The 60,948-nt window shown below is 47.2% G+C and overlaps 2 long non-coding RNA genes and 3 other non-coding genes across 6 annotated transcripts; 3 read left to right on the top strand and 2 right to left on the bottom strand.

Moving 5' to 3' along the window:
- The first annotated feature begins 5,908 nt into the window (after window positions 1–5,908).
- LOC142442891 (uncharacterized) lies at window positions 5,909–9,142 on the top strand. Its single transcript, XR_012783487.1, has 3 exons — window positions 5,909–6,296; window positions 6,955–7,085; window positions 8,347–9,142. It is a non-coding gene; the product is annotated as an uncharacterized LOC142442891 (long non-coding RNA).
- LOC142444230 (small nucleolar RNA SNORA26) lies at window positions 6,495–6,617 on the top strand. Its single transcript, XR_012783879.1, has one exon. It is a non-coding gene; the product is annotated as a small nucleolar RNA SNORA26 (small nucleolar RNA).
- On the top strand, window positions 7,917–8,047 carry LOC142444110 (small nucleolar RNA SNORA5). Its single transcript, XR_012783779.1, has one exon. It is a non-coding gene; the product is annotated as a small nucleolar RNA SNORA5 (small nucleolar RNA).
- Window positions 9,143–25,273: 16,131 nt separating the features above from the next.
- LOC142442890 (uncharacterized) lies at window positions 25,274–29,635 on the bottom strand. 2 transcript variants are annotated; one of them, XR_012783486.1, is made up of 4 exons: window positions 29,583–29,635; window positions 29,193–29,317; window positions 28,410–28,512; window positions 25,274–25,666 (listed from the first exon to the last, which is right to left on the bottom strand). It is a non-coding gene; the product is annotated as an uncharacterized LOC142442890 (long non-coding RNA). The 2 variants fall into 2 exon arrangements; XR_012783485.1 differs by lacking the exon at window positions 29,583–29,635 and having other exon boundaries at window positions 29,193–29,564.
- Window positions 28,760–28,882, bottom strand: LOC142444231 (small nucleolar RNA SNORA26). The gene has a single exon (XR_012783880.1). It is a non-coding gene; the product is annotated as a small nucleolar RNA SNORA26 (small nucleolar RNA).
- Window positions 29,636–60,948: the final 31,313 nt, after the last annotated feature.

Raw genomic sequence — 60,948 nt, 5'->3', positions numbered from 1 at the left:
AATAATGGAGTCAGATCCATTTCATAGGAGCATGCTCACCTCCTGGATGGCCATGACCTTACCAGCCATGTCCGCGCACAGCATGGGCCAAGGAGGCCAGGTGGGGCAGAGGTCCGGCAGGAGACTGGAGGACCCCGTTCATTGCTCACCAAGCATATATCTACTTGGGGGGGGGCGCAATTACAGGTAACCACATGTCACAGGAAGGGGCAGTACCATATGCACACACATCATAAGGGGATGTACAATGTGCATAGGCATAGCAGGAATGGGGTGAGCTAGGGCTGTACACATGATAGAAAGGGGAGGAACTAGAGGTGTACATGTGACAAGAAGGGTGGACCCTAGATTCATGATTGCAGCCTAACCTTGGTCACCCTTGGGTGGGCTTGACCTCTCTGGGGTCTCCTACAAGGAAACAAACAACTACTATCCTTATCAGAAGGGAGTGGGCCCTACTTGTTGTGGGATAAACAGTGGTGACTGCTTGCTCTAGGTGGCTGATAGCTCTTAGGGATAATAACCCCTGACCTACTTCTGATGATCTCCAAGTGCATAGTCATTCGCAAGCAGCTAAGTTTGGCAGATATTTGGGGGAGACAGCTTGGGAGAAATCCTTCTGTATCCCACAATTCCCCCTTTTGTTTTATACATAAAACTCAAAAGAGCCACAGTGGCTACATGGTTATTTTCTATACTTTGAAAGCTGTCAAGGAAAAACTTCATGATCCAATTAATATAGCCAAAAATTCAGGCTTATGGTAAACGTTTTGAATCCAGGCATGGAGGATAAAGTCCCCCTAAGCCCATCTGCTATTGGAGGAAGGTATGAGAGGGATTGGATGCCGTGGCGGGAAGAAATAGGTCCAATTAGGAATGTGTTCTTCTATAAGGAGAATGAATCAACCACGTGCTCACTTTAAGGCAGCACAGCTTTAGGGGGAGAAACTGTAGAAAAGATAGATTACCGCAGGGAGAAGAATGTATAAATGTGCTTTTCACAATTGACGTTTGTATGGATTGTGATAAGAGTTGTATGAGTCCCTAATGAAATGATTTTAAACATAAATAAATTTTTAAAAATTTTAAACAGATAGATTACCGCAGGAAAATATACTCAGGCTATTATCTCCTACTACCAGAGTGGCGGCTTTCCTACCATGGAACCCTGGCCTTCCAGAGTCTCTCTGTACCACTTAGGGATTACCTAGTCCCAGCTCTCTTTCCCTCAGTGCTAGTCTCCACATTTCCCCTTTCTGCATTCCGTTTAAGATTTCAGAGTGGCACGGAGGCAACTCTTGCCACGGTTGTTGTTCAGTACTATGGAGTCTATTTTGATGCACAGCAAATCCATGTGGCAAAATAGAGCTGCCCCATTGGGTTTTCTAGGCTGGCATCTTTATGGGAACAGGTTACCAGGCCTTTCTTCAGCTCAGCTGCTGCATGAGTTTGAACCACCGTCCTGGACACTTAATAGCCAAGCATTATGTACCCATGGTATCCCCCAAACCAAAAAATTCACTGTCATCAAGTCGATGCCGACTCATAGTGGCCCTACAGAACAAGGTTGAACTGCCCCTGTGGGTTTCTGAGACTGGAACTCTTTACAGGAGCAGAAAGCCCTATCTTTCTCCGGAGGAGCAGCTGGTGGTTCCCTGCTGACTTTGTGGTTAGGCAGCTCAACTGGTAACCACTATGCCACCCGGGCTGCAGGTGGTCTCTGACGATGAAGGGGCTTCACAATTCTCATTAGAAATTGCCATGATCTTTTCCTTTATTGTTTCACAAACTTTCTGAAAGCCTCCCGTAGGTGTTTAGAGGCTGGGAGGAGCTAGAGAAAGAGGCAGGTTTGATCCTAGTGATAGTTAAGAGTCCACCTGGCAGAATAGTGGATTGAAGGATGGGCTGCTAGCTGCAAGGTCAGTAGTTCAAACCCACCTGCCACTCTGAAGGAGAAAGATGAAGCTTTCTGCTCTCTTAAAGATTTACAGCCTTGGAAACCTGAAAGGACAGCTCTACTCCGTCCTATGGACTTGCTATGAGTCCGCATGAACTGGGTGGCAGGGAGCAAGAGTTCAGTGGAGAAGGGGAATGGTCAGATTATCGCAGTGGGCAAGGGTTGGGGTAGGGGCTTATGAGGGGGAGTAGGGCTGGGAGGCTGAGTGACAATCAGGGTGCATAGCACAAGCAGTGGGGGTGAGTAAGGAAAAGAGGGGAGACCCCTAAGGTGGTCATCAGGAAGATTTCACTGGACAGAAGAGGGCAAGGGAAGAAGGGTGCCGCATTGAGGACTAAGATGCGCCTGGCCTAAGCCATGGTATTTTCAATCGCCTCACGTGCTGGTCAAACTTGGACAGAGAAAAGAATGGAAGCGTCTGAACGATGGTGCTGGGCCAGCATGGTGCTGAAAGGACCATGGACTTCCAGAAACACAGACAGATCTGTCTTAGAAGAGGTGCTGCCAGCATGATCCTGCTAAGCCAGGATGGTGAGACGTTCTCTTACTCAGGAGAGATCAGTCCCCACAAGAGGACACCACGCTCGGTACAGTAGAAGGCCAGCCAAAAAAAGGAAGATGGTTGGCAAGACAGACTGACACAGTGGCTGCAACAGTGGACTCAAAGAGAGCAGGGATTGCGAGGAGGACACAGGCCGGGAGTGCGCTCGCTGTGTTCATTTCACACCAGTCAGGGTGCATCTGATCTGCCTCAGGGCGCCTAACAACACCGTGGGCATCTCACATGCCAAATACAGGTTATCTGGAGTACGACACAAAAAGCAATAGCAACAAAGTGGGTTTACTTCGTGGCATCTTCTCGATTGAATCTTCAAAAGTCAGAAAGACATTTCTTCACGAGAAGCATTTCCCATGAACTAGATCCAGCCCCCCTGCAAATAAGCCAGAGTTACAGGCAGGGCTGCCGTCACCTGATGCCCCTTGCTCCCATCTTAGACCCTGGTATGCTCTGGACTCCTGATATTTCCCCTGAAGGAGTTACAGACTCACGCACTCTCCCAGGCTTGGTGAAGACAGAACACTGCTGACCCTCAGCCGAAATGCCATCAAATCCACTTCCATGTGAAGAAGATAGCTGAAGGGAGGGCAACTGTCTGGGCTGTGACCACCATGGCCATCAAAGCATTCTTTAAGACCCTGACTCATAACCCTGGATACCTGTAAAACAGCGTAGAACTGGCCCAGTGGGTTTCTGAGACTAACCATTTATGAAGAGCAGCTAGTGGTTTTGAACGACTGACCTTCGGGTCAGCAACCCAATGAGTAACCACTACACCACCAGGGTTCCTGCTGAAGGTTAATAGCCATTCAAAGATCATCTGCACTGCTCAGGGATGCCTCAGGTACGTACAACTACAGACATAACAGGCTCAAGACCTGAGACAGGCTCAGAGAAAAGTGAAGGCCTGTTAGACTGATGTTTCCTCTCCCACCATAGTCCATTTAAATATTACTGAATGAGTATCTGCCAGGTACAATTACTGGTTGTTGGACTTTATTGCTAAATGTGCATCTGAGGACATATATGACAAAGGCCAATGCCCAGTGACCTTACAGAGCACTGACTTCCTTCTCCCCACACCAAAGTCACTTTAATCACATCCTAAACCACACTCTAGAGCCAAGTCTAACATGCATTACCTATTGTTATGCATTGAATTATAAACCCCCTTCCCCCCAAAATAGAGGTTGTTACCAGGTACCTGTGAACACAACCTTGTTTGAAGACGTTAGTAGGTAACTTACGATGCAGTCATACTAGAGAAAGGTGAGTCCTGGTCTGATCTGATCTGAGTAGGGCCCTGAAAAGAGAAGAGACACAGTGATGGGGGGAAAGGGGCTCACAGTGATGGGGCTATGCAGCAGCTGTCAACTAAAGAATGCCTGAGGCTGCCTACCAGCCGCTGAGGGAGACAGGGAAGGATCTTCCTTCTAGGGCTTTGGAAGAGAGCAGGTCCCTGAAGATATCCTAAATGCATGCAGACTCCTACTCCCCAAAAGTCAGAGACCAGACATTTGTTTTTCTAAGACATCCAAATGTTAATGTGATCCTCGGAATCCATACACCCCTCACTTTCATGGAGTCAGTGCTGACTCGCAGTGGCGCTCTAGGGCAGGGTTCTCCCCTCCTGCCCTGTGGGTTTCCGGGAATGAACTCTTTATAGGAGCAGAAAGCCCCTTCTTTCAACCGAGGATCGATTGGTGGTTTGGAACGGCTGATCTTACTAAACACTAGCCACCAGGGGTCCTAATACACTTTCACGATAAGAATATCACGAACTGCCGGGAGAACAAGCAAATCTGCCTTGGAAGAAGTACAGTCAGAGTATTTTGGGCATGTTGTCAGGAGAGACCCGCTCCTGGAAAAGGACATCATGTTTGGAAAAGGGTCCGTGAGAACAGGAAGGCCCTGGATGTCATGGATTGACACCACGGCTGCAACAATGGGCTCGAACATAAGAACATGAGGCTGGTGCAGGACTGGGGGCGTCGGAGCCAACTCCAAGGGCACCCGACCACTACTTGGGACTTTGTGACTTGTTGAGTCTGTCACCCAGGGAAAATTTATAGTGATACATGCTCAGGCCCTGGCTAAGCCCAAGATACCTCAGTTCTCTGCCATCGAGTAGGTGCCAGCTTAGGGACCCTACTGAGCAGGGCATTACCTTAAGCCCCTGTGGGTTTCTGAGACTGTGACTCTTTACGGAAAAGCAAGACTTGTCTTTCTCCCGCAGAGTATCTGGTGGTTTCGAACTGCTCACTTTGCAAGTTAGCGACCCAACATCACAGACACTAAGCCACCAGGAGTCCTCCCTAGTACCTAGGGGATTCTAAATGAATAGGATCAGGCGCTTGCCGAGAAAGTTGGTGCAGCAGGTTGCAGAGGGGCCTGCTGAGATGCGCACCTACTTCTCTTAAGACTACAGTTCACCCCACCACCACCACCCCCGCCCCCAACTATCATGGTCCCAATTCTACCTTACAAATCTGGCTAGGCCAGAGGATGTACATAGGCACAGATAGCAACTGGAAACACAGGGGAATCCAGGACAGAGGACCGCTCCAGGACCAGTGGTGAGAGTGGCGATGGCTGGAGGGTGGAGAGAATGTGGGGTAGAAAGGGGGAACTGATGACAAGAATCTACGTATAGCCTCCTCCCTGGGGGATGGACAGCAGAGAAGAAGGTGGGGGGAGATGTCGGACAGTGTAACATATGACAAAATAATCATAATTTATGAATGATGAAGGGTCCATGATGTAGGGGGGAGTGGGGAGGGAGGGGGGAAATGAGCAGCCGATATTAATGGTTCAAGCAGAAGGCAAATGTTTTGAGAACGATGATGGCAACACATGTACATATGTTCTTGACACAATGGATGCATGTATGGGTTGTGATAAGAATTGTACGAGTCCCCAATAAAATGATTAAAAAAAAAAAAAAGACTACAGTTCAGCGTAACGGGAGGGAGGCAGACTATGGACCAGGTCGTTTTTCAGGATATGGACTCTCAGGGCCGTGGCCCGGTCATGGTGTAGAGATGCTCTTCCCTGTCCCCCGCCTCCCTAAGAGAGTCCCGGAAGTCCGCCGGTAAGAAGGCCAGGCCTGATAAGGCGCGTGCAGAATCCAGCTGCGGGTTCGCCAGGTCCCAGAAGGAAGCTTAGCGCAGGCTCTCTCCGTCCTTCCGCCACAGCCCTGCCAGACCCCGAGCCCGAGGCCAGGGCGGGCCGGACCGAGGGCAGCCAATGGCCGGTCCTACAGCCCGCCCAGCCTCTCCGCGATTGGCTGTCCGACTCCGTCTGCCCGGGGATTGGCTGCTGGTGCACAGCTGCACCGCCCCGCGAGCTACACCTTCGCGGGCCGCGCGGCGCGGCGCTCTCTCTGCTCGGCCCTGGCGGTGAGTGTAGCTCGGCCGCGGGCCTGCGCGCGGGGGGCGCACGGTGGGCCCGCGGGGGGTGGCCGGGGGGCCCGTCCCCTCGAGCTTTGCCCGCCCGGAGCCCTGTGCTCCCGGCGGCCAGAACGCAGGGGTAGAGCAGGCTCGGCGGCCCAAGGGGCGGGCGGTAGTGCCCGCGCCGGGGCCGCCGAGGTACAGGCGCGCGCCCGCGCCCCGCAGGCGGCCGGGCGCCGGGACTAGCCGGCACTTTGCTTCCTCAGGGCGCAGCGCGGCTCCTCTGTGGCGGCGGGGCAGGACCGGGCCGTCCACGGCGGCGGCAGGCGGGGCGATGCGGGCCGGCCTCGGAGCCCCCGCGGAGGCGCAGGGGCCTTGCAGCTTGGTGCAGGTACGGCTCTCGGGATCACGTGGCCTGCAGCGTCTGGAAGCACCGATTTGGTGCCAAGCTTGAATCCGGCCCACCCTTAAGGAACATGAAGTCGACGTGTACTCGGCCCCACCCAGCCGCAACGACTGCGATTCATGAGACCGAGGGCAGGGTGGGGGAGGGGGAGTCACGTAGGCAGACGCAGGGTCTCCCTTTCTTGTGCCCTTTTAAGGTTGCTGCGGTACTTTAAGAGGCTAACACAGAAGGGTACAGCAAGTCTCCATAAAACCCAGAGTGGAGGTCGGTAGAACTCCTCTTTGGATCCTGTCTGGAGTCACAGCTGAACCGGAAGCAGTCGAAGCATACTTGCACTTATTGCAAGTAACGACCTTTAAACTGGAGGACTGAAATGTTGGTGCATGAGGCTTTCTAGCCTTTAGCTAGAATGAGGGGATTTGGATGCCTTGAATTGTTTTTTAAGCTAAGACTATACATGTGTGCACAAGGCTTTAATTTGATTTTTTTCAAAGATTTAATTTTGGGTGTTCACATTAAGAACAAAACGGTGGATTTTTTATTTCTCTCAGGTAGGCAACTATAAGGGCGCCCCCCCCCAAAAAAAACCCGGAATTGGCGTTGGGCAGAATGGAGTTTTTATAGTAAGCATTTTTCTTGCTAGGTGAGCAACCGGCAACTCCTTGGTCAGGAGGGAGGGAATTCCATGGAGGAGAATCCGTGTGGGAGCTCTGCAAGTGGATCGGGCTCTCAGTCTGTACCGGGTCACGAGTTTCTTCCTTTGTAAGCAACACAGTAAGTTGTCCAGGGAGCCCGTGGGCTCGGGTCAGCTCTGCAGGCTCACCAGCTGCCTTAGTGCTTCCTTGGGCTCATCCACATTTACCTACCAAGAGTCTTAGAGCAGGCAATAAGTTTCGGGATAGTAAAAAAGATGGGGGGGAAACTTTTAAGTATAGTGTGACAGATGAGAACCACTGAACCCCGAAGAGCTTACTCCCAATATTACGCTCAATACCCCACCCCCACATGTCCCTTCCCATAGTTCTAATATTGGGGTTCATGCTCCAGGGGTCTGTAGCTTTATGATGCTAACGCGATCCTTTATGCACACTCCTTCTTAGTGGATTGCCCGCACTCTTCACCTGAAAAAGTCAGGACTCCCCTGTGACCTAATAAGTGGCTTGCCTGTCAGCTGCCCAGACCCTGTGAAGTCCATGTTCTTGGCTCCCCCGTTACCTACCTCATGAGGTGGCATGGGTCATTCAGAAATCTGAGCTACATCCAGGATACCTGCATCTATCTAACACGTGTCAGGGTCTGGTAATGCTGAACTTTCCACACTAAGACAAGCTAGGAACACATTGAGTGGAAACTCAGAGCATGGGAATCAAGAATTGGAAAGTGTTTCTGCTGTTGTGCAGAGTCACCATGACTCAGGAATGTCAGGAATCCTGTCTCAGATTCATTCCTAATTATGGGTGGGTGTCTGGTATGTGACCCTTTGACTAACTTGTGCCAAGGGGGTTTGAGAAACTCATAGAACTATGGCAATAAACTGGGATTATTTTGAGTACATTGATGGCTTTTTTTAAAGGCTGCATATTGAGAACTAGGCAAGAGTGGGCTTGCAGCTTGTCAAATTCAGTGCCGGCCCGCCCATGGCTGGCACTGGCCAAAAAGGCTGCCACAGAGACACTGTAACTCATGGGCCCTGTTCCTCTGCTGAGGCTCAGGGATAAATTTTGTTACAGACATTCAGAAAGTAGACTCTGAAAAGAGAAGGATCTTACTAAACATAGGACACCCGTGCTGAGGAATGCCAGGAAATGAATTCTATCTGCATGTCCAAGTGTACGAAACCCACCGCAGTCCTTACACAGGAGCAGTCGCTGACAGGTTTACACCCTGACCTTACAGCCAGCCTCCAACAGGGGTAAACGTACTCATGGAAGTTTACGCAAGGGGTTTACATGTACAGACTTGGATCTGTGATCTTGGAAGTGTCTTAACCGTCACAAGTGAGTGGCTTTAACTAATGTGTTCTCTCAAAATACAGGTGCCAGTTGGAGGAGAGAGCTGTCTCCATCAGACAAGTAAGATCCCCGTTTCTTTTGAACACCCAGGGGCCTGACTTTCCTTGGAAGCTCTTCTGTCTGGGCGTCAGTCTTCCTGAGCCTCAGGTTCTCAGTACACGGATCACCTGTGTCTGAAGGACAAGCTCTACACCCAGATCTTGGAGATCTGATCTTTGCTCACTTTTTCAAAAATCTTTTATCTCTTAAAAGAAAATAAATAATGCAGGCCAAGCCCCAGGGAAAGTCCCCTAGCAGCAGCCCACGGCTGTAACAACCTCCATGCTGACCACCCCATCGGCAATAACTGCGAAACTCCCCAAGCCACGGAGCTGACATTTTGGGGAACACCATTTAATCCATGGTAAAACCAAAGACTCTAATGCTGCTTCCTTAAAAGGGCTGGGGGAGTATCACTGAAGTCACTTACCCCTGGGGCATCTTCAGGAGGTGACTTTTTTTATGAGCTAGAGAATGTAAGTCAGGTCTTTTCTTCAGAGGTAATTCCCTGTCCTGCATCATGTGAAGTATGGAAATGCTCCTTTCTGTTCTTTGAACAGGATTAACGTGTGCTGGGGTCAGCAGCTTTTTTGCACGCAGAGCCCAGTGATGTCGGCATCCATTATTGCCCTTCTCCCTTTCCCAGTGTTTCCAGTGAGCATCCCTTGGGTCTTTCCCCTTCCCTCCCAGGACTGTTAAAACAGACTGCCCTCAAGACTCCCAGGTAAAGGCTTAGTCCAGTGAGCCATGTGTCTGAGTAATAAAGTTCAATTAACTTCACCTGCTTTGGCCTGTTGTATTTCTGGCATGTTGCTTGGACCAGCCACTGAGTTGTTGCTGCCTTGGGTTTAGGTTGGTTCATTCTGGGACCTCTGGTTCTTACCCCATACACCATCGCTCCCACAAGCCATCCATGCTGATGTCCCTGTGAGAGATGTGAATGCCACCTTTGCACACTGCCAGAAGGAGCGTGCACTCTACACCAGTTCTTCAGCACTGGAAGTACCACACCCCTCCCAGGGCTAAAAGGGGGGGGCCAGCCAGGAAACTGCCCAGATGAGTTGAGGTAGCCAAGGTCCTCCAGAAGGCCAAGAAAGCCCTCACATTTTGACCAGCTGTGCTGTCTGGGACCTACACCCATACTCTTAAGGGGGGGAGGTGTTGGACTGCCGACCTGTGGCACAGGTGGATGGCAGTACCGTCCGGCTTGCCCTAACTACCTAGTGCTGTGACAAACATCTCCAGGAATCTAATCACAGGTCAGAAATGAGCCCACCTCTATAACAGATCGCCGGGGCTTGTCTGAAAGTTCCAGGGAACCTGTCCAGCAAAGCGACACGCGGGGCCAGGGATTGAACCCTCCTTCATGGAAGGTGAGAGCGCCACTCCTTGGGACACTGCTCCTCAACCATAGAATCAGTTCCCACTAAAATGACATGTAGAACTGTCTGCGGGGGGCTTCTGAGACTAACAGGCTGCAGCAGCTTCATCTTTCTCCTACACAGTGGTTGGTGGGTTTGAACTGCTGGCCTTAGCAGTCCACTTCCTAATCCCCCATACCACCAGGACTCCTAGACAACTGCCAAATGGTTCAGACAGACATAATCCCTGTGGCCTCTTGGGTGGGGAGACATTTCTGGAGAGAACCAGAGAGGATCTTATGCCTTAAGGTCACTGTCCCAGCTGCTCCCCTCAGCTGTTCGATGTGAAAGTGAGCATGGTAGGTCAGCAATGAGCTGCCTGTTCCAAGAGAAGGTTCTTGGCAGAAACCATTGACAAGCCAGCCCTGGCCCGTGGCCTGTGGTTTGCTGACCAGTGAGAGAAGGGGCAGAGACGATCTCTGAAGATGTGCTATTTCAGGCCAGCGGTGAGGAAGAGGGGAAGGTGGGAGTGGCGTGTTCCAGACAATGGATTGAGGGGGCAGAGAAATTGCCAAACTGGCCATCTGTAGAAAATCTGCAGTGCTATCAAGAAGCTGCATTTCTTGTTTTTACGAACATGGCCCATATTCTGCCACTTTTCTTTGAAGAAATAATTATTTTTTCCGCTATAGAACATGGCGATTTCAATAAGCAAAAGCACATCAGGTAAGTTGCCCTGTCCTCCTGGCCTTCCTCCTCGTCACACAAACACCATCCCCACCGCCAGTGACTGACTCAGTGGCCTGGGAGGAAAACAACTGTCCCTTGGGGATTCCAACACGGAGCAGACAACTGCTCTTCTACAAATAGCTGGTGGTTTGGAACTGCTGACCCTGTGACCAACAGATTGATGCACAACCCACCATGCTGCCAAGAGTCCTGATAATACCAGAAGATGGAGCATAGTAACACATTTTGGCCTGTATGTTTCTGATGGGTCTCTGCCATTGTTAGGGAATAATTAACATTGTACAGTATGCCAGTCAATGTTAGTTGTAACATCGTGCACTCCATATCACTCACCTTTACCTTCAAGTGCAGTAAAGATTAAAATTTAAACCCATGTGGACACTTACCGTGCCCACAGGGTCATGAGTTGGAAGAACACTGCTGTGTCCATATGGAACTTGTACATAGCGCCAGAGGCAGAACAAGGGTTTACTGAGCAGTTTAAAAGCAGGAAGGGTGTGTCAGGGTTGTATCCTTTCACCATGCCCATTCAATCTATGCTGGGCAGATCATACAAGAAACGAAGAATGTGGCATCAGGATTGGAAGAAGGCTTATTAACCACTTAATATGCAGATGACAGCCTTGCTGCTAAATCCGTTACTGATGATCAATGACTACAGCCTTCAGAATGGATTACAACGCAGTGTGAAGCAAAATTCCTTACACCAGGGCCAGAACACAGCATGATACATGGAGAAAAGACAAATTGTCGGCGGGGGGTGGGGGGGGTGGGTTATAATGGATCTACAATCAATGCTCATGCAAGCAGCAGTCAAGATATCAAATGACAATGCATTGGGCAAAGCTGCTGCACAAGACCTTTCAATTGTTGAAGAGCCAAAGGTCCCTTTGAGAGCTGAGGTGGTCCATGGCCAAGCCCTAGTGTCAATTGTCCTACACACCTGTGAAAGCTGGACAATGACCATTAAGAAAGACCAGAAAATATGGAAGTATTTGAATTATGATGCCGTTAAAAATATTGGAAATGCTACAACTTTCAGGAACAAATTTGTCTTAGAATAAGTACAGCCAGCATTCTTAGATGATAAAACAGATTTCATCTCGCATGCTTTGGATATGTTATCAGAAGGGACCAGTCCCTGGAGCATGGCATCATGCTTGGTGAAGTGGAAGGCCCGTGAAAAAGACTTTCAATGAGATCAATTGATAGAGTGGCTGCAACAATGGCCTCACATTACAAGCATGACGAAGGGCCAGGCAGTGCTTTGCTTTGTTGTACTTGGGTCTCTGAGTCAGAAGGGACTCAGAACCGATTCAAAGGCACCAAACAGTAACAAGAGGTTACAAGGGAGTGTTGGTTCAGTGGTAGAATTGTTTTTTTAAAATCATTTTATTGGGGGCTCATACAACTCTGATCACAATCCATACATACGTCCATTGTGTCAAGCACATTTGTCCATTTGTTGCCATCATCATTTTCAAAACAATTTCTTTCTACTTGAGCCCTTGGTATCAGCTTCTCATTCCTGCCCCCCTCCCTCCCCAACCCTTTCTCCCTCATAAATCTTTGATAATTTATCAATTATTATTTTTTTCATGTCTTACACTGACTGATGTCTCCCTTCACCCACTTTTCTGTTGTCTGCCCCCAGGGAGGGGTCGTAGGATTCTTCGCAGTCCATGCAGGAGGTCCAGGTTCAATGCCGGGGCAATGCACCTCATATACCGCCCCCACTCCTTGTCTGTTGCTGTGAGTAGAATAGGTCAGCAGATACTCCAGATTGAGATGGATTAGGAAGAAAGACCTGGCCATCTTTGGAAAGAGCAGCCAATGAAAACCCTGGTCCCCAACCAGCCCTGGGTCTGTGCAGGACTGGGCTCTCGATCATTCTGTGATGCCTTGGAGCCCTGCTTGACAGCAGCTAACAGAACAACGGGTGCGATTAGAGGATCACTTTGGAGTGCATTATCCACGATCCAGCAACCTGCATTTGGAAGCTCTAAGGAAATGAATGTGTGTAAAAGTGGTTATATTCTGCTTAGGAATTTTTAAATGGGCGGAGTTAGAAACATTCTATATCCAATAATATGAGGTTGGTTAAATAGACGAGGATAAGTTCAGTATTCCTCCTAAGGCTCCAGTTCACTGGCATTTGCTCAATCCAAACAAAGCATGGTTCACCATGTCTCTGGCATCTGGGTGGCTGCAGACAAGTCTCTTAGTAATACAATTGGCTTAGGCTCATTGGTAGGGGCCCTGAGTCAGTTCTGACCACAATGACCATATATGCACAACAACAAAACACTGCCCGGTCCTGCCCCATCCTCACCATTGTTTCTACACTTGAGCCCATTGTTGCAGCTGCTGGGTCAGTCCATCTCCTTGAGGACCTTCCTCTTTTTCACTGCCCCTGTGCTTTACCAAACCTGATGTCCTCTAAGGACTGTTCTCCTGACATGTCCAAAGTATGTAAGGTGTAGTCTCACCGTCCTTGTTTCTGAGGGGCACTCGGGCCATACTTCTTGCAAGACCGATTGGTTTGCCCTTTCAGCGGTCCATGGTACTTTCAATATTCTTCCCCAGCCCCACAATTCAACATCAATTCTTCAGTCTTCCCTATCAATGTCTAACTTTCACGACACTGGTCAGGTACATCTGAGTCCTCAGAGTGATATCCTTGCTTTTCAATACTTTAAAGAGGTCCCGTGCAGCAGATTTATCCAAGGCAATGCGTCATTTGATCTCGTGACTGCTGTGGCCATGAGCATTGATTATGGATCCAAGAAATGAAATCTTTGACAATTTCAACCTTTTCTCCATTTATCATGTTACATCTTGGCCCAGTTGTGAGGATTTTGGTCTTCTTTACATTGAGATGTAATCCATACTGAAGACTGCGATCCTTGATCTTCATCAGCAAGTGCTTCAAGTCCTCAATTGCAGTAAGCACGGTTACATCATCTGCATATCGAGGGCTGCTAATAAGCCTGCTAATCCTGATGCCACATTCTCCTTTGTATAAGGCGACTTCTCTGATTACTTGCTTACATGAAGTTTGAATAAGTGTGGTGAGAGAACACAAGCCTGTCACACACCTTTCCTGATTTTAACCCATGCAGTAGTCTCTTCTTTCGTGTGAACTTGATCCAGGTAAGAGGTCGCAAGAGCACAATCAAGTGCTCTGGATTTCCCATTCTTCTCAAGGTTATCCATAGTTTGTTAGAGTCCACACAGCCAACTGCCTTGGATTAATCAATAAAACACATGTGTTAGTCTGGGTAGAGAAACAAATCCATGGACAACATATGTGTCTAAAAAAGATTTATATACAAGAGCAATCGAACAATGAGAAAACATCCCAGCCCAGTCCAGATCAAGTTCATAAGTCCGGTATTAGCCCATATGTCTGATACCAATCTATAAAGTTCTCTTTGGACTCACAAACCACATGCAATGACGCAGAATGTACAAGATGACAGGCCAGTGGGTAGAAAGTCTTTGGATCCAGTGGCGTTGGAAACATCTCAGCACTGGCAGGGTCTCTGCATGGCTTCCCAGGGCTGCATCAGGGTGGGTCCATGTGTCTTGTCAGCAGCTATGTTTCCCAGGGTGTCAGAGAGAGAAGTGTCTCTCATTTCCAAGGAGGAAGTACTGGATTTTCCCAGAATTCTCAGGAGAAGGCCATGCCCACACAGAGGCCTCATCAGCTATGATCTGATTGACAGGCAGACTCCACCCCTACACTCTTACTCCTCAAATTGACAAATGATTATATAGCTACCACAACACAAGTACACATCTTTCTGGTGTTCTCTGCTTTGAGCTGAGGTCCATCTGACATCAGCAACGATATCCCTTGTTTTACATCCTCTTCTGAATCCAGCCTGACCTTCTGGCAGTTCCCTGTCAGTGTATTGCTACACTCATTGTTGGATGATCTTAATCAAAAATTTACTTGCATGCACACCCACGGCATCATCTCAGTCATTTCACAGACAGATTGTAGGTTTCCTCATGCCTTTACATGAAGACAGTCCTTAGACTTTCCTAACACTGGGAGAAGTTGTACAGCTTCACACTTCTGCAGACAAGGAGAAGAATCAAGCAGAACTCCATCCCTCTGCTGGGAAGACAACTAGCTGCAGTGCCTTTGAAACAGAGACCAAAGGTGAGCCTCCTTCACCTGTACAGGTCTGCTATGATCCTGCTGGGAGGGAGCACTACGCACACACCAGGCAAAGTACTGAGACATTACACGAGAAGTGTAATGGGACCTGACCCAATGACATTCCTGGTGTCCAAAAGAGGAGTTGGGCGGAAACATTACTTTTCAGCATCTTTTGTTGTTGTTGTTGGGGGAGGGGAAGAAGTATAATGGATCACAATACAGTCCTGATATTCTTCTGCTTTAGGTAAGCTTTCTGGGCTTGGCTTTCCTAAGCAAAGTCAGCATATCATAAATTCTTGTTAGGTGTGTATCGCCAAGTATGATGATTCAGGATTCTTAAATTCTGAAAGATATTTAGACTATTTCCCCGCTGCTAGAACTCAGTTCTTTCACATATGTTCAGGGGATTTAGTGCACATGCTTCCTCCCTTGGCAGGCAGAGGGCGCTGGAACTGGAGACTCTAGAGCAGCGGTTCTCAAACTTCCTAATGCCATGGCCCTTTCATATAGCTCCTCATGTTGTGGTGACCCCAAACCATAAAATTGTTGGCCCCCAACAACACAACGATAACATGGGTAAAATACTGAGTGACACAGGAAGCATCAAAAGAAGGTGGAAGGGCTAGAGTCACTCTGCCAAAAAAGTACTGGTCAACTGACATTCAACTCTTTCAAGAGGTAACAGGATCAAGAACCAAAGGTACTGGAGAAGTCCAAATTGCATTGAAGGAATTACCCAAAAACCAGGCTTCAGGAATGGACAGAATGCCAACGGAAATATTTCAACCACCTAGTGAAACCCTGGAAGCACTCACTAGCCCATGGGATAAATTTGGAAGATGATCAACAGACTGGAAGTAATCCATAGTTGTGCCCATTCCAAAGAAAAGTGATCCAACAAATTGTGGAAATGATTTAAAAATATCATGAATATCACATGTCAATGCTTTTAAAAGATACAATAGTACATCAACGGGATTGAAAGTTTGTTGTTAAGTGTTGTCACATCAATTCTGACTCACAGCGACCCTATGCACAAAAGAACACAATACTGCTTGGTTCAGGGCCATCCTCACAATCACTGTTAAGTATGAGCTCACTGTAACACCAATGCATCAATTTTTTTCCTCAAGGATTTTTGTCTTTTTCACCAACCTTCCATTTTACCAAGTATGACATCCATTTCTAGGGACTAGGCTCTTCTAACACGTCCAAAGTATCTAACATGAAATCTCACCGTCCTTGTTTCTAAGGAACATTCTGATTGTGGTTTAGTTTTCTGGAAGACCATGCATTTTCAGCATTCCTCATCGGGACCATCATTCAGATGCATCTGTTTTTTTGTAGCCTTCCTGACTTGTGGTCCCGCTTTCACTTATATAATGAGGCCATTGAAAATGCCCGGGCTTGGGTCAGACACACCTCAGTCCTCAAAGTGACATCCTTGCTTCAGACTTTACAGAGGTCTTAAATTACAGATGTGCCCAATGCAACGAGGAGCTGTCAGAAAATCAAGCTGGATTCAGAAGAGAACATGAAATGAATCTAATGAACATTCATGCAAAAACAAGCAAGCAGACACTGGACATAAAAGCGAACATGCTGTAATGAGTCCCTGAATAGAATGTACCACCCAAGGATACTAGACTGATGTCAGGAGCATGGCTTTTCCTTGCTGGGACGGGCAGACCTTAGTGACTGGAGAGAAACACTTCTGAGGTACTGATTATGTCCTATTTCTTTTTTTTTTTTTTTTGGAGGGGGTGCCCGGATATGTCCTATTTCTTGAGCTGGTTGCTGGTTACGTTAGTGTGACCATTTGTTACACTCCAGCAGCTTGTGCATTTATGAGTTTTATACTTTTCCACAGATACAGTGTGGCCTTGTGGGTGTAGAAGTTACAATTTGGGCTGCTAATGACAAACGCAGCAGATCAAACTGTCAGCTGCTCTGTGGGAGAAAGATGAGGCTTTCTGCTCCTGTAAAGATTTCCAGCCCCAGAGACCCACGGGCAGCTCTACTCTGTGCTGCAGGGTCAATAATAGATTTGATGACAGTGACCTTTGTGTATAGGCATGTTATATTCAGTTAAAAGCAGTCTTTGCCCTAACCTATAGGCTACAAGAAGCCACAGAAGAATTTGATATTTGAGAGACTTAGAAGGATTGGATAGACACAAGCAGAGTTGCACTAGGAAGATGTATCCTTGGCTTCATAGAAGATGGATTGGAGAAGGAGAGTGGGACTATGAAGACCTGAAGTGACAACAGTAAGGATGAAATGCACAGGGCACAGTTGTTCTGCCTTAATTAGCATGCTCTCTGTTACCTCTCTAGGTTCTAATATCCATTGCAATGGCTACACATAACTGATGTCATAGCTGTCTTCGGGATCCAGGATGTTCACTGAGGGGAGATCTTGGGTCCAGAGGACGCCCTCCACTTCTGGCTCTTGCTGGTAATGAGATCCCGGCTCCTGTTTCTGAGAGGGCTCATTGTATAGGCAGCAGGAGAGCACTCCAGGGAATCCTGTTCATAATTATTCACAGGGGAATCCTTTCAGTATCCGCCACCACTTCATACCAGACCCATGCAGGGAAAGGTGGTTTGGTGGGACGCTGGCTAGAAGAACCAGACTAAGTAATTCACTCTTTCTGCAATCGTTGATATACGTAAGAACAGTAAGAATGAAATGGACAGGGTCCGGTTGGTATACATAAGACCGACTGTGAGGATGGTGCAGGACCAGGCAGTGCTTCATTCTCTCATTTGTAAGGTCCCTATAAGTGGGAACCAACTCGGTGGCACCTAAATACAACGACAACACAGTTGATATTTAGAGGGCAATTGACCGGACTTGAGAGGGCCACTAAATCCTTTGCTTGGAAAGTGGTAGTAATGGTATGTACTTCACTGGGGGCTATTTTGATGCCTTAATGAGTATAGAGAATGGTCCAAAAGAATCAATATTATACTAGGCAGAGCAAGGTAATAAGGTATCCATTGTGCATAAACAAATGTGGTGGGAAAAAACAGATGTTGCACAGCTATCAAAAGATATAGTGTCTGGGGTCTTAAAGACTTGTAATTAAACAAGCGGCCATCTAGCAGGGAAGCAACAAAGCCCCCATGGAAGAAGCACACCAGCCTGTGCGATCATGAGGTCTCCATGAGAAGGACTACCAGAAGTTCAAAACCAAGCAATGGAATCTATGTGAAGGGGCATGGATGGAGTGGAGACCCAAAACCCTACCTGTAAGATAACTGGACAGTCCTGCTTAGAAGCTCCCCCCTCCCTCCTGGAAGGGATGATAAATCCAGGGTGCAGTATAGCACTGACGAACTATACTTAATATTTCCTCCCCTTACTATTATGGTTTCCATGTATTTTACCCCATTAACCATGTCAGGTCTGCATATGTTAATTTGTATTTTTAAGATTGTTTGGTACATGATAGACAAGCTAGATAACCCCTCAGAAACAGTAACAGGAGTAACGGTTCCCTGAGGGTAGGGAAGAGAGGGGGGTGAGAGGGGGAGTAGGGAGCTGATAGCATTCACTGTATTACCCCAGATGTGATCGAACAACAGAATTGTATGTGAATGGATATTTTGGATCATGTAAGATAATGTAAAACAAAATAAACAAAAACTCTTATAGGGGGTGGGGGAGTTCCTAGGAGGTCGGGGAGGGAAGGGATAAAGGGAAGCTGATATCAAGGAGTTAAAGAAGACAGAACATGGGGTAATGAATGTACAAATGTGTTTTACCCAACTGATGTGTGTATGGATTGTGATAAGAGTTGTATCAGCCCCTAATAAAATGATTTTGAAAAAGAAGAAAATGTTTTTAATGCTTGTGGTAGCTACTGTACAATACTACTTGATGTGATTGCATTATGAATTCTTCTATCTGTAAGAGCTCCCAATAAAATGGTTAAAAAGTAATACAGTATCCATAAAAGAAAACTTTCAGAGAAACACCTTAATTTGGCAAAGTTCACAGACTTGGCTCCTCTTAACGGTTGATTTCGGTCACGGTGGAACACAGAGACGGGAAGAGGAATAGCGCAGAATGAGCCAGAATCCCGGCGGGCGAGGGCCGGGGTTCAGTTCAAGACTCCTGATCTCCAGGACCAGGACTCCATAGTCTGCTTCTCCTGGGACCCGGCTCTCAGCCGAACGGTGCGGCCCTTGAAAGGGCGGGGACGCATCCCGAGGAGTGGGCGTTGGCAGCCAATAGGACGCGCGCTCCTTTGAGTCGTTAAGCCAATGGTCCGCGCCCGGCCCCGCCCCACCCAGTGACTGGAGGACCACAGCTCCCAGGGTCCCCGGGGTCGGCCAGCCTGCCAACTCCCCGCAGGTTCTCCGAGGTGCCAGGGGCGCAGAGGCTTCGGAAGAAGGCGCGCCAGGCTGGGGAGTCAGGAGAGCGCAGGCGGCTCCTGCCCTGAACTTGGCGCACACCTTCACTTTGGGGAGGAACCGTGTCGGCTATAGGCTGCCTAAGCACCAGGCTCAGACCACGTGCGAGGCGATGAAACTTCGAGGACCCTAAAGGGGCATGTTAATGAAAGGTAGTGGGTGAATGCGCCATCCTGGCGCCCCAACAGTTGGATCAGTGCAGTGAATATTGGGGGTGCTAGGCTTTCGGAATTAGTCGTCCGTTACTAGCTCGTGGTTTTGAGACCCTAACAGTAGTTCCCGCGAGATAAAGTGACGTTTGTAATTTATTTATAACCCCTTTAAAGGAATCGGGGTCACCCCCCCTGCGGGAGAAGGAAGGGGCCTTTTGGCTCCGGTAAAGTTTCCGAAACCCACAGAAGCAGGTCTACCCTGCCTAAGGGTTCGAATCTACTTGAGGCAGTGAGGTTTAAAAAAAAATGTAGTCACCCCTCGCCTTCTTGCAGATTCCCGCAGTAAAGGAACATGTCCGTGTGTTTGAATTTTTGCACTTGGCAAACACCACCGATATCTAAATGCTGCAAAGTATGGTTAAAGTGCTTTGCTGACATCTCGAATCTTCGTCTGTTTTCGCTGAAAGGAACAACACACTGCCATCAAGTCGACTGATTCACAGCGACCATGTAGGGTTGAGTAAAATTGCCTTTTGGGGTTTCTGAGACTTACATCTTTACAGGAGCAGATGGCCTCATCTCTCTCATCAGAGGGACTGATGAGTTTGAACCCTTGACCCTGCAGCTAGCAGCTCAATGCTTAACCCACTATCCACCAGGGCTCCTACTGAAAGGTAAGCACTCCCTTGTCAATCAAAATCAATGGGAAAACCATAATTGCAAACTAGGATATAGTTTTCAATCTAAGTTCTTTAGGTTCAAACATACCAGCTACTTCAAGGCACGAAGCGAGGAGGCTGTGTGAGTGGCAGTGGGTTTTAGGTCATGAGTGTGAAAGCTGCCTGTACATAGTTCATGCATTTTAAGTGTCATATTCCTTTCCACTTGACAAGGGGCAAAAATGCTGGTTTATTGTCAAATAAATCACAATGCTGATTTCCTTTGGTAGGTAGGAAACAGCAAGTATCTAAGTAGAGGTGGTACGATCCTGAACCTTTCACCAGCTTTTCCTGGGGTAATTTGCAGTCTTCTGTTGTAATTACTGAGGCAGATCCAGAACTAATTTTTTTGGTTGATGCTTGTGAAACGAGTAGGAGTGAGTGGCAGCAGGCTGTGCTATGACATGCTTCAGCTGGGCACAGCAGGGCTTTCAGTGTTCAGCTGGTGTATGTTGGCTGGGACTATGGTTAATTCGTTATGTCACCATAAAAATGAGTTGTCGCTATTTAGAGCAAAGAATTCATATTACGTTTCATAAAGTTAAATAAATCTACAAGTGCGACACTTGAAATGCTAACCGTAGTTTATGGTGATGAAGTAAAACAAAGTTTTCGGTTTACCCAAAAGATTTAAAGGTAGGGCTGAAACCAGGAGCCCTGGTGACTAGTGGGTTATGCTTTGCAGTGCTAACCACAAGGTCAGAGGTTCGAATCCAACAGCCACTCTGAAAGAGGCGGCTTTCTGTCCATGTAAAGATTTACAGCCTGGGGTGAGGGGGAAGTGGGGAGGGAGGGGGAAAATGAGCAGCAGACATTAAGGGCTCAAGTAGAAAGCAACTGTTTTGAGAATGATGATGGCAGCAAATGTACAAATGTGCTTGACACAATGGATGTATGTATGAATTGCGATAAGAATGTACGAGCCCCCAATAAAATTATTTTTAAAATATGAAGAAAAAAAAAGATTTACAGCCTTGGAATGCAGATCCCCTGCCGAACTCATGAAAGCATTGCCAGGGTCAGAAATCTGGTTTGCACAAATAGCTAATGAGCGGTGAGCAAAATGGCCGAGTGGGTAAATTTAGACAAAGAAACAGGAAGACACTTTCTGAAGAAAACTTGCACATGAGGGAAGTTTCAGGGAAGATATTATCCTGGGCTATCGTGGTTGATGCTTCTGCAGAGGTCAGACCAAAACAGAGTGACGCAGGAACCAGTAACTTGGGTGTATATTCGGGCCACAATCTCCCTGTTTCTTTGGTTTGGGAAAGTCCCAGGCAAAACAAGAATAAGCTGAGCTGCTCCAAACATGTTTCATTGGCTCTGTAGGTGTGGGACGGAAGCAGAGTGGAACCTGTAACCGCTGTTCAGAAAGCGGGGAGCCAAGGCACCAGAGGCTCGTGGGGAAGACTGAAGCTCACTCGTTACCTCATAGTCTGATGCTAACCATGCCAGTCTTTCCACCTTACTCCTTACCTGCAGACTGAGCAGTTAGACACTCGACAGAGCTGGAGAGGAGGCCAGATGGGAATAGATCAGAAAGGAGAGTGGTCTCTTTCAGGTAGAAGTAGTCATCTTGCTAGTAACTAAACCTCTTTGTGTAGTGGAAGGAGCCCTGGTGGCATAGTGATTATGGACTGGGCTTTGATCCACATGGTTGGCAGTTCAAAACCACCAGCAGCTCTGCAGGAGAAAGACTGGGCTCTCTACTCACGTAGAGTTACAGTCTCGGACACCCACAGCGGGTCTGTGAGTCAGTGATGACTCTGGCAGTGAGTTTGGTTTGGTTTTGTGTGGTGGGAGCTAGGGTTCAGATGTTGGAAGCAGGTATTTAAGGTTCGGATGTTGGAAGCAAGTATACAAACATACCAGCCAAAAGAAATAGTAGAAGAGGATGGGAGGAAAAACTAGTGGCTTAAGTGAAAACATACCAATCTTTTCCCCTTGCAAGGGGGCCTGGGTGCCGTGGGTTAAGCACCACACTAAATCTAAAGGTCAACAGTTCGAACTCAGCAGCTGCTTCGTGAGAGAAATCAAGGCAATCTGCTTCTATAAAGGTTTACAGCCGCGGGGACCCTCTGAGGAGGTTCTACTCTGTCCTGCTGGGTCACTAATAGAATCGACTCAGCAGCAGTGGGTCTGGGTTTTCTTGGGGGGAGGAAGAGGGTTTCCCTTTGTACATGTTCTTCTCACATGAAAAAATCAGGACCTGATTTTGGTCAAAAGCTCACAGGACACCATTTGTGTTTTGTATATAATCTAGATTCCAACGTTTTCCTTAAAAAACATTTTATTATGATTTAGATGAACGTGTACCTAGCAAACGAGGTCCCCTTTTATCAAGTTAACCATCTGTCTACATAACGGTGTTGTGATATTTTCCACAATGTGCTCACCTTCTCGTTAGTCCCATTCTTTGGTCCTGTCCTGTTTAACACTGCTCCTTGTCTTGGTTTTGGGGTCCATGTTGACTAGGCATAGAGTCCATGTTTTTAAGAGAACACAGTACTAACAGGTGACAGTTTTAGAAGTTAATCTACTGTTTGGATGAAAGATGACCACCAGGAATGGCTTCAGTTCCAAGTTCAAAGGGTATCTTAGGGCGACAGTCTCCGAGGTGCCTCTAGTTCTAACTTCCAGCCGGGAACAGAATTTTATGGATAAAGTGTTCAGGCCTGGGGCTTGATGTGGGGGTAGAAAAACAGGGTTGATTTAGATCCGAGTTACTTCTTGCATTCGAAGGATCGCTCTTACTGCCAGCAAGTTAATGCCGACTCATAGCAACTGCACGGGACAGAGCTGTCCCTGTGAGTGTCTGAGACTGCAACTATTTATGGGAGTAGAAAGCTCCATCTTTCTCCCGAGGAACAGGGAGTTGGTGGTTTGGAACCGATGACCCTGTGAATCACATCCCAACTCATAACCACTACGCCACCAGGGCTCCTAGGAGAAAGGGGATCCAAGAAACATTACTGTCACTAGCTATACCCAGCAACAACAGAGGCAGCCTAGTCAACCAGGGGCTGGGTTTTACCTTCACATTTTCCATGTGTAGCACAGACATGAGGGGCTGCTCCAGCTCCAGCAGCATTCATAGATGGGAAAGCATTTCTTGAATATTCATGATGCCACAAATAGTCAGCTGTCAAGTCAAACACTAAGCAAAGCCTTGGTAATTCATACTCGCATTGATATTGATAAGGCATTCTTACACACAAGGGCGTGCACACACACAGTAAGTAAAAAACAGTTTTCACATAAAAGAAATGTTTATGTAACAAGCCTAGACAAGTATGCAAATAAAAAACTGTCAGGTACTCTTCACACAATAACCTTTGCATTTTAGTTTGAGGGACTAGTTGAATCTGGTTCTGGCTCATCAATAACTAATTGAGTTCAACTGCTATCAATTTATCTTTCAGAAACTTCATGTTCTTTACTCCAATTTCCATTTCAGTGTCTAATATGATGCTACTCAAATGTGGGTTTTCACCCTGGTAGTGTAGTGGGTTATACATTGGGCTATTAATTTCAAGGTCAGCAGTTCGAAACCACCAGCAGCCCCTCAGAGAAAGATGAAGCTCTGAAGCTATCTGTCCCCATAGAAAGTTAGTCTCAGGAATGCACAGGGCAGTTCTAGCATCCTACAGTGTTGCTGTGAATCAGAATTCACTATTGACTCCATGGCAGTGAGTTTTGAGCTTTTTACCCCATCACTCAGTATTGGTACTGCGGCCACCTCCAAAGCCAAACCCAGCTCACCAGCCTCTAGGACAGAGCAGCACTGCTCCTGGCTTCCTACGCTGTAAGCATTTTTGGGAGCAGAAAGCCTCATCTCTCCTGAGTGGCTGGTAGGTTTGAACTGCTGTCTTTATGGTTAGCAGCCCAAAGGGTAGTCACGATGCCTACAGGGCTCCTCTACATAGACCAAGATGACAATATGAAGAGCTTATGTGGTGGCAAACCTTGAGAAGACGAGTTTTATTATATTATGAAGGTTCGTCCTCTTTAAATACTTCCTAGATGCCAAGCTTGCATTTCATAGACCACGAGCCAGAAATAATGGAGGTTGTGTATGGAAAAAGTGTCTCATGTTAACAGCTGGTATTAGCTGCATGGCCCCAGTTCAAAAACTATTATTAAAACTTTTTCCTATTGCCTTGCATTTGTTACTAGACTGTTACATTGTAACTTGGTGCTTTTGGATACTGTTTGTGCTGTGTAGATGAAACTTATTAAAAGCATCTAATAACTGACATTTGAATAAACCATTGATCAGGTTCATTTTGACCATGTGCTTCAAATGTGATATTTGCTATCACTGCTTATTTTAGACCCATGCTCATACCCCTTATGACTAAAGTCCAAATACAAGTTTAAGTTCACTGCCATACCTCTTAAGAGTTTAAAAACTGAGTGAATCTTCCTCTACCTCCAAATAAGGCATTACTAGTACCACCAAGCTGCTCTGCGGGAGAAAGGCAGGGCTTTCTACTGCCATCAGTAGTCTAGGAAACTGACAAGGGCAGTTCTACCTTGTCCTGTAGGTTGGAATTGACTCGAAGGCAATGAGTTTGGTTTTTCGTTTGGAGAACCCAAGGCAGGAGACAGTGTGGTATGGTGGGCTTCTAGCCCCATCTTGCTTTGTGATCTTGTCTGTCTTCCATTGGTCTGAGTTTCCGAGGCCAGCATAACAAATCACACACTAATTGGCTTGAAACAGATGAATTCTCTCATGTTTGGAGCCAGACGTCCAAAGTCATCAGTGCTGCTCTCTCTGGAGGCTCAGGGTGAGAGCCAGCTTCTGGGACTGCTGGCACGCCTTAGCTTGTGACTGCATCTCTCCCATCTTCAAGGCCAGCACCCCCTGACCTTTCTGTTCCACCATCTCACTGCCTTCTGTGTGTGAATGCTCTCACTTCCTCCTATGGATAAGGGCACTTGTAATTGCCCTCAGAGCCCACCTGGATAATCAAGCTAGTCTCCCCATCTCAGGATCCTTCCCTTCAGAACAGCTGCAACGATGTTTGATTTACCCAACAAAGTAGCATTTACAGTTTAAAATATTGGGATCTGATACCTTTGGGGTCTGTTATTCGGCCTAGCATACCATTCCTCTGGGTTTCTAATGGCGTACTCTTGTATAAAACAAAAGGTTAAAAGGAAAAAACGATTGTGAAGAGAATCAAGACCAGCTCAATGCACTAACATCAAAAGAGCAAACGATACTATCAGTTGTGATGCGATGAATTGCTCTTACATGGCCTTTCTTACCAGGGTCTTATAATGGTCACCAAATGATTGGGTGGCGTTACGTAAGTAAAGTGCTGAGGCCCATCAAGAGGATCAGTTTACTATGAATGCAATTAAGGTACATGGCATGATTGGGTGGGGGGGTGTTGTGCAAACAAGGTGTACTGGAAGCCTAACAAGAGAATTGGTCACTTTTGCCACCTTGTTAGGTTTGAAAGGAGACATCCCAGAGGTGGCATGGGGGAAGGGGGGGTTGGGGAACCACACTACCACCTAGAAGAGCTAGGAGCAGAACACACCTCTGGATCCAGGCTCCCTGTGCTGAGAACCTCCAAGACCCAGGATCCAGAGCTGTGATACTGCAGGTAATGCAAAACTGTGAGCAGCAGCAGCAGCAGCAGCGCCGGAGATGGGCACAAGATGGTGCAGAGGGCTTCCAGCCCGTGGAGTAAGGCGGTTACCAGTGGAAATGCTGACCTACGGGAACACGAGAAGCACACTTTCAGGCAAGAGGCTTGTTGGTGGAACTGGGTGATTCTGGATACTCGGTGGCAGAGCTAGGCTCGTCAGCCCCAGTTGAAGGGAGCGGAGGCTTACTGATAGAGCTGTGTGCCTCGGCTCACTGCAAAGAGCTTTGTGACACTTGCTCAAGGCCATGACAATAGAAACCATGAGGGGGCTGCTCTGAACAGGAACTGATCACAGTATAGGTCACCCTTGAGTAAGTCACTCTACGCCAACAAGGGCACACAAGTAGCTTATTCGTTTGATCTCTTGATGTTGGTCTCACAAACTTAGCACGTTTTAAGCTCCCATTCAGAGTAGACAACCCCTCTCTATTTACCGCTAACCAGAACCCAATGACCTGACACATCCCGTCTTTTCCTGGGGAGCACATTTCACTTTCATGTGCACCAGCTGTGGCGCAGTGAAAAGGCCCTCAACACGATGGGCCAACAGCATAGCTGCAGCCTTGGATTCACAGTGAAGATGACACACGACTGGGCAGTTTCCTTCTTTGTACAGGAGTTGGAACCAACTAGACCTGGGATTGTCAAGCTTTTGAGATAAAAAGCCAATCCTGTCCCTCAAAACAATTAAAAAATTACTTGAGAGTCATGTTTTCACAAATCACCATGATCTGAATATCCCTTGAAAGAGTTTTAATTTTCAACTTTACGTTAGAGCCATGTGTTATGTACCCAGAGCTACATCTGCCTTTAGAGGTGGTTTGCCAGCCCCTGGACTAGACAGGACCTAACAAGGCTAAGGAGTGGTCCCCAGGGAGGCACTCGCCCACTAGTACCACCAACTTTTGAGATGAAGGCAGCATTTGCCCATGGGTTGCGACAGGTGGAAAGCCAGAAGTGGGAAGTGTCTTATTGCAGGGGTTGCAATGAATATCAGTAATCAAGATGTGTATGGCTTGTTGGATGGAAAACCAGTTCTGTAAATTTTTTTGAGTGCCTTAAGATGGCACAGTGAGGATTTGAACTAAGGGTCTATCCTAAACTGTGCTGCAAACAATGACTGCTCGATAGCAAATTCAAGGCTTGAGCTTCAATTAAATTCAAAAGGCACCTAGCAATAAAGTCCTGGTGATCTATGGCCGAAAAATCAGCCACCGGCAGCCTTGTCTATCAGAATATTGAAAACTACTGAGAACAGCTACTGGTGATAGTTGAACCTGAGAGAAATGGCCATTCACCTTTTGGTTAGCAGCCCAACGTGAAACCACAAAGCCACCAGGGCTCAATGAAGGAACCCCAGTATTTGTTGAACGAATTACTGAATTTTCTATAGGACTCAACTGTAAAATGGGGCACAGAAAGACCCAATGTTTATATTAAAAAAAAAGGGGGGGGGATAAAGCAGCAAAGAAACAAGCACAATGATGGCCAGATTTGATGTCAAGTTGACTTTATGACAATGTTGGGGTGGAATCCAACCAGCTCGGTCTAATGATGCTAGCTTGAACTGGACTTCTCTCTGCTCCTTCGCCTTCCTCTTGTTGCGAGTGTATCTGCCTCCAAGTGCAGCACCATGTGGGCGGTAGACCTGCAGAGCTGCTGGTGTCCCCGCCAGGTTCCCACCTACCTTAGCTCCGTGCATCACTGCACCTACCAGCTAGGTTCTCCCTGCTTCTCACTCCACCTCTCGCCATCATTGGCCCACAGCTGTGAGTCTGAAGAGAGCCCCTAGGACCTTCCGTTGGATCGGGTTGCCTTCCTGATATAAAGCTTTGTTATTCAAGTATCTCTGGTTTAATTTCTCTAGACAACCTAGTTAACACAGGTATTAATGACAATCCAGGGTGTATTATGAAATACCTTTATTTCAAAGTTCTGGGAAAATGAGGCATTACAATCCATAGTCAGCACACAATCAGTTGGCTCGCAGGAATAAAATTGTTCTAGCCGGTATTGCCAGGACGCTAATTTAGTTTCCAGAAAACTCTCTCCACGACCTGCAGTACTTTCACCTTACGAGTCCACATCCAAGGTGCCTCGGTGGCACAGGAGGCTAGCCACAGTAAAGACCTGCAGCGTTAGTAACCCCCGGGGGCAGTTCTAGCCACACTGGCTCCACGGGAGACTGCGAGGCTGCTCGCTCTTATGAAGATCATAGTTTGGAAGCTCCTCTGAAAACTCTCCTGTCCTACAGATCCTACCTGCTCTAGGTTGGCCCCGACTCCACAGCAGCAACAGACTGCATACACACACCGCCACGTGAACAGAGGGGGCCTTTGCCTTAAATGCACAAAACTTCCTAGGTCCAATGTGACCAGAAACTAGGTGGCAATATTCCTAACTTCATCTCTTCCTTCTAACCAGTCCAGGCTATGTTTAGTCTTTGTTTTTTTTTCAAAGAAAGAAAAACAAACCAGGACACCAAGTCTCAGGTATTAAGGCCTTTTCTGAGGCCTCACAGGGCCGAGTCACATGTGTGAGCTCCCACCAAGGGCAACCTCATGAGGAGGAGCATGGGGCAAATCGCCAAGTCCACCTGTTTCTGTGCGTGTAACATGGAGAATAGGAAGGGGGTGCCATAGAAATTCAGGGAACCTATTAATTCCAGTTCTCTCAAACTTGTTGAAGCCTCCCCACAGTAAATATCCCAGATGTAACGTGGAAAATGCACATAAATTGCATGCCACATTCCCAGGCCCCCCCCACCCCCGCCCAATCACAGACTCCCACGTTACGGGATAAAACCAGACCTTGTTAATGGCACCTGTTACTTTAAGAACTGCAGGGTGGTAGTCACGGAAAATACCAGCCTCAGATCACCTGGCTTGAATAGCTTCTCCCTGTAGTTCCAACCTATGGGGAAAAAAAGTTTTAAAATGACCTCTACCGTCTACCAGCTTAAATGTTTGGGGTACTCTTTTCAGTTTGTCTGAAAAGCCCTGAGTACAGGAGTTGCAGTTATCTGCACTTTTCTACTTTAAACAAAAGCGAAGTATCTAGATACCGTTTCTATTTGAAACTATCCCAGAGCATCTTCAAAGCAAAGGTGCCAAGTGCTGTCCTAGAACCTTATAAAAGCAGGTGCTTGTGCTTCCGGTTCAGCTGTGACTCCAGACAGGATCCAAAGAGGAGTTCTACGGACCTCCTCTCTGGGTTTTATGGAGACCTGCTGTACCCTTCTGTGTTAGCCTCTTAAAGTACCGCAGCAACCTTAAAAGGGCACAAGAAAGGGAGACCCTGCATCAGTCTGTATGCACACCCCACCCAGGCAGCACTGCGTGGCCCTCGGCCTCATGAGACATCGCAGAAGCAGCCGCACATGTGAACTTCCTTTAAGGATCAACCTGGACTCAGGCCTTTGCATAAGGTGACCAGATTTTAACACTGGTAAAGCTTGTCATGCGTTCTTTCCAAAATACGGCCTGTGCCTCCAAAATCAGGACGTCTGGTCACCTTTGCACCAAACACGTGCTTGGGGACCTCAGGCCGCCAAGGGTCAGGTGATCGCCTTCTCTCCCAAGTCAGGGCCGTACCTGCACCGAGCTGCAAGGCCCCTGCGCCTCCGCGGGGGCTCCGAGGCCGGCTCGCATCGTCCCGCCTGCCGCCGCCGTGGACGGCCCGGTCCTGCCCCGCCGCCACAGAGGAGCCGCGCTGCGCCCTGAGGAAGCAAAGTGCCGGCTAGTCCCGGCGCCCGGCCGCCTGCGGGGCCTCCGGGCGCGGGCGCGCGCCTGTACCTCGGCGGCCCCGGCGTGGGCACTACCGCCCGCCCCTTGGGCCGCCGAGCCTGCTCTACCCCTGCGTTCTGGCCGCCGGGAGCACAGGGCTCCGGGCGGGCAAAGCTCGAGGGGACGGGCCCCCCGGCCACCCCCCGCGGGCCCACCGTGCGCCCCCCGCGCGCAGGCCCGCGGCCGAGCCACACTCACCGCCAGGGCCGAGCAGAGAGAGCGCCGCGCCGCGCGGCCCGCGAAGGTCCAGAGGGGGGCGGGGCGGAGCGCCGGGCGGAGGGAGCGCTAGGGATGCAGCCAATCGTGGGAGGGCTGGGGCGGGACAAACTCGACCATTGGCTGCTGGCGGCCCTCCACCCGGCCCCGCGACCTGGCTATTGGTTTGAAGACTAGGCGAACGGTGCGCGCAGAGCTGCGTGTTTAACAACCTGGAGCCTCTGGGAGTATCGCTCCTTCTCAGGCCTTGATCATCGTGGATGTGATTTCTCACGCTTATGTCCCTTCTTCGGAGACATAGTTTGGGGAGACCTTCTCGGTTACCCCCACTCCACCGCAGAGCCTAAGTTACCACGCTGCGGCAGCTGCTCTCCCAACCCTCATTTTTTTCACTTAGCATTCAGACTGCCTACGATGTGCCCAGCCCCGTCTAATCCGTAAAAGGACAAAACACGAGATCTTAAACGGGCATAAATGGGATATGAAGACAACACATAAAAATAAGTTCTAACCCATTGCTGGAGGGGTGGGCGGGTGGCATACAAACTGGTGCCCCAGCCTAAATTAAACCCACTGCCATCCTGTCCTTCCAGGGAATCCGTGCCCATTCACAGCCAGCGACCCGCTAGGGCAGGGTGGGGTGCCCTGTGAGTTTCTTCATGGCAGTAGAAAACCCCATCTCTCTCCCCAGACAGCTAGCTGGTCACGTGCTGCTCTTGCAGTCCAACGTGTAACTAAAGATTCTGGAATGGTTTTATTCGGTTCTTGCATCTCAGTGCTGAAAGGATTTACATACACGCAGAGGCACTTTTGTAATCTAAGTAACTTTTATGAAGGAAAGGGAAGTTTCGGATAATACAGTCTCAGCTAGTACACGCTGCCATCTCTGGAAAGCATACAAGCTGCATGGTGCCGGCCATGGGAAAGTTCGAGACCAGAAATGGCCGCCATGAAAAACCACGTGGGAAATGGCCGGAAAGTGGAGCCTTAGAAAAAAAGAGAGCTGAAGATTGTGCAGTATGCACACAGGAGAGATTCCTCCACTCCTACCTGAGAGAGAGAAAGAGAGAGGGAGAGAGAGAGAGAGAGAGAGCGCGTGCGGAGCCCACCCTCAACGTGTGCTGTTAATCCCTTCCTGTCCCCACCTGGGTGGGGTGGGGTGAGCTTGGTTGAGGGTATTGGCCGTTTGTGATGCTGCTCAGGTGCTTAGTGAGCATGCTCAGGCTGACCTCCAGCTGAGCCTAGATGAGCTGAGTCCGAGCATGCTCAGCTTTGGATTGTCCTCATCGGTGTCTAATGTGTGCCTGATGTCTTTCCAACCTCTTTGTTGTGGCATGGACAGCTAATTTATTTATTTATTTATTTTACCGTAGACATTTGGTGGAGACAACCCCCTCGAGCCCTAATCTTCCTACCTACTCTAAGTACTACCCCACCAAGGCTGCTTCAAGCCCTACTCCAGCACTGCAAAAATCCAGGTTGGCAGTTCCTCAAAACGTTGACTGTAGAACTACCAAACAACCTAGCAATCCCAATCCTGCGTACATACACAGAGGATCCGAAAGCAAGAGAATACACAGGAATCTGTACGACAATATTCATTGCAGCACTCTTCGCGAATAGCCCAAAGCTATCCTTCCACAGAGGGACAGGTGAGCAAAATACAGCCCATTCACATCGCGATTTGCCTTTCCCTCAGGTGCCAAACTGAAGTCCCAAGGACAGGCTAGAACATGAACCTTGAAAACATGCTGAGTGAAAAAACAAAAACAAAAACCGAAGGAGTAAACAGGTCTCTGAAGGCAATAAACACTAAGAAGATATAAAAGCATTTCTTATTCCTGGAAAAGCTAGAAATAGCAACCAGCCCCTTCGGTGAAGGATTGCCTCAGTGACTCAAAAAAAAATACCCAGCTGGCCTGTGGTTCCTGTGCTGCTGTGGAAGCCGTTTCCCTGCCACTTACCGCCATCCGGCAGCCCGGCTCATAGCAGCCCTCTGACGGAACACCCTTTCCCAGAAGTGATGTCTGACCGACAAGGGCCTCTTCCTAAGGGTCAGAGCACATGGACTGCAGACCTAGCGGCAGACGCTAATGAGAGGACACTTGAAGATGGTGCCCTCTTGTGAGACCTGGGGGGGCGGGGCAAATACGTGTCAAATTGTCGATTCTGACTCTGGTGATATCCTGGTGTCCGACGAGGGCTTTCAGTAGTTCCGATCTTACAGGAATGCTCTGGTCGTGCACACGGTTTAGTATACAGGTAGTAGCTGGAAGGTGCGTCAGAAGCCAGGCCTGGTGATCTGCTGCTGGAAAGCTCTTGGGAGTATTTCTGTTAGCCACGGATTAGAACCGACTCAATGGCAGCAACAACAATCATTGCGTGGTCATAGACGGCTAGCCTTTCTTCAGCAGTCTGCTGGGGGGATTCAGACTACCAACCTCGAGAAGTTGTTGTTAGGTGCCACCAAGTGGGTTCCCAATAATAGGACCAAATGAGACACCCCGTAATCCCGTGCATCCTCCCAGCTGCTGCTGTCTGTGAGTTCGCAGTTGCGGCGCTGTTTCAGTCCATCTTGTTGAGGATCCTCCTCTTTTGCACTCACCTTTTTTCTCCTAAGCATGATGACCTTCAGCTGACTTTCACCCATCAGTTTCTTGGTCCCTCTTCCTTCCACCAAATCATGAATGATCTGAGACTCACCTTATCTGAGGGATACAGAAGGGTTTTTCAGCAGGTTGTCCCCCCCAAATATATACCAAACCTAACACAGGGTAAATGACTGTAGACTTGGAGGTCAATGTCAGCTGCTTAAAGGTTACCTCCCTGAAGGTATCAGCCATCTAGAGCAATCAGATTCTAGTCTGTAGTCTGTCCCACCCTAAGTAGGGCCCACTCCCTGCTGATGAGGGTAGTGGATTGTTTCCCTAAAGGAGAGCCCTGCTGTCATCTTGAGTCGAGGGTCTGCCTATCTTGTCACATGTGTACCCTTAGGGCTGCCCCTTCTGATTGCATGTCCACCCTCCGATTGCTGTATGCCTTTTGTACAATCCCTTCCCCTTGTGATGTAACCAGGGGGGTTTGCACGTCCCCGAAAGTGTATATATGCCGTAATTGGAAATATATTCGCTCCCTCTGTGCAGACCTGGCTGCTGAGATCATGGTCGTTCTGGAGGTGAGCAATTGTATGCCCTGTCTTGTCTGATGTTTCTTTAATTTTACCCCTCAATTACACAACCACCCTGTGAAACTGTTCAATTGTGGGGGCTGGTTCCCCACAGTTATCCTTCTCACTGCTCCTCCAACTGGAGAGACAAATCCCCAGCCCCACCACCCTCAGCCCCAACCCAGCCCCTCCCCATCAACCCTGGGTTCCCCCTCTGCTGGCCTCCTCAGTCTCACCAGGGCATTCTTCATTCTGTGTCTTCTGTCTCTTTCTGGCTTTTGCTCTTACGTATAGCAAATCCACAAATGTCTACCGTTTGTCCCCTAGCTCCTAGATGCTACACTTCTGTTCCCCTCCCCCTCCTTTCTTCCCTCCCTCCCTCTCCCCTCCCCCACCCCCTTCTTCCTTCCCATACTCTCTTGTCACTAACTTTCAGAAGAGGCCCTGCCTGCACTTGTCTTCAGTGCCTCCTCTCTATTTACTACTCATCCCCGCCCAGGGCTGCACTCCCGGCTCCCCTTTCACTGCACTTGCTTCAGGGACAGATTGTCCAACAAACAAGGTAGTGCATGTTTCGTTGTGTTTATTTAATAATCCAAAGTAAAATTGCTCATCACGAGGACACCCAGGTGAAAGCCTTATGCATCACAGCAGAACACTGTCCAACTTTCTGGCTTGACACATAATCTGGAGGGACCAGTTCCTGGAGGAAGACGTGCTTAGTGCCTCGCAGGGCCAGGAAGGGTGAGATATCGGCATAATGGCCACCGTGATGACTCAGCCCCACACACCGATTGGTATGCCGGCCTGGGCAGTGTTTCATTCTGCTCTATGTAAGGTTGCCGATAGTCTGCAGTGTTTCCATCCATTCATCCAGTTGGTGACATTTCTCTATGGAAGAGTGTGCTCCTTATTTTCAGTAACTCCGTCAGGTATACTTTGTGACTTGTATATTTTTGAAAGGCAGCATCCAGAGCAGAATGGCAAAGAATGAAATAAGCGGTTTTAAAATATTGAACTGATTAGTGAGCAGTGCTTCATTCCTCGCTCCTATAGATCCCGGGTGGGGGCAGGCAATGGTGGTTCAGTGGTCGAGTTCTTGACTCCTAGGCTCACTTTCTGGCTAACTCACCTCAAGAGCAGCCACTGTCAAAGGAGGATCCATGTTGCTATGACACCGAGAAAGCTCTAGACCAGGGCGAAAGAGGGCCTGGAGAGCTGCTTCTTCACAAGCAGCTGGGAGACCCCGTAGGTCACCAAGTTTCCATTGGAGTGTAAATGGGGCTGCCACAAGTCTTGCAGATTTGATGGCAACTAAGAGCCAATACTCCTGCTGGCAAGGAATATTGAAAGTCCCATGATGCACTTTCCAATCTGTCTTGGAAGAAGTCCAGCCAATAGACTCCATGGAACAGCGGTTCTCAACCTTCCTAATGCCGCGACCCTTTCATACAGTTCCTCATGATGATCCCCCCAACCATAACATTATTTATGTTGCTACTTCATCACTGTCATTTTGCTACTGTTTTGAATCAGGCGACCCCTGTGAAAGGGTCGTTCAACCCCAAGGGGTCATGACCCACAGGTTGAGAACGGCTGCCTTAGCGGCAAAGATGGTGAGACTTCATCGTAAGACACTTTGGGCATGTTGTCAGGGAAGAGCAGTCCCTGGAGAAGAACATCCTGTCTGGTAAAGTAGAGGGGCAGCGAGAAAGAGGGAGGCCCTCACAGCACTGGATGGACAGAGCGGTTGCAGCAATGAACACTTGGGAGGATGGCTGAGGACTGGGCCGAGTTTCGTTCTGTTGTACACGTAGAACTGACTCGATGGTACCTTCGTTCTGTTGTACACGTAGAACTGACTCGATGGTACCTAACGAGCACAGTAAGTGATCCTTGCAGGGCTCCCCCATGTGTGGCTTCCCTTTGCTCCCTCTCCCGCCGCTCCAGGCGAGGAAGAGCATCTCTAGTGGGGGAGTCCAGAGAAGGCTTCCTGGAGCAGCAGAGTCCGCCTGCCCTGCCTCCAGGCCGCGGGCAGCTGCTGACCTTCAAGAAGGGTCCTGGCGTGGATTTGGTCCTGTGCTACGGCGCCATCCAACAGGCTTCTTGGTGCTTCTAGTCTTGCTGTAATTTATGTTCATTCTTTGAGCTATGGAATGGATTTTACATACAGATGAAAGCAATCTTTGTTTATAAAGCATCGGAAATCAACTCTCCCTTCATTTCAATAATTCAGAGGGTGTCACTCTTTTCATACACATCGGCATTCAGATAAAGTTGGAATATCGACTATTCTGTCTCTTGCTCCTGTTGACATTTGCCTTTTTTTAAAAAATACTTTTATGGGGGGCCCTTACATCTCTTATCACAATCCACACATTCCTGCAGTGGGTCAAGCACATGGGCACATATGCCGCCATCGTCATTTTCAAAGCATTCTCTGCCCACTTGAGACATTCTTCTATACATTTGATGGCAGTGCAGGGTGAGTGGGCAATGTGCATCAGTCTGCCTGGGCGCTTTCCTATAGTTACTTTCACTGAGACTGGGAGCTGTGTGAGGCAATATCCTTCCATCTAGCACAGTCCCCGAGTGGCACAACAGTTAAGCGCTCAGTGACTAGCCTGAGGTTGGCAGGCCAAACCCACCCAGAGGACTTGCAATACCGGCAGCCTGCTTATCTGTTTGCAAAGGGTCACACAGCCTTGACTACCCCTAGGAAATGGTTCTACTCTGTAAGATACACACCGTGTCACCATGAGTTGAAATTGACCTGAAATCAGTGAACAACAATAGCGGAAAACACATATTTTTATGGGAGGTGCTGTGGCTGCGGTTGTTCGGTGGCATCGAGTTGGTTCTGAGCCCGACGACCCCGTGCACAACAGAACAAAATGCTGCCCTGGTCCTGCGCCATCCTCGCAATGGTTCCTGCACCTGAGCCCAGTGCGGCAGCCACTGTGTCCGTCCATCCCCTTTGCTGCCCCTCTACGTGGCCAAACATGATGTCTTTCTCCTTCTCTAGGGACTGCTCTCTCTTGACAACATGTCAAAATACGAGAGATGAAGCCTTGCCGTCCTTGCCTCTAAGAAACACTCTGACCGCTCTTCTTCCGAGACAGGCTTGCTCTGAGTTCTTTCAGCACTCCATGGCACTCTCCACTTTCTTCTCCAGCACCACGCTCCAAATGCATCGATTTTCTCTGGTCTGGGATTAGGTAGCCTCATCTTTGTCCCCAAGAGGGTCAGGTGGGTTGGAACTTCCCACCTTGTGGTTGGCAGCTTAAGCCAACAGCAGTAGCAGAGGAACTAATATACTTGTATATTTAAAAAAACATGTTTTGAAATGCATGGTATGAGTATATATTGGGGGGGAAATTGTTGACTAAATAGATTTGAAAATCTTGGGGCTCCATTTTAAGATGTTTCATAATGCCTTTTATCAGACTGGTGTAGCTCAGTAGGTTGTTTACAGGCGATGTCATCTGTTTGGGGTCCCTGCCAGGCTTACTTCTGGACCCTCTCTCTAGACCCATCATGCAGATCAGGGACGGGCAGCACAGAGGAACCTTTTTAGCATTTACCACCTAAACCACACGATCCTACATGAGTATAAACTACCATTAAAACCCTTGTGGGTGGGAAGAGTGAAAAGAGTGACAGGCTCATGTCAAAACCCAAACTCTAACGCTCTGCCATTGAGTCAATTCTAAGCCATATCTACCCTGTGCAGTATAGCCCTGAGGAAACACATGACCTTCCTCTGGTTCTTAAATGCTTCTTCCCCCACCCACCCCGACACTATCATATGCCCCAGTTCTATCTTACAAATCTGGCTAGATCAGAACATGTATGCTGGTACAGATAAGAACCCACAACACATGAAATCAAGAACAGATACCCCCCAGGACCAATAAGGGGAACAGCAATACTAGGAGTGTAAGGGGAGGGGGTTGGGGTGGGAAGAAGGGGGAAACTGATCACAATAATTGATGCATGGACCCCCTCCCAGGGGACAGACATCTGAAAAGTGAGTGAAAGGAGACAGCAGTCTGTGTAAGATGTGGGAAAAAATTGATAAATTATCCAGGGGACATGGGGAAGGCGGGGTGGGGGAGGGAGGAAAAATTTTAAAATAAGCCTATACCAAGGGCTCAAGTAGAAAGAAAATGTTTTGGAAAAGATGGCAACATATGTACAGATGTGTTTGACACAGTGAATATATGTATGGATTATGATAAGAGCTGTAAGAGCCCCCAATTAAAAAAAATCATACTAAACCTGAAATGTTTACTAGACCAGAAAATCCCATTTTTCTCACTGGTTACAACGGTCATGATGGCAGTTTTCTGAGAGCTGAAGATGCTTTTCCGTACAGTGATGTGGGATTCAGGTTCCTCCCTAATTCCGACGGATCATAACCCTGTATTGTGTTTCTAGGCTATAAATCTTCATAAGAGCAGAAATTCTCCTCTTTCTCTCTAGGAGCAGCCAAGGGGTTTGAACTTCCAAGCTTGTGCTTGGCAGCCTAATGCCCAACCCCAAGATTCCTTTAAAGTGTGGAGCTGTCTTGGGCCAGCTGTTCTAGAAGTTGCAAGTTCACCCGCTGAGATGGTAATGGCCGTGAAGCCGCTATTGATTTCCCTTTTAGCATCCCTTTCTACGAAGTACACGCCTTTTGACATCTTGGACGTCGCCCTGTCCTGTGCTCCATCGGAAGGTGGACCATGGCGAAGTGGTTGGGTGCCAACCAAAAGGCTGGTGGTTCCTATCCCTCCCGGGGCTCCACAGAGGAGAGACTTGGTGATCTACTCTGGTAGCGATCGTTGTTATGAAGTGCTAACGAGACCCTTCTGATCCGTAGCAACCCTCTGTACAAACAGCAGAATGAAAACGGCCCCACCTGCACCGTCCTCCCAGCCGCGGCCATGGTGGGGCCGCCTGGTGTAGCCACCGTGTCAATCCACCTTGCTCAGGGTCTTTTTTTCCTCTGACCCTCTACTTTCCAAGCACGATGTCCTTCTTCCAGGGCTGGCCTCTCCCAAGAACGTGGCTAACGTATGTGACATGAAGTCTTTCTTTGCATTTAAGGAGCATGCTGGCTAGACTTTTTCTTCTTTTTAAAAAATAATTTGATTGGGTGGAGGGCGGGTGGGGTGGAAAGGGCGAACCGATGACAAGGATCTACATATAACCTCCTCCCTAGGGGATGGGCAATAGAAAAGTCGGTGAAAGGAGATGTTGGACAGTGTAAGATATGACAAAATAATAATGATTTGTAAATTATCAAGGATCATGAGGGAGTGGGGAATGGGGAGGGAGGGGGAAATTGAGCTTACACCAAGGGCTCAAGCAGAAAGCTAATGTTTTGAGAATGATGATGACAACAAATGTACAAATGTGCTTGACACAATGGATGGATGGATTGTGATAAGAGTTGTACAAGCCCCCAATAAAATGATCTAAAAAATAATTTGATTTGGGGACTCTTACAACTCTTACAATATTCCATACATCAGTTGTATCAAGCATATTTGTACACATGTTGCCATCATCATTTCCTAAACATTTACTTTCTATTTGAGCCCTTGGTAACAGCTACTCTTTTTTCCCTCCCACCCCTGTGACCCATTGCTATTAAAATTATTATTATTTTCATATCTTACAGTCCAGAGGGCCTCACACTTTTTAAACAGGGGATCAGTTCACTGTCCCTCAGACCTGTTGGAGGGCCGAACTACAGTTGTAAAAAAAACTATGAACAAATTCCTATGCACACTGCACATATCTTATTTAGAAGTAAAAAACCAAACGGGGCAAAAACACTCAGCGGGCCGGATAAATGTCCTCGGTGGGCCGCATGTGGCCCGCAGTCTGTAGTTTGAGGACGCCTGTCTTACACGGATTGCCGTCTCCCTTCACCCACGTTCCTGTTAGACTTCCTTGGAGATGGACTTGTTTATTGTCAGGCAGTCTGTGTATCTTTAATCTCTCTCACCAGCACCATGATTCTAAGGCATTACTTCTTCTGTGGCCCTCCGTAACCATTGGCCACTGTCACATGGACCTGAGGCCTTGGAAAATAAAGTGTCAGACACACACCGCAGTCCTGCAAGTTACATTTTGACTTTTCACCACTTTCAGGAGGCGACTTGTAGCAGGTTTGTCCGGGTCAAGATACATCATTTGATTTCCTGACTGCGGCATCCGTGGGTGTTGATCGTGGGTCTGAATAAAATGAAATCCTTGACAATTGCAAACCTGTCTCTGTTTTTCGTGATGTTGATTATTGGTCCAGCCCTGGAGCATTGTTGTTTTCTTCATCTTGAGGTGTCATCCACACGGAAATCTCCAGTCTCCATCCGTAAATGCGTCAAGTCCTCCCCATTTTCAGCCAGCGAGATTGCGTGAACTGCACATCACAGGATGTCGATGGGTCTTCTGAGATATCTTCTTTTTAAAAGAACTTAATAAAACAAAACAAAGCAAAACTTTTTTATTGTGGTTTAACCAAAGATTTATAAAGCAGACATCAGATTTACAATCAACTACGGATGGACATTTCGTTTCATCTCATTGTTGCACATGTTGAAAACTTCTCGTAAGGGTCTCTTGGATGCCCAATGAGAAAGGCCCACGTGGCTTAAAATGGATGGTCAGAAACCTACTCTGAAGTCATACTGACCTGGTAAGCCCACTTTGTGTTAAGGCTGTAAAATACCACCAAGTTGTTGAAACATTTTTTTCCTAAAATGGAAATAATACAACAGTTGATATAGTCTATGGTTTCTAGACATTTCACCATTGACGGTTTCCATCATTGCTGTTGGTCCTCTGTGGTCTGAAGCCATTAGCATGGCTGGTATCAAGCACATTTGTACGTATGCTGCCATCATCATTTCTAAAACATTTTCTCTCTACTGAACCTTTGGTATCAGCTCTTCTTTTTTGCTCCCTCCCCTCTCCCCAACCCTCATGACCCCTTGATAAATGATAAATTATTATTATTTTCATATCTTACACCATCTGCTGTCCCTTCACTCATGTTTCTGCTGTTTGTCTCCCAGTTCCCCCTTTCTCCACCTACCCCCCACCTTCCCTTCCTCTCATGGATCACTACTCCTGTTACTGTTCCTGAGGCTCACCTTCCCAACATAATCACTGAAGACAAAGTGGGTGCATACGCAAATGTGGTGAAGAGACCAGATGGTGCCCGGCTATCAAAAGATACAGTATCTGGGGTTGCCTTTCTTTTTACAAAACAATTCACTTCTCTTTTCAGAAGCGTTGCCGAATGTTTTCTTTGTTTTCCTCTCCATGTTGCTGCATCATGTAATAGATTTCATTGTTTTCTTGTACAACAGTCTGTTCAATCTTATCGTTCTTACTTGGGGGTAACTATGGATACCCCCGAGTTGACTCCATTCCTCTTAGTTTAGACCCAGCTGTTAGTTGCATGCTCTTTTGCTGCCAGTTTAAATTTGAGTATGTCTCCTTAACCCCTGGAGTTCTTTCCGGGCATACTTAGTCATGTGCCTTCTTATGATCTCGATGCAGGCTTCTTCATATAGTCCAGCTTCTCAGATGATTTGCTCAAATATTACACAAATAATAAATACATTGTGAAACAACATACTGTAAAGATTACAAAGCTTAGAAAATTCTATCGAGCCATTCTACCCTGTCACACAAGGATCACTATGAGCTGACCATTGACTCAATCACCCACCAATAACAAAAACAACACACTCCAACTGCGCATCCTCACTCCATCTGACCTCCCTCTCCAGTGTGCCTCAGCTCCTCTCCCAGACTCCTCGTGAGAACTCTCATTTTCAACCACACAGATGGAGAGTGTGTCCGCATTTCAATCAATGGACTTTGTGGGCTACCTGGACTTTGTGGGCTACTGACTGCCGGGCACTGGACCATGTGCCCAGGATACAAAGAGGATTCACACAGGGTCCCGGCTCTCAGAAAGTTTACATCAGGTGACATGGAGGGGCACTGGGCACAGTGGGAGAAGAAGTGAGGTGTCAGACCAGCCGGAGAAGGATTCCAGGAATGATGTGACTGTCAGAAGATTGCCAGGTGCCAGCAGCAGATCATCTGTTTACGGAAGTGGGGTTGGGAAGCCGGGGAAGAAGGGAAGGGGAGTTCGCTAGGCATTCCAGCATGCTGCCCCTTGCTCACACTGCCCAGGAGGGAAACAGGCTCTCTTGTGAGGGGACCTTGTGGCCTGCCTCTCGTAATCAGCATCAAGGGGGGGCAAGGGGGGGAATGGGTCAATTGACTACAATTCTTGTATAATCTGTCCTACTTTTTTAAAGTGATGCTGTAACAGAAACCACGTGTGGGGGGCTCTAATGAGCAGAACATTATTTTCTCACACTTTAGGGGCAGGCCTGCAGGAAAAGCCTTGTCTGCCACCATCCTCTTAGTTAGGGGGTCCTGGCTGGGCTTGGAGTTCAGTCTCCTCCACCATCCTCAGGTCGCAGTTACAGTTTACAGCACGTATTTGAGAGGCACTGATTCAATCCATTACACAATCTATCAGAAAAATAATTTCTTGTGTGTGTGTGTGTGTGTGTGTTTACCATTTCAAGGTGGTTGATGGGTTCCTAACAAGCTCAAGCCTCGAATTAACACATGCATACTTGTATAGACAAGTTGAGGCGGGGGAAACCGATTGACATTCATCTCAGAGGTGTTTCTGGGGAGGTTTCTGTTTGGTTTGGCTGCCTTTGAAGTGAAGATCAGAGGTGACTCTTTTGCGCCCGCAGAACTTTGATGTTTGCTTGAGGAAGGCTCACCACCTGGATGTAAACACCAGCATGCATTTGCAGCGTCCGCCCTCTTTTCATGACAGGGTGAGAAATTTGTTAAGGCAAATGTACTTTATGCTGCTCCCTGATGACTTTGACATGGTCCTGGGCACCTGGGGGAGAGAGCTGGTTCTAGAAAGAAGTATGACAGTCTATTAGGAAACAAAGGCTATTTAACAACCTGGTTTAATTGACAGCAGTGAACGCAATAAAATAACAAAAGGACTTATCCTCACCCAGCAGGAGCGTGAGGGAATCAGGATGTGGGACTGATGGTGATGTGAAGTAAGGCTGGGTTTGGGAGCTGAATTGCTCAGCTGTGAACCCTGACTCTGTTATTGACTGGATGTGTGCTTGTGGCAAATCCCATCCTCCCAGGCACCTCATAAATAAAGAGGGGGCCATATTTTTTACTTCACAGACACTGTTGTGAAGGGCAAGTGCAGTGAGTTCACCAGCTGCCCATCAGTTCGCCTGTTGCAGTAATTGATGTGTCCTTAGGGTGCCTGTAGCTCTGCCATCAGTATGCCAATTACCATGATGGACCAGTTTTAGGGGAGCTTAAAGACTGAGACAGACTAGCAAGAAAGGCCTGGTGATGTACTTCCAAAAATTAGCCAGAGAAAACCCAATGGGTCACAATATAATGTGATCCAACAGAGTGCTGGGAGACGCTCACTCAGCAATCAGACAGTGGCTGCAGCCACGGATGGGAGCACAGCCACGGATGGGAGCACAGCCACGGATGGGAGCACAGCCACGGATGGGAGCACAGCCACAGATGGGAGCACAGCCACGGATGGGAGCACAGCCACGGATGGGAGCACAGCCACAGATGGGAGCACCCACAGATGGGAGCACAGCCATGGATGGGAGTACAGTCACTGCGCATGAAGATGGCCCAAGGGCAGGCAACACTTTGTTCTTTTGTGCGTGGGCTCACCATGAGTTAAAGCCAACTTGATGGCAAGTAGCAACAACATATGAACACATGCTTGCACAACTACATAGTTGGTATCTTTATCTTGAGCAAAATGGCCATTTCACGGTAGTTTATGGTTTTAGAAGGTAGAAGTCTCAAAGATACCACATGAGTTAAAAATTTACTAAATGTCAGACTTCACTCAGCACCTTTTGGTGTGATACCAGCTTCTGCCTTTCCTCATTGCCTAAGAATGAATGAAAATGGATAGAAAGGCTGAGGACAAATCCCATGTATTCAGATGTTTGCATATATTTAGCCCACATTGTTCTCACAGATGCGTCGGTAATTTCCAACTCTCCCTTTCATATACTGTCTCTTTAGTTCACAGCCTGAATAGAGAGAGAGATGCGAAAATAAACCCATGCATTATATTATATATTACAAATGCTATCATCTCCTTAGTCCACAACCTGATATACATACATCTCTATACAAACATATATAAAATTCATAACAGGTTGTGATACACATATACACGGAGAGAGAGAGAGGAGAAAGTAGCATTTATACTGTAATTAACAGAATGGCATCTAATTTCTGAGAAAATTCTGCTGTGCTATGAAGCTTTAGGAAAATGGAATAGGGATTCACGAAGGAACACAACCCCTGCCTGATTTACTACATAAACCAAATGTACCCATCCATCCATCCACTTATACATCCACACATCCGTCCACTACCATGCACTAAGTGGCAGGGACACAATATTAGGTAGACACCTGTCCACATAGAGTTCATAGTCTTTCGCTCATGGTGACCATGCAAGACTGAATTGGGAACCAGATTACCCACCAGGGGAGGAAAAGAACTTTCTACCCTGAATGTAGCACCTTCTAGAAAATGTGGGAAATACACAAATAAAAGGAGAAAATGATCACTCTCTTGAATCCACAATCGAGAGCTCATTCCCTTCAGTGTTGTTGTTAGGTGCATCAAGTCCGCTCTGGCCCATAGCCACCCTAGGTACAGCAGGAGGAAACGCAACACAGTCTGGTGCCACCCTCTCTATTGTTCCTATGCCTGAGCCCAGGGATGCAGCCACTGCCAATCTCGACAAGGGTCTTCCTCTCTTTGGCCACCTCGCCACTTTGCCAACCATGATGTCCTTCTCCAGGGACTAGTTTCTCCTGATAATATGTTCAAAGTACGTAAGACAAAGTCTTGCCATCCTTGCCTCTAAGGAGCACCTTGGCCTTCGGTCTTCCAATACAGATCAGTTTGTCCTTGGTGCATTCAATATTTGTCTCCAGTAACACAATTCAAGTGCATCGATTTGTTTACAGTCTTCCTTATTCAATGTCTAACTTCACATGCATATGAGGGAACTGAGAATACCAGGGCTTTGGTCAGGTGCACCTTTGTCCTCAAAGTAACATCTTTGTTCTTCAATACTCTAAAGCTGTCTTGTGCAGCAGATGGACCTAAGGAATGTGTCTTTTGATCTCTTGACTGCTGCTTCTGTGAATATTGATTGTGGATTCAAGCAATACAAAATCCTTGACAACTTCAACCTTTTCTCCATTCATCATGATGTTTCCTGTTGGTCTATTTGCGAGGATTTTGGTCTTCTTTACACTGAGTTGTAATTGATAGACTGCAATCCTTGATCTTCATCAACAGGTGCTATAAGTTCTCCTGACTTTCAGCAAGTAAGTTTGTGTCATTTACATATCTCAAAAAAGTCTTCCTCCAAAGTAAAAGGAAATAGAGGAAAGAACTAGGAGTCAAAGGGCATTTATAGTTGTCTACCATGTGTATCCCTGTATTTGGTCTGGTCCCTGCCATATTACCTGGTCCTTACCCCCAAAATGTTTGTATACAGTAGGTTTTTCCCTATGCCCCTTTTGCATTTTTTTAAACAAAAGTTTACCTCAGCGGACTCATGTTGTACTTGTCCTTTTGTGCTTGGTTTACTTTGTTTAGCATGAGTTCCTCCAGTTCTTCCCATGCAGCGATGAGCTTCATACGTTCATCCCTGTTGTTTAGCGATGTGTAGTACTCCATTGTATGTATATACCACAGTTTGGGGGAAAGGGAAAAAAAATGAAATGGGAAGCAGGGGCACAGGGTGCTAACCCCACAGGGAAAGAGGGACCAGACTGCAACCCAGTGCTCCAAGATGTGAATGCAACATGCCGGCGTGGAGTAGGGAACCACTGGAGAGGTCTGGGGGGGGGGGGCGGCCCCAACCCCAACTACTAAGTGGATACCTGCTCCTCCCCCCAGAGGAATTTATTTCAAAGGACGGCATTGAAGCTGCAGCTGCAGGAGAGGGACATATCTGATTGGAGCACATTGGAGCAGATGAAGGGGGAGGAGGAGGTGAGGCCGTGAGGTCGATGTTCCCAACTAGAGCAGCCAGGCCACAGAGAGGACCACATGGCCAGCCCCACTAGGAGACATGACATCCTCGCTGACCCATGGCCCTACAGGGGACAGCACCAGAGACACAGTGTGGTAAGTGCACACGATCTGATCCCACCACACTGAGGCAAAACACTAAGGGGTTACAACAGAACAGCAAGGGAATGGAGTGGTGAAGTCCCCAGAGAATGCTGAAGGTGGACTTTGGGGCCAGGGCGTGGTGCCCCAACAGACTGGACTGAAAAACACTCCTAAAGGCCAGCAAACATTCCTTGAACCAACTACAAGCTTTTCTTTCTTGGGTTTTGTTTTGTTGTTTTTTTGTCATTTGTTCTCTTCAGGACCAGTGCTGAGAGGGGTGATACTGGAGGGTGGAGTGGAAAGAGAGAACCAATTACAAGGATCTACATAGAACCTCCTCCCTGAGGGACGGACAACAGAAAAGTGGGTGAAGGGAGACTTCGGACAGCATAAGATATGACAAAATAATCATAATTTATAAATTATCAAATGTTCATGAGGGAGTGGGGAGTGGGGAGGGAGGCGAAAAATGAGAAGCTGATACCAAGGGCTCAAGTAGAAAGCAAATGTTTTCAGAATGATGATGGCAACAAATGTACAAATGTGCTGGACACAATGGGTGTATGTATGGATTGTGATAAGAGTTGTATGAGCCCCAAATAAAATGATTAAAAAAAAGTCTTCCTCCAATCCTGATGGCATATTCTTCTTTGTATTAAATAGCTTCTCTGATGATTGGCTCGGCATACATATTGAACATATATGGCGAGAGGACCCAGCCCTGACTCACACCTTTCCTGGTTTTAAACCAGGCAGTGTCCACTTGTTGTGTTCACACACTGACTCTTGATCTGTGTACAAGTTCCCCATGAGCACAATGAAGTGTTCCAGAATTCCCATTCTTCTCAAGGTCATCCATAGTTTGCTGTGATTCACACAGTCGAATGCCTTTGCAGAGTCAATGAAACACACGTAAACATCTCTCTGGTATTCCCAGTTTTGAGCCAAGATCCATCTGACATCAGCAGTGATGTCCCTAATTCCATGTCCTCTTCTGAATCCCGCCTGGATTTCTGCCAGTTGCCGGTCAATGTGCTGTTGGATGATCTTAAGCAAAATTTTACTTGTGTGCGTTCTCAATGATATTGTTCTGTAGTTTGAACATTCTGCTGGGTCATTTTCCTTGGTAATGGCCACAAATATGAATCTTTTCCAGTCAGCTGGCCAGGTAGCTGTCTTCCAAATTTCCTGACACGGATGCTTTCAGCGTTCTGAGGCATTTCAATGTGTATTCCGTCACTTCCTGGAGTCTTGGTTTTGGCTAATGCATTCGGTGCAGTTTGAACTTCTTCCTTCAGCACCGCTGCTTCTCGCTCATCTGTTACCTACTAAAATGGTGCCCATTGACTAGTTCTTTTGAGTGCAGTGACTGTGTATTCTTTCCATCGCCTCTGGATGCTTCCTGAATCTTCCAATATTGTGCCTACAGAATCTTTCAAAATTGCAATTCAAGGCTTGAATTTTTTCTTGAGTCCTTTCAGTTTCAGTTCCACTGAGCATGCTCTTCCCTTTTGGGGTTCTAATTCTAGGTCCATGAACTTTTCATTGTAATAATTTTCATTGTCTTCTTGAGCTGCCCTTTGGCATTTTCTGTTTAGATCCTTGACTTCATCCTTTCTTCCATTTGTGTTAACTCCTCGATGATTAAGGGCAAGTTTCAGAGTCTCTTCTGATGACACCCATTTTGATCTTTTCTTTCTTTCCTGTCTTTTTAGTGACCTTTTGCTTTCTTTGTGAACGATGGTCATGATGTCCTCCCACAGCTCATCAGGTCTTCTGTCATCGGTGTTCGATGTGTCAGATCTTTTCTTGAGATGTTCTCAAAATTCAGGTGGGATAGGCTCAAGGTCCTACTTTGGCTTTTGTGAACTTGCTTTCATTTCCTTCAGCTTTATCCTGAACTTACACAGGAGAAACTGATGGTCTGCTCCACAGTCAGCCGTGCTCTGGGTTTAGCCGCTGATATTGATCTTCTCTATTTTGTCTTCCCACAGATGCAGTCAATCTGATTTCTGTGTATTCCATCTGGGGAAGTCCAGGTGTTTAGTCACTTTTTGTGTTGTTAAAGGATGGTATTTTCAATGAATAAGTCATTTGGTTTTGCAAAATTCTATCTTGTGATCTCCAGCTTCATTTGTATCAAGTCCATATTTTCCAACTACTGTTCTTTCCTCTTTGTTTCCAACTTTTGCATTCCAATCACCGATAACTATCAATGTATCTTGATTGCATGTTTGATCCACTTCCAACTGAAGCTGTTGGTAGAATTCTTCGATTTATACATCACTAGCTTTTGTGGTTGGTGCATACATTTGAATAATAGTTGTGTTGACTGGATTTCCTTGAAGGCAGACAGATAAAATCTGATTTGAGGGAGCATTGTACTTCATGACAGATTAGGCAAGATCCTTTCTGACAATGAATGCCATGCCTCTTGATTGTCTTATTCCCCGCAGAGTTAATCATATGATTTTGTGATTCAAAATGTTAAATACCAGTCCACACCAGCTCACCAACGCCTAGTATATTGATCTTTGTGCGTTCCATTTCATTGTTGAGCACTTCCAATTTTCCTAAATTCATACTTTGCACATTCCAGGTTCTAATCATTAGGAAATGTTGCAGCTTTTCTCTTGACCTTGAGTCATGCCCCATCAGTAAATGAAGATCCAGAAGGCTCCACTTCCACAGGCTTTACCCAACTCGTGTCACCATGGTCGGCTCTCCTGCATGAAATCAGATCCTCTTCAGTCACATTTTGAGTGCCCGCCGACGTGAGGGGCCCATCGGCCAGCAGTGCCTCCAGCAGTGTGCGACTTCCTTTGTGTAGGCTCTCCGTGTTGGAAGATGCTTCCAAGCTGTGCATCTGGTTTTCAGCGGCTTCTTCCTCCAGAGTTGAGCGTCAAGTGCTTCTTCACCGTCCTTACTCTGGAAGCTCCGCGGAAACCCGTTCACTTTGGGTGATCCTGGTGGCATTTGAAACACCAGTGATGTAACTTCCAGCATCACAGCCACACTCAAGGCACAACAGTATCTGTGCCAAGCAGACAGACACGTGGTGGATCCCCATTAGTACTTCAGTGTGTTTCCTTAATGAATTCTGTATTTGTGTCTGCGCCTAACAAACATGAAATGGTGCAGTTCATAATTTTCTGTCTTATTTTATTATTCACTTAGCATATCATGAGCAATGTCCTATGGTAGGAAAAAGAATTTTAATATGACTTTTAGTAGTTGCTTGATGTTCCGTTCTATGGTTACAAGGCATTTTTGCTAGGCATGTTATGGGCATTTTCCTTTCTTATTATAATTATTACTGAAATCACATCTCTAAACCCAAAATATTACCCCAATGTTTCCCCGCCTCAGGCTCTATAGCTAGAAGTGTAATTTCTGGATCAATGGTTTTAAGACTTTGTGGCTTTGGCCAAATAGCTCTCCGGAATGGAAACAATTGCCTTTTAGGACATCTGGATAATGAGACAAAGAATGGGATTTGCTGCCATGTGAATCAATCACGATGCCGGGCTGACCGGGCGATGGTGTCCTTTGCAAGCCAGCGCGTGGACACAAGCTTTCTAAATTAAAGGAGTTCAGAGGGTGATTTTAAGCGAGTCACACTGAAAACAGTGGGCTTTTAAAAATAGGCGTTTTCTATTTGTTTTTCTCTCGTCTTTTTGTTTGCTTTTCCCATCCCTTCTTTTACCCTTTCCTATCACTTTAACAGCATTTTAACAGCCCACCCTTCACCCAGGTTAATGCACGCCAACCACCTGGGTGTTCCTATAGGTCTGTGGTTTTCCTCAGGCACATGCAACCAGGTACATATTTCTTTGTGGGCATGCCTGTAAGGATGGAACCCTGGTGAGCAATGGGTAAGTCCTCAGCTGCTAACTAAAAGCTTGGCTGTCTGAGCCCCTGTGCCAGGACAGAGAAGAACAAGTGACCGGGTCCAGTCAATATGACTTGCTCAATCCCCCTGAAATGATTCTGACTCATGAAGACCCTACTGGGCAGAGTAGAACTGTCCCTTTGCATTTCAAGATGTTAAGTCTTTACTAGAGTAACCAGCCTCATCTTTCCCCCTCAGATTGGCTGGTGGATTCAAACTGCCGACCCTGTGGTTAGCAGCTCATTGCATAGCCCATTACATCACTGAGGCTCCTCCTAGTCAAGACCACAGCCTTGGGAACTCTTTGTTGCAGTTCTGCTGTGTCATCTAGGGTCTCTGCGAGTTGGAGCCAACTTCATGGGAAGTGGGGATTGTTAGTTTGGGAGCCCTGGTGGTGCAATGGTTGTGCTTGCCTGTTAACCAAGAGGTTGGTGGCTTGAACCTATTCAGCCCTTTCTGTGGGAGACAGTCCTTTCGATCTCTTTCTTTATGCAAAGATTATAACCAAGGAAATACTAGGGGCGGGTCTATCAGGTGCAGTTCTACCGGCTCTCATTTGACTTTTCTCATCGTGATAACTCTTACTCTCCAGGAATCCAAGGTGGGAGTTCTACCAGGATCTGAGTATGTTTATTCCAGTTATGCTTTCTAAAGCTGGGGAAATAATGATAGGATAGGTTGCTTGGGGACCCACTGTGAGAGGGGCCTGGGCTAAGACTGTTAACCGCCTGACCTTGGCACACACCTGCTCTGACTAGACCCAATGCAACATTGTAGGTCTCCTGGAATTAGTGTCAATTCAGAACCAGTATCCATTCATCTTTGAAAAATCTGATTATTTCCTCTCCCCCCAAGGAACAAATTCTCTCTTGTCAAATGCCGTAGATGCTGTTTGGGAGGGTTAGCAGAAAGATGAACAGTATACTACATTTTTGGTAGTGCAGTGGGATTCCTTCTCAAGTGAACCAAGCCTCCTCTACACTCAAGGCGTTGTTGGTCTCTGGTTAGACTGCCATTCAATTGACCTAGAACTCTTCTGTTTCTACAGCTCCCATAAATACTTATTAGATTTCCCACCCGTTTCACTCCTAGGGAGTTCATAACTCAGTAGGTGCTGCCATAAAGCCACAGGCACCAGACGATTGTGATTACTGCTTACTTGACGTATCAGGAGAAATTAGAATCGTTTAATTGTCTAGAGTAAGGATTAAAACATGGCATGAAAATTTGCTGAGAGCGTTCAGTCCTGGACGCAAAGGAATCTTCATTCACATGAAGAAAACCAAGGCCAGCTGCAACCATGTTTTGTTCCTCGTGGGCCGGTGCTTCCTTCTTTTGTTGTTGTTGTGAGGTGCCATCAAGTCGAGTCTGGTCCACAGCGACTCTATGCACAGAACGAGAGCCTGCCGGTTCTGTGTCCTCCTCCCGGTTGTTTCTATGCTCAAGCTTATGGCTGCAGCCGCTGTGTCCATCCATCTGTCTGAGGGCCTTCCTCTTTCCACTGCCTCTCTGCTTTGCTTCTGTCAGCATCTGTCTAAGGGCGGAAACAGACGTGTGGACAGTGGCTTGATTTCACACAGATCGTTCAGACGGCCTAGCCGTGTGTACACACAACTAAAATGCTAGATAAGAAACGTAAAGCTGTCAACATGCCAAACGGTGCTAAGGTTTCGGATGTTCCAAAGAGCCACGTGCTTTTAAGGATGTTTCCAAATATGTAGATGTCGATGTTGGCAGTTTATTTGACTCAGATAAGTGCCAGGATGTGTTATTTTCAGCACAGCCATTTTTGGCTTGCGATTCTACCAATGTTTAGTAGTGGATGATAAGGGAACTTCTTCAAATTCCTCAGCACCAGGCAGGGCTCCGGCATCCAGGCAGGCTTTTGGAAAGATGTTTCTCTCCTGGTTTCTATGGGTTCCACTACCCTTTTCACTCAAAATCCTGTAAGTCACGTAAATATTCCACATTAATTTTGACGTGGTGAAATAAATGCAACAAGGTATTTTAACCGCCTTTTCACATGCAATCCAGTAACATCAACTGCCTCCACCATGGTGTGCAACAATGAACACGGTGGTTTCCAAATTATTAATTCCCCACTCGCTTTATTGGGGCTCATACAACTCTTATCACAATCCATCCATCCATCCATCGTGTCAAGCACATTTGTACATTTGTTGCCATCATCATTCTCCAAACATTTGCTTTCTACCTGAGCCCTTAATGTCAGCTCCTCATTTCCCCCCTCCCTCCCTACTTCCCCCTTTTTTCATCACTCTTAACAACAACCTGGTACCTCTCAAGCAACAACCCCCAGCACCCCCTCTCACTCCCACCCGGTAAAACCCCTCTGAGCAATGGTTTCTGTGCCTTGGCCTCTTCTGTAGCTATTGTTGTTCTGTGCCATTGAGTCGGTTCTGACCCATAGCGACCCTGTGCTCAACAAGCCCAAACACTGCCTGGCCCTGTGCCATCCGCACAATCATCTTATGCTGCAGCCACTGTGCCAATCGATCTTGTTGGGGGCCTTCCTCTTTCTCGCTGCCCCTCTGCTTTACCGAGCATGATGTCCTTCGCCAGGGATTCATTTTTCCTATTGTACCTAATGTTCTTGAGCCGTTATAATACCAGTGAGATAAAAACAATTAAAATAAACAAACAATACCAGTGAGAAAAAGGCACAGCAGAAATACAGACTACCTACTTTGATGACCTCATGATTATCATATCACGTGACTTTCAACGCATGAAGACCTCACACGTGTGGAATAGACATCCAGGCCGGCTGTACAATTCTGTTTTTTTTTTGTGGCCAAGGTTTTTTCTCAAAGCCCTCTGGGTGGGTTCAAACTATCAATCTTCCCCCCCACCCCTTAATAGATGAGTTTATTTATTTGCGCCTCTTAGAAATCTATTTTATGTTTGACTGGACTCAAACTTAGAGGTAGCAGCTCTCAGAGAGGACAGCCCCTGTCAATTGGCAACCTGCTCCTGATGTTTTTCTTTGGCCTCCACTGTTCTCTTGGCAGAAGCTTGGCACATTCAGTAGCCTCCTCCCTGTCTTTCTCGGTGCGCTGCTTCTTCAGGGCAATGTCCCAGCACTTGTGCTGCAGGACACATAGTCAGGAGATGCGGAATCTTGGGTGCTTTGGTCTTGGGTGTCTTGCCTTCTTTGTTCGGGGGCTTTCTCACAACACAATGGCGGATGTCATCTACTTTGGAGAGACTGACAATTCTTGGAATTCTGTTGTCTCTTTTCGGTCCCAGGTGACGAGGTACAGTTGGATCAGTCAGTCTAGGGATATCTTTACCTCGCCCGCCTTTTTTTTTTTTTTTAACAATAACCAAGTTGAGAATGCTCAGATTGGTACCCACATACAACACAGACCCAGAAAGCCCACCAGCTTGACTGACCACAAGGTGTAGAAGAGACCAGCTGTCAGACATCCAAGAGCTAAAAAACATATCAGTGGGTGTTCACCTTCCTGACACAACCACTGAAGACAAACGTGTGCATAAGCAAATGTGGTGAAGAAAGCTAATGGTGCCCAGCTATTAAAAGACAGTGTCTAGGGTCTTAAAAACTTGAAGATAAACAAGTGACCATCTAGCTGAGAAGCATCAAAGCCCACATGGAAGAAGCAAACGAGACTGACCACAAGGTGCAGAAGGGACCAGTTATCAGACAGCAAAGAGCTAAAAACCATATCAGTGAGTGCCCACCTCCCTGATACGATCAATGAAGCCAAACGTGTGCATAAGCAAATGTGGTGAAGAAAGCAGATGGTGCCCAGCTATCAAAAGATATAGCATCTGGGGTCTTAAAGGCTCAAAGATAAACAAATGGCTATATAACTCAGAAGCAACAAAGCCCACATGGAAGAAACACACCAGCCTTTGTGACCACGAGATGTCGAAGGGATCAGGGATTAAGCATCAAGGAACATAAAATCATATCATTGAAAAGGTGGGGGAGTGCAGAGTGGAGACTCAAAGTCCAAAGGTAGCCAACCGGACACCCCTTGCTGAGGCGCTGTGGGGAGAAGATGAACCAGGCAGGGTGCAGGGTAGCAATGATGAAACATATAACTTTCCTCTAGTTCTTAAATACTTCCTCCCCTCCGCTATCATGATCCCAATACTACCTTACAAATCTGGCTAGACCAGAGGTTGTACGTAGGCACAGATAGCAACTGGAAACACAGGGAATCCAGGACAGATGACTCCTCCAGGACCAGTGGTGAGAGTGACAATGCCTGGAGGGTGGAGAGAATGTGGGGTAGAAAGTGGGAACTGGTTACAGGAATCTACACATAGCCTCCTTCCTGGGGAAAGAACAGCAGAGAAGAGGGCAGGGGGAGATGTCAGACAGTGCAATATATGACAAAATAATAATAATATATGAATGATGAAGGATTCACGAGGTGGGGAGTGGGGAGGGAGGGGGAAAATGAGCAGCAGATATTAAAGACTCAAGTAGAAGGCAAATGTTTTGAGAATGATGATGGCAACAAATGTACATATGTTTTTGACACAATGGATATATGTATGGATTGTGATAAGAATTGTACGTGCCCCCAATAAAATGATTCTAAAACCCCCAAAACAAATAAACAAACAAACAAAGACAGACCCAGACAGATTTGTGCCCCCTCTTCCAAGTTCCCCGTAGTCTGTAACAGGAGTGCCCCCTCCTTACGCAGCAGCAGGTGGACCTGGTCCTGGGTCATGGCACCTTGCTTCATGGGAAAACCTTGCTGGTCATTCCCACCACTGGCATGGACAACATAACCCTTCCACTCATCACCCAGCGCCTCGGGTAGGCAACTTCTGTGGCCCTTCGCTTGTCATGAAAGGTTTGCGCTCATCGTCCACATCTATGAGTTTCTGGCAGCCAGTGGCTGGGGAGGAGATATTGAGCTTCATGAGAAAGCAGCCGATCGCCTCCACGGTGTCGCAAAAAAGAACCCAACTGCACATCTTTTGGTTAGTCATTGAGCACGGAATCATTTGGGCCGCCTACAACTCATGGGCATTGAGTAGCTGCCCATGAATGTGGGCGGAAGTGGCCACACTGAGAAAGAGACCGCCCCTGTCATATCCACCCACTTAGCACCATCGAAACACATGTGTGCCTCAGGTGACTGTCCCACCGCTCTGGCTTACTCTGGATGTTGTTCCCACAGTTCTCTCTCCGATATATCAGGAAATGCTCTTCCTCTCATGGGATCCTTCCTGGAAGCAGACAGCTATGCCATGCTTCCCACTCGTTAAAGGAATTACACCCCAAGCCAAAAACAAACAAACAGAATTACATACACTGCCACGCCTCCAGCTCACACGGCCCACTCTCTTTCTCTTTGTGGGAAGTGTCCTCCGAGAGCTGCTCCCACATTGATTTCCCAGCAGGGCGCAGAGCGACGGCGTCAGTGCCCGGGGTTTCACGCTCTGTCCTCCAGTCCCTCTTCGACCTGCCTGCCCCAATCACTTCTCAGTTCTCATCTGTCCCGAGCACTCTGATGCTTTGGCTCCCTCTTTCTTGATCACCCCCCTTGTGCTGCACTTGCCTTCCAGAACACCAGACCCTTCCAGCTTCCACTCGCCTTACTGCTTCCTCCTTGGCAGTCCCTTCTGCTGTCTCTTCCTTCAATCTTTTAAGATTGGACAAGCCAATCCTTGGCCATTTCCTCCTCCTTGTGTTTTCTTGGTGATCATATTTAGGGTTGCCAGCATTGGACGTGGAGGAGGACGTCCTGCTTGGTAAAGTGGAGGGGCAGCGACAAAGCGGAAGGCCCTCACAGAGGTGGGTCGAGCCAGTGGCTGCATCCATGGGCTCTAGACGAGGAACCATGGTGAGGATGGCACAGGACCTGGCAGTGTTCTGTTCTGTCGTGCAGTGATTGGGTTGCTGTGTATCGGAACCGCCTTGATGGCATGCAACAGTGACAACATTTTTGGGTGCCATTGAATAGATTCCAACTCATAGTGACCCCATGTGACAGAGTCTGATATTCTTGGTCTTCATTTTAGGAGCACATATCATCAGGCCTCTCCCCACCCCCTGGAGCCTCTGAATGGGTTTGAACCAGCAATCTCTTTGGTTAGCAGCACGTGTGTAACTAGTGCACCATCAGGTCTCTATTATTTTCTGTTATAGCTTTAACAATCCCATCTGCCAAGGACTTCCAAATTTCCATCTCCATTCCAGCTCTCTCTCCCAAACCCAGTCAGCTCAATAGCTCCATTTGGATGTCTAGAGACACCCTCCATTTAGAACACCGCCAAGCACTGCCTGGTCTTCTGGAGCAGTTGCACCTGCAGCTTGGCCCAGCTCAGCTAAAGGCAACTTCATTCCCCAGGGCCTCAGGTGAGAATCCTGGGAGTAAATCAATGACACCCACTTCCTCTCATACCACACGAACAAGTCATACCCTGCAGGAAGCCCACCGTTGTTGCTGTTGTTGTTGTTGTTGTTGTTGTTGTTGTGAGGTGCTGTTGAGTTGGTTCCGACTCACAGTGACCCTGTCTATGTACAACGGAATGAAGCACTGTCTAGAGTTGTGCTGTCTTCACAATTCTCTTTAGGTTTGCGCCCTTGTTGCAGCCAGAATGCTGTTTAGAGGCAAGGATGGCAGAACTCGGTCTCATGTACTTGCGGGGACGTTGTCAAGAGAGCCCAGGCCCTGGAGGAGGACATCCTGCTCGGTAAAGCGGAGGGGCGGCGACAAAGAGGAAGTCCCTCGACAAGATGGATCGAAACAGGGCCTGCGACAAGGGGGTGGAGTGTCATTCTGTGGGACACGGGGTTGCTATGAGTGGAAACATTGCCTATCGACAATAACGCACTGGTGTGTCTGTGAGTGTGCTCCAGGAAACTCAGGCAGTCCCGAGAATCTATTGTCAAACCAGCAGTCAGTGTTGTCTTTTCAAAATGTCAGCCCATCTTGTTGCCCCTTTGCTTGAAACCCTGCGGTAGATCCTCAGTCCGCACCTTGTGGAACACCACTGCCCCTGGGATCTGCCCCTGGGCCTGCTCCCAGGTCCCCTCCTGCTCCTGCTCCTGTCACCAGCCACTCTGCTTCCTCGCCTGCCTCCGAGGCTCCCGCCACGTTCCTGTCTTAGAGTCAAGCGCCGGCTATCTGCCTGCAGAACTCGCTCACCCCTTAAAGTCTTTGCTCAACTGTCACCTGCTCAGTGACATCTATTACCCTCCTTAAAATTCCTTCCAGTGGCACTGAATTCCTGACAATCCTTTCTCTTTTTCCACAGCACCCGTCTACTCTGCCGGGTGATAGACATCCTCCGGATGTGAGCTGCGTAAGGGTCCCCTTTGTTGTCTGTTTTGGTCATTGATGAATCCCGAGTGCCAAGAGCAGAGCCGTGGACACCGCGCTGGTGGTGCCGGTGATGTGGAGCCACGTGAGACGTCTGTGGACACCATGATTTAGGGAAGAACAGCTCGGTAGGGCTTTCTAAGCCGTGCCTTTCAAATGCATCTGGTGGTGCCGGGGTGAACCGCTCGACTGGTCACTGAAGGGTCAGAGGTTGAACCCACTTGCTCTGTGGGATTAAAGACCCAGGATCTGCTTTTGTCAAGCTAACAGCCTAGAAAACCCTACGGAGCGGTTCTACCCTGTCACATAGAGTCACTAGGCATTAGAACTGATTTCATTGTATATAGCAATCTTTTTTTTTTTTTTTTGTAAATAGCAATCTTTATAGGACCAAATTGCCAGCCCTTTCTCTCTCTAAGTCAATAGGTGAGTTTGGGCTCTTCAGTTGGCAGCCACAAGGGCTCCTTGGTAAACAGAGGATCAAACTAAAACAACAACAACAACAAAACAACAACAACAACAAAACAACAACAAAAAGCCCTCACTGCCATCAAGGTGATTGTGATTCCAAGACAGTCAACGGATATTTGCTGAGCGAATTAAATCAGTGAGTGAAAAGATCAGATTAGGAGTCTTCTCATCATGATGAGACTAATTCTTGAACTTAGAGTAGCCAAAGTGAACAGAAGACATGTCGAAGTAAAGAGTCGAGGGGAAGATTTCAAAGGGTGGCTCAGGAAGACAAAGTGAAATCATGGGGTGGGAGGAGCAGAGATCTAGAGTTAGAAAACCAAGAGCATGATTGACATTGAACATGAAATTCCAGCCCCCAAGTTGTCACATTGAAGGATCTGATGGACCAAAAATATTGAATGACAGAGGAAGTATCAAAAGAAGGTGAAACAAATACGCTGAGTCACTGTACTGAAAGCTACTGCTCAGCATCCCACCATTTTTGTTTATTTATATTATTTTTAAAGATTAATTATTTTATTGGGGAGGCTCTTACAAATCTTATGAGAACCCACCATTTAGTTGTATTAAGCACACTTGTACATATGGTGCCACCAACATTTCCAAAACATGTTCTTTCCACTTGAGCCCTTGATATCAGCTCCTCTTTTTTCCTCTCTCTCCCCGACCACCCTTCTGAGTCCTTGATTAGTTATACATTTTTGTTGTTATTTCGTGTCTTACATTGTCCGTTGTGTCCCTTCACTCACATTTCTGTTATTCATCTCCCTGGGGGGTTGACTATCTATCCAACCTTGTGATGCATCCCACCATTCTTATGAAATAATATACCATCAAGCACTGATAGTACTGAAGGAAGAAGTTCAAGCTTCTCTGACTACACTGGCAGAAAACAAGGCTCCAGCTATTAATGAAATACCAACTGAGATGTTCCAACACATTGATGGAACACTGGAAGCTCTCACAAGTCTATGCCAAGAAATTTGGGAGGCAGCTACTTAATCAACCAATTGGAAGAGATTCATATCTGTGCCTATTCCAAAGAAATATGACCAAGAAGATCAAAGAAATTATTGAACAAAATCACATGCAAGTAAAATGTTGCTGGAGAGTTCAAAACCCGTTGCTGCAGTGCATCAACTAAGAGCTGCCAGAAGTTCAAGCCAGATTCAAAGTAGGAGCTAGCGATGCTGATGTCAGAAGGACCTTGAATAAAAGCAGAAAATATCAGAAAAAGGTTTATCAGAGTTTTATTATCCACTATGCAAAGGCATTCAACTACATGGATTATGAAAATTGTGTATAATATTGTGAAGATTAGAAATTGCAGATCATTCATTGTGTTTATGTAGAATCTGTACACAAATCAAGAGGCAGTTACTTGAAGAGGTCAAGGGGATGTGGGATTATTTAAAATCAGGAAAGGTGCATGTCAAGGTTGTATCCTTTCACTGTGATTATTTAGTCTGTGTGCTGAGCAAATAATTTAAGAAGCCGGACAATATGAAGAAGAAAGCAGCATCAGGGTCGGAGGAAGACTCAGCATCTGCCTGCGATATGTAGATAAACATCGCCCGCTGGCTGGAAGCAGAGAGCGGACTTGAAGCTGGTGAAGGTCAAAGACTGCAGCCTTCAAGTTGGACTGCAACTCCGCATGAAGAAAGCGAACCCCCTCACAACTGGACCGGGAAGCTGCGCTGTGATAAACGGAGCCAAGACTGAAGTTGTCAGGGAGTTCATTTTACCTGGATCCAAAATCAACATCATGAAAGAAGCAGTCTGCCAGGAAATCAAATGACGTCTTGCACTGGGCGAATCTGCTGCAAAGGCCTCTTTCAGCTGCTCAAAAGCAAAGATCTCACTGGGATGATTGAGATGGGCCGGACCCAAGCCATTGCCTCTTCAAGTGCTTCACATGCATGGGAAAGCTGAGCGATGAGTAAGGGAGACTAAAGACTTGTTAGTCATGGTCTTGGTCACGAGTCCTGTATATGCCATGGGCCGCCAGAAGAATGAACAAATCTGCGTTGGAGGAAGTCCAGCCCATTCTAAACTCAACACCAAACTCATGGCCAAGGAGTCGATTCTGACTCCGTGCGACCCTATGACGCAATGGGAAGAAGTAATTTTAAAAGGAGCCTCTACCACCACCTATTGAAAGTGCCGCTGACTGCCCAAAGAGGCAAATGAACCTGTCTTGGAAGAAGTGCCATCAGGATGCCCCTTAGAAGCAAGGATAGAGAGCCTTGGTCTCATGTACTTTGGACATGACATCAGAAGAGGGCAGTCCCTGGAGAAGGACAGCATTCTTGGAAAAGTAGAGGAGGAGGGAACAGGAGGAAGACCTCGATGAGATGTGGGCACAGTGGTTGCACCAATGGACTCAAACAGCTGCCATTGTGAGGGTGGTGAAGGACCTGGCAGTGTTTTGTTCTGCTGCACACTGGGTCTCTCTGGCACTCAACAACCACAACCACAACAACAACAACTGCAAGATTAAAATGTTAATGTCACTAAACTTTGTATGTAAAAAATGTTGAAAAGGCAAATGTTTTATTGTATATATACTTAAGACCATAGAAACAGAAATGTACTGCAAAGAGTACATTTACATAGAAAACATGCTTTTCTATTTAAAAATAACATTAATAATTTTAGGATGAAATTAAACATACCTGGATATCTGAAATGAAAGACTAGATGACTGTGAAGTACCAAATACAGGTTTAAAACTGTTAAAATACTGCATTGACATCTTATATTCCCCAGCCTAAAATAGCTTCATTGTATTGCCAAATCCTTATCTAGATAAACAGTAGTGCCCCATTTAATTTAAGCAAACTAGACTTTCAGTATTGAATAAGGTCTCATTTTCTTTTCTTTTTAGATATCCCAGAAGTAGAGGTGAACTCTACTTTTCTTTTGAGCCCTGGACCTCTTAACTGAGAGAGAAGTCTCTCACTCCACAGCAGAAAGCGCCTGGCTAAGTTGTTTCAAGCACTTTGCAAATAAAACGTATTTACACTGTGTCATCACATTAAGAAATTATTGTGCTGAAGCACATTCCAAAGCAGTTACTTACATAGAAGTTTTCTCTTTTAACTTTGTCCTTAAGACATTATCTTGTTTAAAGCCCATCTTGGAACACCTAAATTTTTCGCCCTCACTGTAAGCCATTCTCAGAGTACTTAGCAACTTAGATACAGTGCAAGCAAATACTGCAGGGTTACTTAGCACCTCGAACAAGGACCATGTCAGAACGAGTGGTTAACTTACCAAACAAAGAAAGAAAAGGCCATGTTTATACTCACTCATGAAGCAGCTTGAAACATTCAGAAGTTCAGGGCGCTGGGATGGCTGGCTGTGTGAGGAATTGGAGAGCTTTAACCAAAATGTAATACCAGGCGCCCAGTAGAATCTCTGGATATTTGTGAGTTTTAGGAGTAAAATGTTCCAAAGGGTTGGGAATAAATTGATCAAAAGTGAGGCTGTGACAAGAGTGGAAGAGCTTCCAGGAGGTGCCTGGATGGATGCATGTATCCACTGACCAATCTGTGCAAAAATGCATTCTTGTATTCATGAACACACACATACACACCTGAGTGCATGCATGCATGTGTGCACACACACTTGCACAAATGCACACCCAACGCATCACAAGGCCCGAGAGTGAACCAGGCCCGGTTCTGAGAACCTCAGTATGAACCAAGTGTCTGCTCTGGGAAGTGAGTTCAGCACAGGGTGACACAGCTGAGAAGCAGGGGATAGCTCTTGACAAAGGACATGGAAACCAGCAGACCTCGAATGGGAGCCCTGAAGTCCACATCTGGAATATCAGATGTGGATATTAAACAGAGGGTGCATCGTTTTCCAGAGTGTCACAGGGCTCTAGTCTGGGACAGCTGGCAGCCTGGTGACTGCTGTCTCTGTCTGGGTGAGAGAGGCCATCGAATCGGTTCCCACCCATCGCAGCCCTATGCACAACAGAACCAGGCGCCACAAGCTTTCGCCCCGAATGCAATCGCCATCCGTACAATTGTTCTTATGCCTGTTCCCATTGTGGTCGCCATGGTGTCAATTCATCTCACTGAGGGTCTTCCTCTTTTTATGATGCCTCTCCATCTTACCAAGCATGACATATATGGATATATACATATGCACATATGTGTGTATGTCTATGTGTGTGGATAGATAGATAGATAGATAGATAGATAGATAGATAGA

This window comes from Tenrec ecaudatus, chromosome 3 (genome assembly GCF_050624435.1).
Source record: "Tenrec ecaudatus isolate mTenEca1 chromosome 3, mTenEca1.hap1, whole genome shotgun sequence".
NCBI lineage: Eukaryota > Metazoa > Chordata > Mammalia > Afrosoricida > Tenrecidae > Tenrec > Tenrec ecaudatus.
The sequence above is the reverse complement of the archived record's forward strand: the minus strand, read 5'-3'. Positions and strand labels throughout refer to the sequence as shown.